This window comes from Megalops cyprinoides, chromosome 14, assembly GCF_013368585.1.
Source record: "Megalops cyprinoides isolate fMegCyp1 chromosome 14, fMegCyp1.pri, whole genome shotgun sequence".
In the NCBI taxonomy this organism is placed as follows: Eukaryota; Metazoa; Chordata; class Actinopteri; order Elopiformes; family Megalopidae; genus Megalops; species Megalops cyprinoides.
Genome location: NC_050596.1, coordinates 32986089 through 33056084, shown reverse-complemented (window position 1 = coordinate 33056084; position 69996 = coordinate 32986089). Strand labels below are relative to the sequence as shown.

Genomic DNA, 69996 nt, shown 5'->3' with positions numbered 1-69996 from the left:
GATCTCCCTGTGGGTGCGGTCAGCGGCCCGGCAGATTCAGATCATCAGGAAGATGTACTTCCGCAAGGTGATGAGGATGGAGATCGGCTGGTTCGACTGCAACTCCTCCGGGGAGCTGAACACCCGCATGTCAGAGTAAGAACGCAGACAGGCTGCACGGTCCCCCCTCGGGTCTCTCAGCGCTGCTTTCCAGAAGCTTCAGATCATAACCGTAACACTGTGTTCTATGACAGCATCAAAAAAAAACTGTTGGAAACTATGGGTAATAATTGGTGAAATTCCTCTTGAAGAATTCTTCCTGGGAAAATGCATCGGAACATGGTCAGTTTGAACAAGATGCCTTAGACACTGTAAATGATTAAAAAAATCATCATCTACCTTAATTTTATAGTATGTTTCCATGGGTCAGCTAATATTTGAAATGGAACCCCACAGAAAGTGTTCAGATAAATGCACCAATCACATACCATGTCACTAGCCTGTGGAAAAATAATCTGTACATGGTATTTTCTCATTTTCTCATGCCTCAGGACATGTCTCACAGTTTGAAATGGACTTGTTTCATAAATAGAGAAGGTGAGGGTCAGTGCAGGGAGCTTTTCCACTGGCTGCTGCTGTTTCTCTGAATCCTATAAAGGAAAAGTGTATCCTCACCACGCCTCACCTCCTGCTCTCGCCTCTCACAGCGACATCAACAAGATCAACGACGCCATCGCAGACCAAGTGAGCATCTTCATCCAGCGCTTCACCACCTTCGTCTGCGGCTTCATGGTGGGCTTCTTCAAAGGCTGGAAGCTGACGCTGGTCATCCTTGCTGCCAGCCCGCTGATCGGGGTGGGCGCGGCCTTCATGGCACTGGTGAGGCTGGACTACCTGACAGTCACCTGGGCGGGGGCATGTGGGGGTGGGGCCAGGTTTGGGGTGGGGTGGGTGGGCTGATGGTCATTGCTCACGCCTCCCGTGTCTGCGTCGGCAGTTTGTGGCGAGGCTGACGGGCCGGGAGCTGCAGGCCTACGCCAAGGCGGGCGCCGTGGCGGACGAGGTGCTGTCCGCCATCAGAACGGTGGCGGCTTTCGGAGGGGAGAGGAAGGAAGTGGAGAGGTGAGGCGGCTTACACGAATGAAGAGGCTGCACACAGCTGGCTGATTAAACCTGGAAAGTCAGACACCGGCTCTGTGGGAACGGTGTCTCTCAGGCTGTAGTTTGTTTCATGCTGCTGTTTTGACTCTGCTCCCTCCAACAGGTACAACAAGAACCTGGTCTCTGCCCAGCGCTGGGGGATCCGGAAGGGTCTGATCATGGGCTTCTTCACCGGATACATGTGGTTCATTATCTTCCTCTGCTACGCCCTGGCCTTCTGGTATGGCTCCAAACTGGTGATAGAGACAATGGAGTACACCCCAGGAACTCTCCTACAGGTACTCGCACACTTCCCTCAACTCAGTCCGTTCCTTCAGCTCCTTCAGAAAATAACAGCATTTTTTAATCAGAGTGTTAATGAAAGAATTGCGGGTGAATGTAAACGCGGTGTAGAGTGATGAGATCTGGGCTTTGGCTGCAGGTGTTTTTCGGGGTGCTGATTGCAGCGCTGAATCTGGGGCAGGCCTCTCCGTGTCTGGAGGCCTTCGCCTCCGGCCGAGGTGCTGCCACCATCATATTTGAGACCATCGACAGAGTGAGTGCCGCTGGAGCTGACAGACAATGTTTCATATTTTATTTTATAAACTTACAAACCTACTTGTGGTCATCTTTATAAAGTTTTTTTTTTATGGAAGGTAATATAAAATTTACTTTAACTGTAATTCTGCAGAAGAAATGCTTGCTACTATTTCACAAACGTTAAAGTTTGTGCTAGATCTTGGTTGTAGTGTTTTATTTGTGTGCGTAGCTGTTTTTATCCTTCAGAGTAACAGTGCGTGAAATGTTGGCAGTTCTTTCCCAGTTTCCTGTGTGTAGGAGTGTGTAAGGTTCTAGTTGTGTGTGTGTGAGGTCTTTGCTGTAATAGTTGTTTGTCCCTGCTGTTAGGAGCCTGAGATTGACTGCCTCTCAGAAGCTGGGTATAAACTGGACAGAGTGAAAGGAGACATTGAGTTTCATAACGTGACCTTCCACTACCCATCAAGACCTGAAGTCAAGGTATTGGGTTTTGGATTATACCTGTTTTTCATTGTGTGTGTGTGTGTGTGTGTGTGTGTGTGTGTGTGTGTATGTGTTACTGCAAAATACCCTGCTTAACAGGTTCTACTCTGCTCTGGATGCTAGTAATAAGACATTTATAAAGTGTGTTGAGGATGGATGGGCTTTAAAATGTGATCTGTACAACCAGGCTCATTACAAAGCAGCTGCATAAGGAGGATTAACTTTAGCACAATGAACTTGAGTCTCACATTCATCCATTTTTCATTCATTGTCAGAAAGCAGGCAGTCTTTTCTCCTTCCTCATAGAACATCTGCCACGCAGCGTGAGAACCATTAATCACAAGTGCTTTAAAATGTGGGAGCAGTCTGTGTCTGTGTGCTGTACTACAGCACTGTGAGGCATGCTTGACCTGACGTCATACTGCATTTTGATAGATTCTTGACCAGCTGAGTCTGTTGGTGAAGTCTGGAGAGACGACAGCTTTCGTGGGTCCGAGCGGAGCGGGGAAGAGCACAGCGGTTCAGCTCATCCAGCGCTTCTATGACCCCAAGGAGGGAATGGTAAGGAGACATGCCCTCCCTGACGTCTGGGTCTGCTGCAGGTAGCACGGAATAAAGCACAGGGCACAATGGAATTGCTGTAGTGGAATATCGTGGGGGAATTCCGGTCACTCGGTTCCGTGCCCTAACCTGTTCACAGGTGACGCTGGACGGCCATGACATCCGGGGGTTGAACATCCAGTGGCTGCGCTCTCTGATCGGCATCGTGGAGCAGGAGCCCGTGCTGTTCGCCACCACCATCGCCGAGAACATCCGCTACGGCCGCTCGGACGTCTCCATGGAGGACATCGTCAACGCCGCCAAGGAGGCCAACGCCTACAACTTCATCATGGACCTACCTCAGGTAGAACGCGTGCCCTGAACGCAGACGCACAGGGTCTGAGAGCGCGTGGAAAGATACCCCTCGCTGAACCTTCTCGTCTTTGGTCACGCAGAAATTCGAGACCCTGGTGGGGGAGGGCGGGGGTCAGATGAGCGGGGGACAGAAGCAGAGGATAGCCATCGCTCGAGCCCTGGTCAGAAACCCCAGGATCCTGCTCCTGGACATGGCCACCTCTGCCCTGGACAACGAGAGTGAAGCCGTGGTTCAGGAAGCACTGGACAAGGTGGGTCCTGCTCCATAAACCTCTGCGCATTCACCACAGCAACATGGCAGTTATGAGCCACAGGATTTAATAATATAATATGATATTATATACACACAAATACAGTATATGTGGAAATACACTCACATTTTATGAAGAGAAAGTTTGAATTAGTCTGTTTTATTGGTTTGGTGTTTGTGTCGTTGAAGGTACGCTTGGGCCGCACCACCATCTCCATAGCGCACCGGTTGTCTACAATAAAGAACGCGGACGTGATTGTGGGGTTCGAGCACGGCCGGGCGGTGGAGAGGGGCAAACACAACGAGCTGCTAGACAGGAAGGGGGTGTACTTCACCCTGGTGACCCTGCAGAGCCAAGGAGACAAGGCGCTCAACGAGAAAGCTCGGCAAAGTGAGTCCCGAACGCCGCGCTGACGTCTCCCAAAACTCCCTCTGGACGGAATGGAGAACATGACTTCTCGAGATGCGTGCATATCTCTGAGATGCGTGCATATCGCTGAGATGCGTGCATATCTCTGGGCTCCTGAGTGGGTCAGTGGTTAAGGCGTTCGCTATAGCCCGGGTTCCATCCCAGCTGTGTCAATGACATGACAATGGCTAGGGGCCCAAAGTGGTGGAACAAACTGGCTCCTTTCCACCTGCGTTGGGTGGGTAGGTTGGCAAGCGTTTCCTTATTTCACTGCTCTCAGGCACCTCGCAGTTTGTCAGATGCCTGCAGGTTGCTCAGATGACATCAGCGGAGTAGCACTTGTCCTCTAATGAGTGTCTGCTCTGCTGTAGTATGCTTGTGACAAGATAAAAAAGTGAAAAATAGCCTCAGCAGTTCTGAGCAAATGCAGTGGTTGTCGCTGTGAGATGAGCCTAGTGTACAATTAGCAATTCCAAAATAGGATTAAATAAAGGAAAAAAAAGACAAAAATGCTTCACTTTTTTTTACTTATTTTTCCTCTTCCTTTGTTCAGTGGAGATGAATGAAGATGAAAACCCTGTAGATGTAAACCCTGAGAAAGAGTCTTTCACAAGCTAGGAGGGAGTCAAGTGTCTTTCGTGAGTTACCAGTCTGTTACAAGCTCTTTTTCATGTCTCTCCTTCTTTTTTCTCTCAAATCACAGTGGAAAGGGAAGATGAGTCATCAGATGCAGACCTTGAGAAAAAGAGTCTGTCACGGGCTACCAGCTACCAGGAGAGTTTGAGGTATGTCCATCCCAGAGTGCTCCTTCTCCAGGGTTCTCCTTTAGCTTTCTGTGGACTCACACGGGTCAGGTTCCTTAAATAATGTTTACACCCCGCGACAGAGCCTCTATCCGCCAGAGGTCAAAGTCTCAGCTGTCGAATGTGATTCCGGACGCATCCATACCCATCGCCGCGGACCTGGGTCGCAGTCACTACGCAGACTCCTTCATCTCACAGGAGAAGGGCAAGGTCAGTGCGCGTGCGTGTGGACCGTACCCCCGCTCCCCCGGCGGCCACCTTCATCGCTCCTTGGCGGGAGTCTCATGGCGTGTGTTTGCGTGTCCTTAGAGTGCCGTGCCTGAGGAAGAGGAGGAGCTGGTTGAGCCTGCCCCTGTCGCCAGGATTCTGAAATACAACGCCCCCGAGTGGCCGTACATGGTGTTCGGCTCCATCGGTGCTGCTGTGAACGGTGGAGTTAGCCCACTGTACTCACTGCTCTTCAGCCAGATCCTCGGGGTGAGACAGGCTGAATTTTTGTGTGTTCTCTCACTGAAGAGGAATGATATAAGCCATGTTTTTTTGTTTTTGAGCATTCAGATGCATGAGCAGATTCGAGAGATCAAGAGAATCTGCTCACGCATTTGATTGCCCTCAAAAGGGAGGGAAATGCAGTTGACAAGCATGAATGATTTTGGTCCTATATTACAAAATGTGTATCTTGTGTTACACTAAGTTGATTCTTCATCACCATTCGTAATAAACTCCATGTCAGGTCATCAAGAACATTTCCTTTGACATGTAATGCTGTCTATTTTCAGACTTTTTCCATGCTTGATTCAGCCGAACAGAGAGCTCAGATTGATGGGATCTGCCTGCTGTTTGTGCTCATTGGAGTGGTTTCATTCTTCACACAGATACTGCAGGTAAATGCTCCTTCTGACTTACTGAGTCCTAGTTTCTGTTAGATGAGGTGACCAGCCCTTCTTTTCACACTGTATGTCTACAGTCCCATGATTGCCCTTGAGCCTGGACCTCAGGACCTGAACAAAGCATAAGCAGCATTTCAGTCAGCGGAACAGCAGCCTAAGGAAGCTAGTATCATAGGGCCAGGTGTGGCAGGTACAGCGGTAGGGAGCAGAGGTCATTTATGGCTAATTCGTTTACTTTAAAACTGCACAGGTAAAAATGCTACGACTGGATAATCTGATGGTTATAATTGTGGGGTTAACCAGTGTTATTAAAAAAGTTTATTTAATGCTGAAGCCAGTAGTGAGTTCCAAGTATAAGACTACTGCAGATTAATGAAAGGTGAAACTATGTTCAACTGTATTGTTTACTGTTAAAGAAATGTATTGTTTATTATTATGGTTATATAATAATATAATCAAATGTGTCAGATTATGTTATGGGTATTGTATTCTTCTTTATTTATTCTGGGTATTTATCTTAACTCTGTGGATATTTGTAAAAAGTGGAACCCGCTGTGAGACCTCGTGCGGTGTTTCAGGGCTACTCCTTCTCCAAGTCTGGTGAGCTGCTGACCCGAAGACTCAGACATTTGGGCTTCCAAGCCATGCTGGGCCAGGAGGTTGGCTGGTTCGATGACCACAGGAACAGCCCGGGCGCGCTGACCACACGTCTGGCCACTGATGCCTCTCAAGTCCAAGGAGTGAGTGCACCAAGAGCCCTTGGAAGCTGGTTCCCTTCACCCCCACCCACCTCCTCCTGAAGCTCTTCACTCCGACTCATCTCCTTCTGAACCTCTACAATCTGACTCATCTCCTTCTGAAGCTCTTCACTCTGACTCATCTCCTTCTGAACCTCTACACTCTGACTTGTCTCCTTCTGAAGCTCTTCACTGTGACTCATCTCCTTCTGAAGCTCTTCACTGTGACTCATCTCCTTCTGAAGCTCTTCACTGTGACTCATCCCCTTCTGCAATGTCACCCTTTCCCCTGCTTCAGCTGACATTCTGCCAGGTCTGAGATGTTCATGTTGTGGTACAGTCACCTGGTACAGGATCTCTATCCCTTTAACCAGGGTTAACATTCATCTTCCTGTAGGCTCCAGTGCCTTGACTAAAAGTAATAACACTTTTTCATCTTGTTAATATGTTAGTTTGAAATATTGTTTTTTGTGCTGTGCCGTTTTATCTATTTTTTTAAATCAGTTTACCACATGTGATAAACATGTGAAGGTTATGATGATGCTGTGTTGTGAATGTGAAAACAAGCGTTGTGTATTTTAATGTTTCTCCAACATTTATACCCATACACGTGCTTCTTATTTATGTATTGTTCTACCAACAGGAAGTACATTTTTTAATATCTCCCCAATGAAAAAGTATTTTAAGACCCCTCTTCCTGCCCTGGTCTCCACCTCACTGTGACCGTTGGCTTGGCTGGCATCCTCAGGGTGGGCGGTGATGTGCTGTTCTGTGCTTGCAGGCCACTGGCTCTCAGATAGGCATGATCGTGAACTCTCTGACCAACATCGGCGTGGCCTTGATCATCTCCTTCTACTTCAGCTGGAAGCTGAGCCTGGTCATCCTCTGCTTCCTGCCCTTTCTGGCCCTCTCCGGGGGCTTCCAGGCCAAGATGCTGACGGGATTCGCCAAGCAAGACAAGCAAGCCATGGAGGCCGCGGGACAGGTGCGAGTCACTGTCCAATCAGGGACTCCGTTTATTCAGGATCCTGGAATTTACTCCCCAATATCAGCCCTCTCTGTGTGCTGACTACTAGCCGGGGAACAAGCCTTCTGCTGTGGTTCCACCTTTCTTGGAATAACCTGCACCTCAACGTTCATTTTCTCTACCTGCTGGACTCCGTTACACAATAGGAATTTACCTGCGCTGCTTCAAGATGGATTATAAAAACTTGCCTGTGCCCTTATGCTTTACAATAACCAAACACAACATCACACCTGTTATCTCAGCGCATTATCAATGTGCTGTAATATCACATTAGAACTGGTTTTAAATTCGCATGGATTTGGCTATGTATTCATTGTTTAATACCATCATGCTGTGTGATTTGTTCTGTGATTATCACTGTCATCAGTAAACATCTTTCTTCCATTACATGTTTGTGTGACAGTACTTCTGCTACGGGAAATTTTACTCACTGATTTTTTTTTTTTTTTAAACGCTGCTTCCTGCGTGTTGTCAGATCTCAGGCGAGGCGCTGAATAACATCCGCACCATCGCTGGCCTGGGGAAGGAGAGGAGTTTTGTGGAAATGTATGAGGCCCAGCTGGAGGATCCCTACAAGGCGGCCCTGAAGAAGGCCAGTGTGTACGGGGCCTGCTACGGCTTCGCCCAGTGCATCGTCTTCATGGCCAACGCCGCGTCCTACAGATACGGGGGATATTTAGTCGAAAAGGAGGGCCTTAATTTCACCATGGTGTTCAGGTGAGAGCACATTCACTTTGTTCAGTTTGAATGTACTGTGCTGAATTCTGGACTGGTGAAAACAGGTTTGGGTTGCAGACTGCTGTGTGCATGTTTGGTATTAAATCCTTGTGTAGAGTAACACCTAAACCCCCTAGTAACAGCTACTTAATTGATTTGTAACACTGTCTCAGATTTGGCTGCATCACAAATACTTCAGTTTGAATTTAATAATTATATACTGCTGTAAATCTAGTTGATAACGAAGACAAAATGACATCAGTAACTCAGCATCTGGTCATGATTAATTTTGATAACTGACTCTGGCTAGTTTTCTAGCCTCTACGCCAATTAGCTAGCGAGCCAGATATTACTATACGGCCTGGACTTATGCCGCTTCCTGCTTCCTTTTGCCTCAGGGTCATCTCAGCCATCGTCACCAGTGGGACAGCTCTGGGCCGAGCCTCCTCCTACACCCCAGACTACGCCAAAGCCAAAATCTCAGCCGCCAGATTCTTCCAGCTCCTCGACCGCATTCCCAAAATCAATGTGTACAGTGACGACGGAGAGAAATGGGTAAAGATTGCTGTTGCTATGTCTGCATTTTTTCCTCTCTGCCAAGCCAACATTATAATGATACAATAACAAGCTTAACCTCTGCCAGTTCAAAAGTCTCTTTCAGCAACAATCAATGGTTGGTGGCAACATGACCTCAAAAGCTGGATTTCCTTCAGGTGTTATTATTTATAACCAGGTGGATTGCCAAATCCAGCTGTACACCTGGTTTGGCACATCAAGACAGCTGCTAATATGTTCATTTATAAACTGTTGCTATGGCACTGGGAATTCTGCCACAAAAGGCCTCTGCAGACATTGCTAAAGGAAGGGCTGCTGTGTTTATCAAACCCAGATTAGACGTACTGATTATTCTGTCTCTAAGCAATTGATAAAGGGATCTGCTATCAGATGTGCATTGTAAGTGCACTAGCATATACTATATAATCCTTACAAATCTGCAGTAGTTTGTTTAGTGTGTTAATTTTTGTTTGGTTCAGAACTCACTTGAATTAATTATGTTGTTTTAAGAACAATGTTTTCAATGAAACAGCAGTGTAAGTAATGAGACAAAATGCCTTTAGCTGTATAAAGTAAATATCATTAATCCAAACAGCTCTGCAGATTCAATTTTACTTTGCTTTTAAATTCAATTAGTCTCCACATGAAACGTGGAAAGACTGTTGAAAAGTGAGCCTTTATGCTTTGTGGTTTCCAACAAAAAAAACGAAACAAATGCTCCTTTAACTTTAAGGCTATATACACCAAAATTCAACAAAAATTATGGTGCTACATTCATTGTACTGCTGTATTTATAGATGTTGCTATGAATGTTTTTTCATTTAATTTTTGATAATTTTGCATGCTGCAGTGGAACACGAGCGGAGGTTCTTCTGCATGTCTGTGCATTGCAGTTAAACACCTCATAGATGGATTTTGCTGGATGGATTTTACCGTGGCAACCTGAAAGATGACTCTACTTCCTCCTCTCCCCCGGTAGTCTAATTTTAAAGGCGATCTCGAGTTCATCGACTGCAAGTTCACGTACCCGACCCGCCCAGACATGCAGGTGCTGAACGGGCTGTCGGTGTCGGTGAAGCCAGGCCAGACTCTGGCCTTCGTGGGCAGCAGCGGCTGTGGCAAAAGCACCAGCGTGCAGCTGCTGGAGAGATTCTACGACCCCAACCAGGGCAGGGTGGTGAGTGGCTACCACAGCACAGCAGATGCTAGTTTCCCATTTCCCATTCGCGGTTTGGAATATTTGCACCGGGCAGCATAGCCTATTCACAGCTTCACTTTCTGTTCCCAGGCAGCCTAGGATGCCACCATGTTATGCTTTTACATTTATTCATTACATTTCTCACATATTACATGTTTATGGCATTAAAGACACGTAAAGACACAGATCAAACACTTGTTAAAGTGAAATACAGGGCAGATATTCGGGAGGGCAAGGCCTGAACTTTAAAATAGGGGGCTTAGCAATGGCTAGCTTGACGGTTGTTCTGGCAGGAAAGGGAACTTTTAATTTTAGGACCCGTACATATATGTCTGATGGTATGTAAGGCACAGGTATAACAGTCAGGCCCCACAGACGAGTCTGTAAATGTGCTGGCTTGAGTAAATGAGTAAAAAAGCTGGGGTGACCCCTGACGCTATCCCGACTCCCGCAGCTGATCGATGGTCACGACTCCACCAATGTCAACGTTCAGTTCCTGCGCTCAAAGATCGGGATCGTCTCCCAGGAGCCCATCCTGTTCGACTGCAGCATCGCTGAGAACATCAAGTACGGAGACAACCAGCGGGAGGTCAGCATGAATGACGTCATCGCCGCGGCCAAGAAAGCCCAGCTCCACGACTTCGTCATGGCACTTCCTGAGGTACTACCATAAGTCTACACACCTGAAGAAACAGTGTAATCACATGACAAACTACCATTTCTGCTTTTAGGAAGACCATCAGTCTGATCATGAGACATGCCAGAGCTGCTGAAATGTGACATGATTTTTTTTTCAATCTTTTTTATCAACTTACTAACTTAATGTTAATACAGTATTTAAGCAAACACACCATATGTCACTTTGTTCTTTTAGCTTCATACACACTCAAAAATTAGTGTTTTCTCACTTGTTAACATTACTGAAACTTTTGAAGCCAGGCCAGTGCTACTAGGCAACTGCCAAGCCAACCAAGCGGCCACTTGACCATTGTGTCAGGCGGCCCTCACTTAGCTAACTGGAATATTATGTTGGCCAGTTGCTTCTGTAGATGAAAAACATGCATAAAGCACAGAGTTAAATTGGTATAGTTTTGGGTAGTTGTTGTAAACTGCAGTAATATGCATTAGACTTAGAGAAGGTGTACAGACTTGTCATGTTGTTGAAGCTGGGCTGATATAACATTCAGGAAACGTTTCTCTCCATCCCCCTGCAGAAATACGACACCAATGTGGGGGCACAGGGGTCCCAGCTGTCCCGTGGGCAGAAGCAGCGCATCGCCATCGCCCGGGCGATCATCAGAGACCCCAAAATCCTGCTGCTGGACGAGGCCACGTCGGCGCTGGACACAGAGAGCGAGAAGGTACCTGCTGCCTCTTCCGCCCTGGCGGGGCTACCCTGACGCCGATCTGTACCCCCAAAAGTTAGGTTTGGGATGCTGAGTGGATCACTCAGTGTGCTCTGCCTTGTCTCTCCCACAGACGGTCCAGGAGGCCCTGGACAAAGCGCGAGAAGGCAGGACCTGCATCGTCATCGCCCACCGCCTCTCCACCATCCAAAACTCTGACATCATCGCCGTCATGTCCCGTGGCTACGTCATCGAGAAGGGGACGCACGACGACCTCATGGCCATGAAGGGTGCTTATTACAAACTGGTTACCACTGGCGCACCCATCAGCTAAAACCCCAGGGACCAATCAGGGGACTGCGCAGCTCAGGAAAACTCAGGGTCAGCCAATGGAACACGTTTACTCAATCAAAACATCATCAAAATAGGAAGACACGTACACAGGTCGCATTTTGCAGATGTATTATTTTATACTATTTGTACTGTAATATGAATAATTTGATTTTAAATATATTTTGTATGTTTTAATTTAAAATCTATAGGAATCAGATTATTTTTCTGCCTATGCTCATCCAGTAATTGCCATTCAGTATCCAGTGCTCCAGTAAATGCACAATTCAGTTATGAATGGAAAAATTTGTATCCGAAATGTATTTATACTTAGATCAGTTAGTAAAGTTTCACAGTAACAGCGACTTAAATGTGTTATTTAGAAGGATTTTGATACATGGATACATAATGGAGTGTGCACAAGCCCGACTGTCACTGTTAGGACACATTAGATAACAAGATGAAACCCAAACAGCCAGGGCTGTGTGCAGTAATTTCAATATACCATATCAGTGTTTAACACTCAGACAGTGTTAATATAAACTTCACAGAAACAATATTGTGTACAATCAAAAAACTGTAAACTTCCCAAAAATATGACTTATTTACTACTGTGTAAAATGTAATTTCTTGATATTGCCAAATGAAGGTGGCTGGGAGTTTATTTATTGCATCTCAATAAACATATTTACATTCAAAGTTGTATTCATTATAACATTGTTCAGTTTACACAGTGAGTGGATAAAAGGATGATGATTAAAAAGAAACTAAAATAAGACAACTAAAAAATCAAAAGTCAACAGCTGGAAAATGTCACTTTTTCAGAGTTGTCTTACTCTGGCTATTTTTTCCTGTCATCCTTCTCACTCCCATGGTCCTCTCTTGCTGTAAATCTGGATATTGTGCCATAAAACAATTAATGCTGTAGTTTTTATAAATGTTGTAAATGGGGATGAAGGTAACTTAAATCTTTGTAAAATGGGAAACTGCCTGTAATAATAATGGTCTCTGACACTCGGACAGCCATACCTGCACAGATCCACTACAGTGACTTCCTCCACCAGGGCAAGGGATGTAATAACATGTAGCCCAGTCTGTCGGCAGCTGATCTCTCTGACTGATCTACAGCAATAAGGGGTGTAATAACATGTAGCTCGGTCTGTCGGCAGCTGATCTCTCTGACTGATCTACAGCAATGACATGAGCAGTAGCCCCACTCACCAGAAGCAGGCAAGCATGCTAGCCTAACAGTAACCTGGCCACGCTTAGCAGAATTCAACGCAGGCCAAAGCAAGAAACAGGAAGTCATTTTTCAACACAGAGATAGTGTGTAACTGAGCGCAGTCCACTGTTCTGATGTGAGTAACACTGGTATTCTCAGCTGTTAAACTGAGCTATTAAACCCTCCGAGGTGTGCTGTACCTGTTAGATCTGCATTCAGGTTGTGGTTATAAACTTGCTAAGAGAAGACTGAGGGGGTAATTAGAAACCAAGACCCCAGGATCCTCACTGGAGTCCCTCCTCCAGTGTCCCGATACATTGTCTGTAAATGACTTAATGTGGCATTGAGAATATGAAAAATGAAAATAACACAGATCAAAACTCACAAGAAATCACAACTGACCGTAAGAACATGGTGTTAATGGTTGTTGGGTTTTGATTGAACTCCTCTGTGTCTCTTCCTTATGAATAACTAATCTCACATGTTGACAACAAACGATGCACATGAAAGTGAAAAAATCTCATTTTGACTGGTATCCTTACACACATTCTCTGCATCAGCCCGAGAAGGAGCGTTTTCCTGTAGATTCTCACTGATGAACTTCACCAGCTAAATGATCTATGGACCTGAAACTCATCACACATCATTTGGGCCACCTAATGTGGTTATATGTAGTAAAAATCTGACTCTAATTATAATTCTAATATGATTGTAATTGTTACAGTTTGTGAGCATCATTTAATTTATTCACTTGTCAGGCACTTTTATCCACAGGGACTTACATTTTCGTAAGTCTCTTATCCAGGCGGTAAGGCCATATGAACTACAGTAAATACAGAAAATAACAGACCACTTTTAACGTCAGTCCATCACACAACATTCCAATAACCCATGCCGTCCTAAACACAATAATATATTACAGTAATGTGCAAGAAATTCCCACATTTAACGTATAGGTAAGCCAACATAATTTCAATAAATGTGGACTGGTTCAAATTCACAAAATGTCACATATAAACAGTGATGTACTGTGAACTAGCTGCCGATAATAACATTTATCAACAACTCACAGTACTATTTAGGAGACATCAACATCATAACAACAGCCGCTTAAGCAGAGTCTCAATAACTGCAGAACTACATTTCCCAGTTAAGACCGAACTTGGTGCGAAGCGTCAAAACGATGATGAAATATATCATTGAAAACTAAATACTCTGTAACACAGCGTTATGTATATGTATAACATGTTTTAATGTTGTAATCAACATATTTATTTATAATACTGAAATCGATAATTGTGCACTCAAATGGAACGTTGGTGTCTTTCCCTCTCATAACGTAACCTACCTTATATTCAAGAGACCGCCGCCAACATCAAAATTTAATTACGTCGCAATGTGAACATTCCGTCATTAATATTTTCCCAAATTAAAGTGAAGTTGGAAAGGTGCAAAACGTGTAATGCTGAATCGCCGAAAAAATCAGCATTAGTGCCTTATGCCGGGTATGCGTCATGCCCCCGGTTTATAGCCGCTTTGTGCTTGTGAAAGCGCAGTAACTGGACTATGACCACCAGATGTCGCTTAATATTGCGTGGCCATGTACACGTATTTTTGAGCCGTCTGAAAAGTGGTTGCGTTTTTGTGTTTGTCATGATTTTTGGTGCTGGTTGGATGTGCATCGCCATGCCTTCTCGACCCCTGTTCTCGAACCATTGTTGCGGGCAGCTCGCAAACGCAGTTACCTGGCCAGCGAGCCCTGTCTTACTGCCCCAAGCCCGCCTCGCCCCGCCTCTCTCCTGCGTTCAGAGGGGAGAAGAGTTGCGAAGACGTAAGTATCCGTAAAATTAATGCATGGACGGACGCGTTTTATTACGTAAAAATAAGGGCGGACGTGGCCTACTTCTGTATATACTGGGATTTTTATTCGTTTGCCTTTCAGACAGCGTTATAACGTCCCTAAAAGTAGCGGGGCTTCATCCGAGTAAGCGAACGTGGAAACGCGCAGAAGCGAACATCCGAGATGAAGACACCATTCCGTGTCAAAGTACAGTGACGCTGCGAGTGCCTATTTAACAAATGAAATATGACAGGCTAAGTGTATGACTGTTGCACCTGTTTTATATACGCTATATTAATTCAGAGTTATTACAATGAAGTTTCTTTCTGGGGCAAATTCTACTGAATGTTTCCAGGTTAACGCACAACTATGTTGGGGAGAAAAGTACTGGTTTGACAGGGGGTATGTTTTAATAATAAAATGCATTATGCATTTTATGATTTGTTCCGTATTTGAATGTTTAGTCGAAAAGTAGCAATTATGTATCACAATGAACCCTCGTGACGGATCCCAATCTACTTCAGTATTAGTAGAGCCTGGAACGTCATTTTGGGGAGATAGACAGACGACTCCTACGGCTGGACTGGCTCCATCAGTTGCCATTCTGGTACACAGAAACGCCAACATTTCTTTACCATAGTGTTAACGTAATGTTAAACAATGTTACGTCTGCTCTGCAAATTAACAGTGCTATCTTTTCTAGTGAGAGTCCTCCAGGATTTCCAGAGACCTGTCACTGTAGGTACCCCTTATTTCATTGATAATCTCGTTATTGATTGTAAAATTGTTTTGAAAGCAGTTGAACCACCAAATCTGAAAATCCTGACTTGCAACTGCTGCTGGTGTAAAGTCCTTAGAAAATTGTCATAATTCATTCAGAAGCTGCATGGTATTGAACTGATTGCTGATAAATCACTACCCTCTTTCGGTATTAAACTCAGTTTGTATTGGTCAGATGTTATATACTAAGGCATTCCCAAAAACCCAATCTATTTTTTATTTTTAATGAAATTAATCCAGTATAGTATGCCATTCAGATTAGAGTTTGCCATAGCAATGTAGCAGGTAAAACAGACTGCCATGGCAAAAATGGCTTCCATCCCAACAGAGTTCAGCTAATTATGACTTTCTGTCATTTTTGGGATCCTGTTTTGAACTCGCCTCGCACATAGAGTAACACACATACAGTAGCTCTCATTTCCCTAAACCATACCCCCACCCTGAAAAATCTGAAAATCCACTCACAGACCCCCAGCCCTGGATAAATTTGCATTTCGGTCTCATTCTCCGAATTATATATGGTCAGATGGAACACAGGGAAGGGTATTTTTCAGCTGTTGTTCATAATGAGAACGATTTTAGAAATTGCAAGCAGTACATTTCAGTCTGTGTGTGTGTACCCCCCTTGATCTGTCTTGGCTTTTTGCGATACACTCCATGTCTCTGATTGGTCTTTGTTCCTTTTTTTATGACAGCCATGATTTCGTGACCTTGGACGTACTGACCTCTGAGGGAATGTGGAACTGTTTCTATGGTAACACTGTTTCTGAGCTGAAACACAGTTATTTAATCACTGTATCATGTTGGATAATGCTGTTGACTATTGTGACATAAATGTTACGTACTAACAACTTCCTGTTTGTTTTCTTAGTTTTAGTGCATGGAGCTTGCTGATTAGTTAAAGTGCAAGACAATGAATTATTCTGTTGTCATGGTGTAGTAACGGCCTTGTTACCTGTATTCATGAATGACTTTGCTGTTTTATAATACTTCTGCTAAATGCCACAGAATCTTGTTGCATTTAACATTTTGTGTAAATGTATGAAATTTATTGAAATGATGAAAAAGCTTGAAAAAAAGTACAAAAAACTATTTTGAAATATTATAATTTAAACAAATAATAAACCCAATATATGCTAATATGCATTCTATAAAATATGACTATAGCTGCAATAGAATTTACACCTGGGCAAACCTAAAATCATTATACTGGGTGGCTTTACATAGATTTATGGAAAATTTAGGAAAATTCCATCAAAAGAACCATAAAACCATACACGTAAACACTGTAAGTAGTCAAGAAAAGAGGTAATAACTCACTGTTGCATTCAAATGATTAAATAGTCCATTTTGAACAAGGTATGTCAATTTTTCGATCATGTTTAACAGGTCACTTGAATGCCAAAACCTCTTTTCTCTGTAGCCTTGCAGTACACAACATTGCCACAGTGTGGCGCAAGTGTTCAGACCTTATAAACGTCAACGTTTCAATTTCAAAAGGTTGAATTAAATATGATTAAATAAGTTAAATTTGCAAACAATCCGATGGCCATATTTGTAAGTACAGTAGAGACCACTAGTAACAGCATGTTGGTAAGAAATACTATTTAAAATACTGACAATATTGCGGATGACTTATTTAGCCACTAACTTATTTTCCCAAGCTTACCTAAATATAAGTGCACAATTCTTCAAGTCTGTGAAAGATATTATGCAAGCGTTGCCCCCATAAATGAGCTCATTAGGCTAAAAACTGCCATTTTAAGAATTTCATCCTGTACTCATCCTCTGTACTTGATCTTTATTATCCTAGACTTTGAACACATCTGTGCCCTCACAAAAAAGAAGCAAGAGAAGCATTCCAGAGATACTGTCAGAACTAGAGGAAAAGGATTCGAAAGGAAACCGTGATCACAGACGTTAACAGGCTGAAGGAAAGCCAAGCCAAGAAGAGGGTATGTATGTTTGTAATGAGGAATCCATTCACAGCGTAGCTCTTCTGTTGGCATTCATATGTAAATGACCACACACACAGATTTTATTTTCACTTAATAATTGCCCACCTCTTTCACTAATATGTTTTTGTCAATGCCACCCAAGCTTATATTCACAGATTGCATATTTAATATATTCCACTGTGGTAGCAACTGATGTTAGCAATTATTTCATCTCATTTTTATTTGCAGCTGTAAATCCTGGTTTAATTTATGGAACAAAATGAAAATAGTGACCCAATTCATCTCTCTTTTTTCCATCTCTGAAGTGATTATTTCCCAGAACAAAGCAAGTAAAGCCAGGCTGAAAAATCTGAACAAAGCTAAGCAGGTGTTCCAGGACTGGCTTGAACTGGAAATCCGAAAAATTCATGGTAAGGCTGACCATGAATTCAAATAATGACCTGGGTCAAAGACCCAAGCTACCTTTTAGGTTGGGTCATTTTACGTTGTTATAGTATTTTGCACATACAGGATGAGCGTGTAGATAAAGTTGCTTGATATATAGATACCGCCACAGTATAACAGGCTGAAATTTCCATTTTCATCTTTGTAGGCAGAGTCAAATATTAAGCAGTTTCTGCAAAATCCCTATTTAAATTTGTCTTCAATAAGGCTGATTCAAGGTAGTAAAAAATTCAAATCAGTGTTTTCCCTAACACTGTTCGGATTCAGCAGAAGGCCATGCCAGAAATGGTAGTCATCATGTCAACACAATTCCGCTGCTTAGCGACTGTAGCACTGATAACAATTCCCCTACAAACACACTTGCTGCTTACTGCCACAAGCACAGCTGAATTATCTCCATAGTACTTATCTTTCTCTGCTACCGTTTTCCCTGGTATGTGAACTGCCACTGTATAAAGACAGAAGTTGATATAAGTAATTAACAGCCATTAATTCTACATTTTGGTCATCTGCTTTTAGCATATAGTTCTGTCCTTCTCATGCTTTTTGAATTATCCAGTCTTGGTTTGTCTGCCTTTGCTGCTGTGAAAAGCTCAATTCTGCAGACTTCCTTTGCACCCATTGCCTCTTTAATTCATACCTTTATATCTGCAGTTATTTACAGGAATCTGCTGCTAAATTGCAGGGAAGTGAATATGAAACTTCCTCCACAGTGGCCTACAGTCCTGGAAAATGTATGAGGTGTTACTTTCAAGAACGTGAGCTGTGTGCACATGCATGCACACTAACGCCAACTCCCATTGTATCAATTCTTTTATAATGTCATGCTGTACTGTTCCTAGTCAACTGTACATGACTATATAATTGATTGGATGATATGCCCAAATACATTATATTAATATGTAATATATTCATATAAAATCAATTTAAAAATCACAAAAATATTAACATGCAGTATATTTCAGTAATGACAACATGTACCTTCCCTGATATTAAAAAGTATTTTCCCAGCTTTGTTTGATAAGATCCACATGTATGGGAAGTTCTTTTTTTGAGTGACAGCTGCAGTTTCATGACCTTGGGCATGCTGACCTCAGAGGAAATGGTATGAGTGTGGTGTAACCATAGAAACACTATTTGGGTATTTAATCACTGTATGAAATCTTAGAGAACTCGTACAGACAGCTTGTTCTTATGTTCCCTACTTCTACAAATGGCAGTGTCTTTGCAAAACTATTAGTGCCTAAAGGTTTAAAAGGTTCCTAGAGCTGTTCTGAGGTAGGTCATTGCTCAGCTGTGTCAGTACTGTTTGATATGCGTATCTAACCAGGACATTCCATTTTTCAGAAATTCTGATTTACATGCAAGTCATTTCCATAGTATGCATCTTCTTGTTAACACAAAGTAAAATGGCTGAGTTTATGCCTGAACAATGCTGAACAATGTCCAATACCCACAGCATTTGAGTAAATTTATGTTATTGCACCACACGGGTATCTCTAGCCAATGCAGAGATTGAGATGCCAGCTGGTGACAGCTTTTGTCTGTGAGATTGCTCAGGCCTCCTCCCCCACAGTAAAGTGTTATGAGGTAACAAGTGACTGTCATTGTAACAGTGCTGGCCAATGCAGTATACATAAAGCCTCAAAAAGTACAATATTTTCTAAATAAAATAATTTAACAAAAACCCACAAACCACAGAAAACCCATCTGCACCAAGGCACAGCAAAAAAAAAAAAAAGTGGAAAAGCGCACCAGTATTTAACAAGCCATTGATTAGGCAGGTGAGGCTCATTAACCAATGGCTGGCTAACAGAAACAATTGAAAACAGACAATAACAGTTGGGATTAAACTGTTTTAAATGAAGCTGACGGAGTGAGATCTGTTTATTGTTAAGGTTGTAAATTGGAAAGACTATAAAGTAAGTATTTAACATGTAAACACTGAACAATTAACATTACTAGCACACATTAATAAAAACATTTAGTCTCGGGGTCCATCTGCTCGTAGACTGAGATCTGCATATTACACAGTGTAGGCTAGCTCCGTTATTAATACGGAATTTGATTATCATCAGGTTAATGATTACCAAAACAGCATGTTTGGCCAAACAATGGATTTTGTGATAAGGTGTTGAAGGCAAATGTACAGCCAACCGGTGATTTCGCTACATTATTACTTGACAAACAAATTAAATTAAAGGAACATCTTTCTTTTCCTTTTAGCAATTTGTGTGGTGTAAGTACCGAGTATTTATGATATTGCTTGGCATTTTTTCATGACTTAAAAAAAAAAGATTCCGCACACATTACCCCAAACATACTTAGTGATTAAAACGTAATGACAGAGACAAAATTAAGATTGAAATATTAACGCTGTTCTAACTACTTTGTGTCAGTGTTCATGAGTACTTTAATAATTTTATTTATATATATTTCATACATTGAACAGTCTGCTATTGTTACTAAATAGACTGTCTTAGTATTTTGTTAGCACTGGACAGCTTGGCTAGGCCTAGTATTAACATTTATTCATTTGCCATACGCTTTTGTCCGAAGCGACCTACAAGTGAGGTAGAATACAACACAAGCAAAAAAAAAACATAATGAGTCAACAATCAATGCTAGTTACAATGACTTTAACAGTTGAATCTCCATTTCAGATCACTAGTCCTTCGAACTGAATTAAATCTAGAACAAGAGTTCCTTCTGTCTGTGGATTTTATTAGGTCTGTTGTGGCGGAGCACCTGGACACGCTTCTCGGTGTAATTATACAGTGCACGCACTCACCACAGCATGGCGCACGTCATCTATGAGTTAAAGATTCTGTAGCATAAGGGAGGAAAGGGACGCGTTTCAGCAGGCCACTTTTTTGTTAAATTCTGGGATTTGGGTGCTGGGGAAACATGACGATGGAGTATGTACTCACTACAACACAGGCACCACACAGCATGCCCTCACAAGTCTCCCAGCTCTCAGACTCAAACTGACTGATACTGTAACTGAGCCATTGCTTAATTACTCGGGTGTAGTGTATAGTGGGGAGGGCTGTTACACATGCTGCCTTTGACTAATTGTGGATTGATATTCAAAGACTAACAACCATACCGACAATGGGGGAAAATAACTATAAAATAACAGAACTTATGACAGATAGACTACTTCATTCACATTGTAAAAGCATACAGTATTAGTGGCCATAAATGCAGAAATAACCCACTTCAACATCAAAAAGTGATAATGAATAGCATGCACACACTACAGACATCAAATAAAAACAATTGAAATGACTACGGTGATACGCTACATGCATGTAAAAATATGTAAAGAGACGAAAAGCAAAAAATCTACGAGACTATGAGCGGCAGTATTGCACTTTACTGACCTGTCAGTCACTTTGAAGCGAAGAAGAGGAGCGCCCTTGGAATCATGGGATAGCAGCCTGCCAGCTATCATAATGTCACTTACTTCCTTTAAATTTTATTCAGTTTAACATCATAAGTACAGGGCATCTTAAGTGAGCAGGCTCGTTTCGTGTGATAATTTCAGTTTTCTCGAACAGAATTGCGAGACGGCCCTTGTTGTGCTGATTTCTTTTTGATTGATGTTAGCTGCTACTTTTCAAATCTTACTACGTTGTGGTGTGACGTATTTCCGGTCGTTTCCTGAATTCATTGGCGCGGAGTTTGAACCAGTACCTTAAAAACAGGACTTACGTCAGTTAATAACTAATCAAAATTAAGCATCCGCGTTTATCGCATACCTTTTTGTGACATATTGGTGAGCTCGATTACTTTTATTTCTCCAGATAAATTTGCTGGTTTGTTGACGAGTATGCGGAATCGTTTTTGTGTAAATTAGCTAGTTAACAAGACAGCTAGCCAGCCAGTCGGTTTATCAGACTAAGCTTAGCCATTGGCTAATGTTATTAATGTTATCTGCTGTAACGTTATTATTTTCATGCTGCGAAAACGTAATAAGAACACTTGCTAGTTAACTCTGTTACATAAGACAGTGGATTCCGTTCTGAGTTTTCCGATCAAAACTACGGGCTCAGATCTAAGACAGCGAGTTCGCGTAGAAAGCTGCTAAAAGAATAAAATCGAGGTACATTTTAAGATGGTTCAGACTGTCGCTACCATTTCGGTGTATGCAGCTTGATGAAGTGCAAAACAATCAGCGCATTGTTGTAATGGCAGGAACACGGGGCTTGTTTAGCATTGCGTATCAAACCTGCTGTGTCTGTTCTGCGTAGTAAGATGGGTAGCCTTTAAATCTGCAAGATGCACAAAACAATAGATAGTGTCGATGTAACCCTGTAGGTTAATGTAAACATTAGTTTTCTACCCAGTTTGAAGTTGTTTTGCTAAGTACTGTGCGTCTGGCTAAGATTATGGTCACTGTGAATTCAATAAACTTGCCGAATACGACTGCATGATTGGCTTGTTAGCCAAGGATCTACGCTTAAAAGCATTTTAAACCCGTATATCATCATTGTTTTATATTTTAGGTCACCGGTATGGCGTGCATACAAGATCCCGATGTCGTGGAACACTTCAGCAGCAAGCTGGAAGAGATACGGAGCAAACTGCTCAGTCAGGCCGTAGGCGAGATGATTGACACGGAGGAAGAGCTGCGTCAAGCGCACAAACAGTTCTTCAAGTCGGTGAAAGGTATGCAGACGCTGGCCCCATAAATGAGCTCATTAGCCCAAAACAACTGCCATTTTAATAATTTCATTATTCATTTACATATACATTTCACTTACAGATACATGCTCAAAGAAATGCAAGGAGGATGAGACCATGTTCGAAACTTTTCAGATATACAGAAGAGGTGAGTACTGTAGATGTGTTTAATGTGCGTTAAACTCAGAACTCTGTGGGCAAGATCCTCATAATCTAATTGTCCTGATGATTCAAGACTCATATTGACACATGTTGTGCAAAGTAAAACAAATCAGGATGATTTGTAATGATTCATATTCCACTGTGCTGGAAAGCAGTGCAATTTCACTGTAAACCATGAGTATTAAATGTGGTTTGTTTAAATACTTCACATTAATATTTACACTGTTCATATTCCTGAACTGGTATAAACTACTTCTAGGTTATCTACATGTAGAACAGCTTACTCAGTTAGCTATGCTTGGAGGACGATGGGATCCTAAACTTAAGGTGTTATGCTGTTGGTGTGAAGTGTTTCCCATTATGTTTTCTGATGAGGTATACATCACTGGTATCTGTGAGAATCAGATTATAACATTCGTGTGCATGGGTGCATTGGCACTGCCCTTGTTGAAAATTTCCTTCCTGCCCTCTTCATGTCTGCATGTACATTTTGTGTTTTATTCTAGACTTGGAGCACATCCGTGCCCTCACGAAAGAGAAGCGAGGAAGCATTCCAGATACATTGTCAGAGCTAGAGGAAAAGGAGATTCAAAAGGAAACCATGATCAGAAACATTAACAGGCTGAAGGAAGGCCAAGCCAAGAAGAGGGAATGTGCGTTTTTAACGAGGAATCCATTCACAGCGTAGCTTCTGGTGGCATTCATATGTAAATTACCACACACATTTTATTTTCACATAGTAATAAAAGATGTGGGCAATTATGTTTTTATCAAGGCTCCAAAAGCTTATATTCACAGATTGCATATTTGATACACCCTGCTGTGATGTTAGCTATAATTTTAATTTCTGTTTACAACTATAAAACCTGATTTCATTTATGGACCAAAATGAAAATAGTGACCCAATTCATCTCTCTTTTTTCCATCTCTGAAGTGATTATTTCCCAGAACAAAGCAAATAAAGCCAGGCTGAAAAATCTGAACAAAGCTAAGCAGGTGTTCCAGGACTGGCTTGGACTGGAAATCCGAAAAATTCATGGTAAGGCTCCTGCCTTTTTGGAGATTTATACTTTTACTGAAATAATTTCAGTTCCCCATTTCAATCACTGAAGTCCTCCTAAGATGCCTGTAGCTCTGGTTTGTAACAGAGTATTTTACATTTTTGTATGAAGGTGAGAAGTTGCAGTTTGTCTTCAGAAACATCAACCATAAGGACCCTGAGGGTGCATACACCTTTATCCTGAGGATCAATGAGGAGGGATCCTATGAAGGTAAGCAGAGGTGTGGTATGAGGTATGGCCAGGCTCCAGATGGTGCACAGCAGTCTGGTCTTGATTAAATGTAACACTTGTTAGAAATGAACCTGTAATTCCAGGTTCAATCCCCAGTGTTTTTTTATTATTGAATGTTTTCATAGTCCAGGTTCAAGCTGAACCTGCAGCTAGTACTGTGCAGGTGAAAAGATTCCTTGGTGTTTTCAGTGAGCTGTAAGCATTGACAGTGCTCTAGAACATCCGGCTCTTCTAATTTGCCACATGCTTGGAATGACATGCACATTAACCAGTAGAAATAAACAAAGTGGAGGGAGCCGCTGACTAGCCATCCTACCAAAACAGTTATGGCTGAAAGGTATGCCTAAGCCATTCACTGAGTCAAATGTCAAGAGCAGATGTTGTGGTTGGCGAAGGATAAACACAAGGTGAATGAAATTACAGAATCGATGAGCTGGCTTCAGCTGAACTCGGCTTGCTCAGTGAAAAGAGCCAGACTGTGTACCACCAGTCCCTCTTTTTCCTTTGGATGTCTCGCGTAAGACATACATTGATGACACCATGCAGGGAGGCAAACGGAGGTGCTTAACGTAAGGACTCGTGGGTGTTTACCCCGAGAATGGTAGTTCCACTTCTGAAGGCCCAAATCACAACCTCTGGTCTAATAATCAGACCTCACAACAGAGGCTTTTTCCCCAGAAAATTCTGAATCTTGTAACCGTTATTGCTCTCTTCTCTGATCTCCTCTTTCAGTGGTCTCCTGTGATCCTCCGTTGGAGAACATGGGCCTCTTGGAACGCAGACTGCAGGAGACCAAGAACTTCTCTGCGTTCCTGGCCAATGTCAGAAAGGAATTCTCATCTTAAAATATGTATATATGATTTTTGTCAAATGTTTTTGTCATAAATTACCTGGTTTCAGTAGGCATATGGTGTACTTACAGGGCACTGAATGACTTGCCATATAGAAGCTGTATGTGGAACAGAAGTTGCTAACTGTTTGAAATAAATGTCTATATTTATGTGTTCTGTCAAAGGCAATTCACAGTGGTTCTTTATTTTCTACCTGATTGTCTGTAGCTGTTTTTGTCAGAGCAGTATGTAAGGTTGCTAAAGCCCTTGAAGAATCAAGGGAGGGTCTTCCATGAAGAAGAAGTGCCAATGGTTGTGTCAGGAAGAATACAGTTTGAACATGTTTGAACAAATGGCTAAATTTTGCTTACCTGGAAATGCCTTTTAGGATGTTAACCTCTACCTTAATGCCTTAATTCAGTAAGTCCTTATTCACATTGGAGGATCTTAATCCACACCTTAATTGATTATGCCGTTAGTCAGACTGGAAGACTGTGTGTTAATACTTTCAGTCAGTGAAAATGACCCTAAAGAACAATGTCTACCCTGGGATACAAACCTGCCTGAATGGAGATCTAAATTTCCTTTGGACTCACTGTAAAAAGCTCACTGGTGATATAAAGGTACTTTTTCCATTTTTTAAAGTTTGATATGAGCTTTAATAGTGACATTCAAATTGAGTGTTCTGTGCATCAAGTCCAAATAACTTCATATGAAATGAAATCACAAATTGGGTTGTTTGTCAAAATGAGGCAATTTACAGTTCTTATTTGTATTATTGATGCTGAAAGATTACTGAAAATTTGAAATCTTGGTCTAAAGTAGAAAAGAAAGTAAAGAAATTTTTTTTATATTAGTTACATTGCAGTATCCAATGGCGTGTCATACATCAGATGACATGGCGACACTCAGCGTGGGCAGCTCCTCGACATAGGTGGATGGGAAGTGTCCTTTCTGGCCGTTTAATGTTCCATACCACCAACCGCTCTCATCCTTTTCAAAAATGTCCAGAAGGTCACCTGTCCAAGATGTTTTTTTTCCCCATTTGTTAGTTACCACAGACACTTTGCTATGGTTTTACTGTCACAGTATAGCATAGCATTAGCGTAGCATAGTATAGCGCAGCATTAGCGTAGCACAGTATAGCGCAGCATTAGCGTAGCACAGTATAGCGCAGCATTAGCGTAGCATAGTATAGCGCAGCATTAGCGTAGCATAGTATAGCGCAGCATTAGCGTAGCATAGTATAGCATAGCATTAGCGTAGCATAGTTTAGCGTAGCATAGTATAGCGCAGCATTAGCGTAGCATAGTATAGCGCAGCATTAGCGTAGCACAGCCAGCTTTAGCCATGACTCACCTTCCTTTAGGTTCAGCTCGTCGTCTCTGTCTGATGTGAAGTCATAAAGTGCTTTGCATTTGCCAATGCTTGGGAGCTCTGCATCTGATTTTGGAAAATTAACGGTAGTCATTGAAATTACAAGTACAATCAAGTTGATTTTTAATATTTAAAAAAAAAAAAAAAACATTTTTCCATATTTTAACATGAAAAATTGTTGGAAACGATCAATGAATGTCAACAGAGCAAGTGCAGTGCACAAAATAATGATCAGTATCCAGTAACGTAATGATATGTGACATTTTGTGCATATTGCATATAATCAGCAACTATAATTTAAAATGCGCAATTGGTGGGGCTGATGTACACCTGGGCAAGGTGTTTAATCCAGTTTGTCCTAATTACCGTCCAGCTGTGTAAATATATGATATATACATAAATATGCACATCACTCTGGATAAGCGTGTCAGTTAAGCAAATGTAATGTAAATAATAGTTTTGCATAAAAGATGCTGTACTCTGGCTCTTACCGGCACAGTTATCGTCTTCATCATCGAATTCGGTGTATCCGTTGAGCCCGTCCTCACGCTGCGTTTCGGTGCCCTGGGTCGTGTCGGGGTCAGACGCGGGGGGCTGTGTTGCCATGCTCAGTGCAGGAGCTGAGTGCGTGACCGTGGACCTGAGAGACTGTCTCGACCTGAACGGTGTCCTCTTAATCCTGACTGGACGGGCCAGCCGCACAATGCTGTGCTCATAATCCTACAGAAACAGACACAGCGTGGGCTGGAGGTATCCTGATAACTAAACACATTGTGTCAACTCTACTTTGACAGTGACTGTTAATATTTAGGTTTTCCGCATGAAATATTAATATTATTAATTATGATTTCTGTGTTATCATGATGCGTGATGCAAGATCATGTTCAGTGGTGGCAATGTTTTTTTTTTTTGCAGTAATCCAGTGCTGTAGGATTTGGGGATCAGATTCCATCTATGCAATTTTAGCCTTATTTTTGTGCGGTGAAATACCTGGAGTTCCCCTGAACTCCTTTAATATTGCTTTAACATTGAGGAATTTTCAAAATTATTCAAACAGAACATGAAAAGTCAACCAGACCAACACTTTGTACAAGACAATCTTAAATGATTTAAGATAAGGTAATGGCAGCTGTATTTGAATCATCACTGAAATGTTTAACACTTGCATTGTTTTCCCTTTAGAAACCTGGCATTGTTAATTTATAGGGAGAAAGAATATGTGAAGAACACCATTAGGAAGATCTGTAAACAACCCCGTTAGGCATCAATAATATAACAAACAGCATGAACCTGCAGCCTGTGCTACAGTCTACAGTTCAAAGAGCACAGTGTAGTTGAAGACAAACAGCAAACAATAAACCAACAATTAATTACATCCATTATTCTGCACCTTATCTTTCCATTTTGTAATGCTGTCACTGAACCTGTGTGAGGGCTTTGGTTTCCCCTCCAACTCGGCCAGGACAACTGAGAGCTTAAAGAGGTTTGCCTCCAGTAGGTCCAGCTTCAGGGTGGTCTGAGGAAATATCGAGACCGCAACATTTACATTCGAACAACCTTGTTTGCAAATAAAAGCAATGTGCAGACCACAAGCACAGCTGAAATCAGTGAGGTGCTACAGCAGGACAGCAGGCATCTTCATCCATTCATACAGTAAGTGAGGGAAAACCAGCCTGGCTGGAAACACCTCATCAAGCAGCTGCTCTGTCTCCTCCAGATTCTTCTTGTTTGAGAACGATGGGTTATCAGTGTAGGTTTTCACCATCCTCTCCAAACCTTAAAAATCAATAGCATGAGCTGTAATTAATATAGAGTTTTTTGTGGTGAACTGCAGAAGTATTTTCTGGAGTTTATATAATCCCATTGCATATGGATGCAGTGAGAATTTATTGTCAGTGTGAAAGCGTACCATCTTGATCTTTCTTTGTCTTGGCGATATTGTCCTGCAGTCGCTGGAGTTTGGCCTTGATGGCCTCCTTCCGTCTCTCTCTCCCCATCACAGTCTTACTGTCTTCCTCCTGTGGTACATCATCATAGTACGTTACCACAAAACGATCAGCTAAATCAAGAGAATGGCCTTTGCATCACACATGATCTCACAGTGAAACAATCCTTGCTAACCAGGAAGACATCTGGATTATTCTGCTAAAAGACCAGGTGCGAGTGAAGCATGTTCAGTATGCAAGCCCTGAAAGGCAGCTCTCACAAAGTAATCGGCCAGCAGGAATTCAGCCTTGTCTTCTGCCGTGATGCTGGTCTCTTCAACGAGGACCTGAATGTCCCTCTCCACGTCCACTTTCCGGATTGACTGGTCTATTTGCTTCTGACACTGCGAGGGAAAGCGAGAGAGTGTGAAAGCAAACCATCCTTTCAGAGAGTGAGCTGAGTGGCCTCAGCTGATGTGTAACTTGGCCTTCAGCTGCAGTTCCAGGGTGTAGTTGAGGTATTTCTACTCACGTGTGCAAGGGTCTGCCCAAAGCTGGCCATGTGCAGGTTGTACTTGTTGAGGATGTTACACAGTATTTCAATGCGCTCTTTCTCCAGCTCTTGAATGATCTGACATGGGAGCAAATGAAGACATATTTCCGCATTGTGAGAAACATCTGTACACATAAATGAGGTACACTTCCTGCGACACTACAACCAGTCCACAGAAAATCCGTCTCAGAGTATTTCCTGGCTAGAGGACACTAGTGTCTTAGCAGTGGGGCTTCATTTAGGATGAAAAGATGACAGGATCAAAGACAAGCTCACATTCGGCAAGTGCAGAAGTGCATATGCTGAAGAGCAACATGCCAGCACATCAAGAAAGAAGACTTGATTGGACTTGCTTTCTGGATTTTTCCAGTTTTTTTTTTCCATAGTTTGGGAGGTACAGAGGTACAGACCCCTCTGGAGCCCAACATTCCAGAACCTGATGCAGACATCCCTGATTCACATGAGCCATTTCAGAAGAGGCAGTAGATAGGAGACGTGCTCCCATTGGCTGGTGCCAGTCACCTGGTAGCAGTTCTTAAGTGTGGTTTCCCATTTCAGTCTGAACTGATGGCCGGCCGTGTTGATGTTAAAGTACTCTTCATCTGCCCTGGTCTGTGCCTCTGCTGACTTGGTCAACCTGTTGAGCATCTGCATTACAAGAAAACTGAAGATCATACACACTTAGAGGTGAGCTTGGCCATCTATCATACTAGAAAATAACCTATTGGTTGAAAGACTAATCTTCTGGTAGGCACTAAATCTCTCTGGATAAGAGTATCTGCTAAATGACTAAATCTAAAATGTAAATGATACACATAACTATGATCAATGGACCAAATGTTGACAGTACTACCTTATTTTACCTGGACTGGAAAACATACAATTAGTACTTAGTTTACTAATATTTCATGATCTTACCTTCTGCTTTTCTTTCTCTGTGGATATATGTTTGTTGTTCTCCACAAAGCTGAAAAGGGCCTCATGTTCTCTTGTCAATCCCATTAATTTCTTCTTGATCTGTGTGTGGGGAGGGAAATGTATTTCTAATGTGTACATTTCACAATTTACATTTGTTCTTGGCTGATATCCCTCTTGTCTTCATCAGTGCAAAATGAATGTTGTTCCTGCCTGATTTTTCAATTGTATTTCAAGGAATTAATCTGGTTTGCCTCATTTCACTGAACACAAAATGGATGTCTAATTCCAACCAGAGCATAATTCCTTAAAATAGAAGTCAATTCTGTGCGAGAATTTCATTAGTGCTCTGCCTAATTAATTAAAGCAAATATATCACCGGTTGGCTGTATTACCAGCTGATTTACGTTTTATTAATAATTTAATTGGATTTCTACCATGTTTCCTGAAAGGTTATTTTGTGTTTTTTGCTACATACTATATTGGCCATGAAATTGTTTCATAAATAACAATCCCCCCCCCAAAAAAGTAAATTCTTCTTATTTTTTTATCTTTATTACTTTTTAATTTTAATGTAATGGCTTGTAAATTGAGACCCATTTCATGACACAGTTTCAGGGAAGAATGTTAAGAGGACCTTTTCCCAACAACATTATTCCAACAGGATCTACAGCATTTGTTTGTAATACACAACATAGATAATACGTAACAGGAATAATGAATAACTTCCCACCTTCAGCTGCTCATTCCAGTTTGTGACGACAAGCTTCCCGGTCTTCTCAACAGCGCTGTCTAGCTACAAGTGTGCAATTAAAAACAGAAAGAGATTGGAAGAACACATGGTAGCTCAGTGTAGTGTTGTAAAGGCTGGCTAGTGATGAAGGCAGCATACGTACAGGCCTCTTCCGTTTGGTGTGCTCATCCAGAACCTGCCGGAGTTCCAGAATAGCCTCCTGCTGTAAGGCGTTCCCCAGTGTTCTGACATCAAAAGTAAAAAAAGGTTTGCTTTTGATGGATTCCCAGCTCTTTTCGCATGAATCGATTGATTAACAGATGTTCTTATCAGGAGTGATGTATGTAGCTTTTAACTTTTACATGTTCTCTATTTATACAGCTGGATATTGAATAAGGAAATCCAAGTTAAGTATCTTGCCCATGTTTACCGCTGCAATGGTCCTGGGAAGTGAACTGGCAACCTCTACACCTTACACTTACTCCACACTGTTCCGCGTGCAATGTACCTGTAAAATGTATTTACCTGTGTATGTCTGCTGTGGAATACATTTCATCCGACACATGGGCCCAAGCGTTGTAGGTAGAACTTTAACAAGAAGAAAAACAAGAATGGAAACATTGCGGGGAAGTTTACAGTGGAGTTCAGTCATTAAAGTCCAATTAGTATGAGTAATGTAAACTAGCCTTCTCCTTCGTTTGCAAACATTTGCGATGATCAGGGATTTTTTGTATCTCTTTAGATTGCATGGGACAAAGCTGGAAGGAGCTCACTTGCTGGTCATACTGCTCGACGCCTTGATGAGTTTTCCAGCCAGCTTCTGCAGTCCCTTTGCATAACTGCTCTCCAGCTCAGACCTGCAAGTGCAGAGATTCCACTCATCACGTGCTTAAAATATACTGCAGATGAAAATAAAGACCAGCCAGCCAGGGACTTCCCAGGCTATTGCGTAATTCACACAAGTTTGATCACAGCATCAAACTGAATGTAACTTCATGAAGTAGTAGTTTTCCACTTCTTCCTTACACATTCACTCATTACATGCAATGACATTATTACTGGCATCAACAAGGGTTTATATAACACTTCTGTGTGTCTAAAACCTGAATTTCAACCTCTCTACCTCTCATTTGACCTCCATAGACTCATAGACTGTTTTTGCTGGGCAGTCATCTTGCTGACTACACCTATGAAGATCTTTGTATATAGAACTGTGATCCTTGTTACTCAGCACTCATTTTTGTTCCTGCAGGAAGTGCTTTTAAAAAAATCCTTCATCCCAAGCCCAGTTTTGCTGAGCACTGGACTGTACTGTAAGAGTATGTGTGTGTGTGTATGTGTGTATGTATACACACATATGGGTTTGTGTTTGTGTGCGAGGTTGTGCTTGCATTCTGTGAAGGCTCCTTTAAGGATCTTCCCACTATATTCATTGACAGCATCGGGGTGATGAAAGGATAACTGAGATGGCCATTAAAATTTAATCCCATAGTTGAGACTTTAAACCATAATCCCAATTTCCCCAGGACCAGGCGGTCTGTATTTTCCATGATCAAACACACATTTACTGTTAAGCTATTTCTGTATTATTCTAAAAAAAACACATCTAGCCAACATCCCTCAGTGATGCATTGCGTAGCATATGAAACTACTGACTGCTGTTTTCATGGCCACGAATACTCATTAGCATTAGGTTCAAATATGACACAGAACATGTGGGTTACCTTTGCTGGAAGACTGCCAGGAGCTCCTTGCAGAAATGCTCTCCATTCTTTGAAAATTTCTTCAGATCCTGGTACAGCGAATTGTACTGCAACACATCCAACAACAGCTGGCCTTTACTGCCATTGTTTCGTGTGCCCAGAGAGCGAGAACTCCACTTGCAAGCTTTAAACCCAACAGCCATCAGATAAATCTCATTTAGCATTTAAATTGGGCTTCCTCTGGAAATCAGACAAGGCATGCCGACGGCCTTTTCTGCTGCGTACTTACCCTGCAGCCACTCGTGGGGTCCTTCATCTTGCTGCGGCTCCTGGCTGTTTATTGACTTTGCACTTGAAACTTTGACCACCCTCCCAAAGTCATGCGTGCGGAAGTCACCTGTGCTCACTCAGCCAATGTACTCTGCCGGCTCGTTCCATTCAGGTAGAAGGAAAAGCACTTACGCCCCTCCCTCACGGTACTCATTACGATGAATTTACCTGCAGAGGTCACATCATTCAGATATTTTACACACAAACGCCCCCTGCCCCCAACCCACCCTCCCCCTGCTCCAAAAATATCCAGGAAGAGAAAGAATATCAGTTCAACGGAAATCAGATTTAATTATCAAGCAAAAAACTCAGCTAGTATGTGTCTCTTAAGTGTTTTTTTTAACTGAAGAATGTGTTTTATAGTATAAACACACCTGTGAACTGTGTTTTATGAAGGCATTTAAAATAGACTGTAGATCTTCATGGCCATAAACAAACTAGCTTAACATTTTTCTTCAAAGGAATGTCACTGAACATAAATTATTGAGATTATACCTAACCAGTTACTAAATATCGACAGTAGGGTAAACATTGAACAAATGCCTAAACAATTCTTCATGGTTACTGAATAAGAAAATTTTCCTATATTAAATAAATGGCAAAATATCAGGATATCACAAAATACACAAAGAATAATCATGCTGATGCACTTTGTTGATTTGAAAGATGTTTATTCAAAATACATGGCAATGTTTGTCATCTGTACCTATCCAAAGTTTCATCAGTCTGAAAGGCAGAAAAAGCCAGGCCTCTGTGACAGGGATTATACTGAAATATCGAGCGTGAACTGTATGACAGCCGTCTCAACTGTCGGTCTGACAAAAACAGAGAAACTGGAGTCATTTCATCACTGCAACAAGAGAAGGAGCTGCAGTGAAGATCACCAGAAAGTACTGAAATAAAAGGCTTTTCCAGTTATTCACATGATAGCAGAAACACCTACTAATCAACGCGATGTACAGGAGAAATTCAGAACTCTGTGAGGGGAAGGAAACCAGAGAAAGGCACCTAAACGTCATAGCAAATCTACTGTTTGCCACCTACATCAGCATACTACTTGCTCAGAAATACAGTGAAATCAGGGAACATGAGCTGGTTTTGGATGTGGACTGTGAATTTATGCAATCTATACCGGGAATTTTGAGTGGTTGTAACAGTCAAGGTGTGTAATCTCCATAAAAGAGATTCTAGTGATAATTTATTCCTAATTAAAATGAAATGTGACATCTATTAAGAAACATCACCAAAATAATGTAAACCTAACATTTTACTTCTACATTAGTTTATTCTGCTGGTCTAACAATTCTCCAATTTAAATACTTTTGAATTCAATCTGAATGTGAACAGTTTCAATCTATGTTATGTTAAACATTTTCACAGATTTACAGTGAGGGTAAAGGACAGCACATTCAACACCATGAGTTTCAGTTCATATAATGGTGCCTCTACTATATTTCAGAAATTCATATGGGATACTTCTTCTGGAAGCTCCATATATCTGCTAATTTGTATTTTTATTACAAGTAGACGGTATTCAAAATTGACATAACCGTGTTATGTTTCATACATCCCATATGAAGACACACTATTTAAAATTTTCTTCATGTTTACAAAGAGAAACTATGCTAAAATAATGGTTCCACTCACTGACTTGAAATTTATTATTTTAAATATGTGTTTTCTGGAAACAGACAAAGCAAACATGATAAATTCAAAATTTGGATGAAAACTTCCATTATTTTAACCTTGTTGAAACACTACCAAAAATTACCATAATACATGTAAAAGTTAAACACATTATTGAGGAATGAATTATCAAGGTGTGTATGTATTCCAGCTGTCCAAATTTAGGACTTATTATTGTGAATCATACCATAACTGAGTTACAAAACCAAGAAGGACAACTGTGAATGTTTTAACATCACAGAATGTGTTTGGCTATTTCTGTGTTTATAAATGTGCCATGAGGCACTTTGATGAAATACATACCAAAAATGGCTGACGAATACTTCTTACAAAATATGTAAGCTTTAAATATATGTTTTAGCACTTATTTTAAATCACACACGGACATAATACTGTTACTGGTTGTCTCATATACAGCGTACAACGTGAGCAAAGGTGTGTTTTGTGGTTCCTTGTTTTTGATGGATACATATTACTGTTTACCTGCAAACAATTCAAATATAACCACTGGTTTAGCGAGAGTGAGGGTGCGTTGTCCAAATGAAATACAGACATAGAGCATGCCAGTGATCAGGGCCTACACTTATGAACAACGGCTACAGCAGCCAAACCATGACCTAGATAATTCAACACTGATAGTCAAATTATTAAAACAGCAAAAATCCCTTTTGTCCAAAATTCTCCAATATATATATATATATATATATATATATATATATATATATATATATAAATAAATAAATAATGTCCAAAGACACAGACATAATAAAATACCACTTCCGTAATGTCAGATTACATATACTCAGCATGCTTACGTGATGCACACGAAACGGCCCCATTCTTTCGCAGAGTGCAGAACCCGGCCAGTGCGCAAGGAGACCGCGACATCAGCGCCGTTCCACTGAACGCTCTTTCCGCGCGGACAGACGGGCGGAGAAAGAGAGGAGCAGCTGATGAGAAATGCGTGAGAGATCGGTGGGGTAAGGAATCGTACAGAAAACAGAGCTGAATTCTATCGAGAGCTTCCAGTATCAAACGGCTGATGCTATTCGTGCCTCATGTACATGTATCTACTAATGGTGTCTGCGCGATGCGTTCGCTGCTCGCAGCGTTTCGAAGCGGAGCGATCAGTGTTCGTCCGAGCAGCTGGCCCCTGCCAGGTACCCGTTGGTCCCGTTGGCGCCGTTAGTGCCGTTAGCCCCGTTGGCTGCGTTGGCACCGCCGGTCCCATTGGTGGCGCTGTTGTGGAGCTTCTGAGTGGGGCGAGGGACCTCGTCCTCATCGGAGCTGGACTCGATGTCGCTCCGGTCATCTTTCGACACCTGCGGGGACATGTGGTCAGAACAGCAGCTAGAACCGTACAACAGACACTAACCGAGGGGAGTCTGGAATAAAGGCCTAGATCCATTCTAACATCCACGCCCTCTCTCCTCATCTCTGAGAACCACATTCAAGCAGATCACGCTTCCATACTCATGTGTCATCATAAGTTCTGGGTTCAGAGACATTAATGAAATAGTATTTGGGAGAGCTGAAAAAGGAGCAATTGTTTAAAACCGACACTACTCTACATTACTCTACCGACACCAGGGATAGGGGTCGGTGGGTTGGCCAGGGTGCACTCGAACCACGCTGCTCAGTCACCCTGTGACTTGTAGGGCACCTGTGAGCTGCATGGATGACGTGGATGGAGTAGCACGTATGCTTCGATGAGCACCCACTCCGCGACAGTGTGCTGTGTGACTCGCCGTTGGCTGCAGGTGAGTGTACCTGAGGGCTGCGTTTGTCCCCCTCAGAGCTCCTGTGCAGGTGCACAGGTTGTCATGGTAAGATGAAACTAGTTTGCGTTACTCAAAGCCAAGGACAAGGTGCGCAGCTGTTAGACTGAACAGTGGCCAAAGCGAGTCAGAGACTGACAACATTTTACTAACAAAACAATCCCAATACATCTGAGCTGCACTGACTGAAACAGCCACAGCAATCTGCAGAGGGATATCACGGGTAGCCCAGACAGACTCCAACACAAAGGAAAAACCCACAGGGTGACGTGTGAATTATTAAACACTCAAAAGAGGTGGGCTGGAGAAACGTAACAAGATTCTGAAAATGTAGAACATTATTACGCGAGACACTTCAGTGTCTTTGATACATGAACAATGACCTGGGGAGAGGAATGAGTCATGGCTCCTGAATCCTGTGTTCAGCTGCAGGATGAAGATGAATTAATTACATTAAAGTGATGATAATTAATTAATAATCTCATATCTCCAACGCAGAACTTATGGGACAATTCCTCTGGAACCTCAGTATATCTGCTAAATTCTACTTTTATGACAAGTTAGATGGTTTTCAAAATTAACACAACCATGTTATGTTTCATACAACCCACATGAAGACAAATTGATTAAGATTTTATTCATGTTTATGAAGAGAAACTATTCTAAAAAAAGAACAGATCACTGATTTCAGATTTAATATTTAAAGTATTTTCTTGCTGGAAACAGACAGGTGAAAGATAATGTAATGAAAACTTTCCATATTGTCACCTTGTTGAAAGACTACCAAAAACATACATAATACATGTAAATGTTAAACACATTATTCAGAAATGATGGAGGATGAAGCTTAATTAATTGCATTAATTAATTAATTGAATTAACTGATGATAGTTAATTAATAATCTCATTTCTGGAGCACAGAGCCTGGTCTGCCCCTGGTGCAGATCTCCCCGCCCTACTTACATGCAGAGGATTCCATTTCCCCGCCTCCACGGTCAGCACAAAGGACAGAAAAAAAGTTACGTGAGAAACAGCCAATCTGAGCAAGGGCTTCACAATCACACCAGATCCTGCCCCTCTCAGCTGGTAGCCATGACTGTGCTTAGTGGTCGCTCGCTTAACATATGCATCGCATCGTCATCTCCACTAAAAGAGGCACAGGAGCTTTGCATTATGATTATTTTGGCATATTTTGGCAATATTTTCATATGTCTCACAAATGTGAGGGCTCTCAGCACACTGATCGGCACAGAGAGAGAAGCAGTGGGTACTCTGCAGAGAGGGAGCTCAGGTGTGGCCCTCACCTTTCCTCTGGAGATGGCTCTGCATGCGATCTTCAGGATCAGGTAGGACCAGAAAGAGTGCAGCAGCTGGAGCAGGAGGAGCAGGAAGTTGAAGACCCACCAGGAGGGGTAAGGACCCACGATCTCCCAGCTCTCAAACAGGGTAGTGTTCAAAATCCTGAGGCCCAAAAAGAGACATGCTAGTTTACTCCACTGGTTAGCCAAGGCCCAGATTCAGTCTGCCCACAATGTGCTTTGTCCTCACAAAGCACTTACTCTGACAGCTTTTCATTACACTGACATGACGTCATGGCTTTGACAGTCGATGAAGTTCAAGAAAAGTTTGTCATATTCAAAAAAAAAAAGAGCCAAAATGTGTGCTTCGTCCCTCTCAGTCAAGGGAAAGGCACAGGGAGTGTTATTTGAATGTGGGCCGACAATACAAACCACTACAGTATTTTAGCCAACACACAGCTATTCTTCATAGTAATTTTTAACATATTACAGAGATGTATTAATGGTGCTTGTCCTTCAAAATAATAACCTCATGGCTTTATGTATGACCTGCTTTTGTCCACGCCTTTAATAAAGACCTTCCAGAGAGATCTGCTATCGTTATTAATGTGTGCATGTCGCTGCAGTGTGAATATCGAGCTCAACAGGGAGTGATGAGAGGCAGAGAGGAGGCAGCCATGTGTTAACAATTTGAGGGGGAAAAAAAAACAGCCAGCGCTTCGGAAAATTTATTTGCATTGGAATATTTTTCCATTTTTCTGGGAGGCATGCAAACATGTCCAATCATACATAAAACAGAAATAAAAAGGTCCAAACATGAAATCAGTGGAGCAGCAGCAAGCCGTAGCAGAGCAGGATGTGACTCCAAGCAAGACTGTAATTCAGGCTTAGCCACCGCCTCGGCGAGGCCCCTCACCAGTGCAGTTTGCATTGGTCTGCCCACATTAGTGAGGTCATCGCTGACACAGCAGAAACCCCAGCAGAGAGCAGGGCTGAGAGAGCACTCATGGGCTGCCTCTCCTGGGGCTTGGATCAGGTACGAGGCAGCGAGCAGGAGCCAGGAAGGGGAGAGGTTCAAGTCCCGTCTGGGGCCTCCACGCTGAGGCTTGCTTTCAGTGTCTCAGCCTCTCTCATGTCAGAGATGCGCCTGGTCAGAGGAGCTGACTCCCTCCCACTGAATGGCTTTGGAAAATAACCCCTTCACAGCTATATTGCTCTATGAATAAAACTCATACATAGTTCAAAGAACCAAAGCAACTTTTGGAGTCTCCATATTTCATGCTGAACTCGGACACGGTTGGTTGGGTCTGATGGCATGTTAGTGCAGGCGTGACTCAGCTTGTGCTACTTGGAGTGATAAACTGGTTTCTCTTCAGGACTTCCCCACCAAAAATGACAATGTTCCCTGGGCACCTAAAAAGGCTGAATTTCTGAGCATCACTTAGGGAGCACAAATCTGCCTGATGAGGCTGGTGCCATGGCAACAGATTCTCGGCGCTGACACCTTACAGGTCGGTGCAGAGCATGCTGGGAGCCCATTAAAACCAGAGCAGATGGAGACACAGACTCATCATCCTGGAGTTTCAACCAAACATATTCATGCATCATGCATGTTGAGCACAGCACTGTCGCCACTGTGGTCGCCACCCGCAACTTCCCGGTTTCTCCACTTCAGTCTTCAGTCTCGGCTTCGCTGTTAGCCAGGCCTCTCTCTACTTATCACTGATCCCAGGCCAGCCCTGTTTCACTACCAGTCATGTCTCTCTGTACTGCTTGCCGATCTCAGACCAGCCCTGTTTCACTATCAGCCAGGCCATTCTCTCCTGATCACTGCTCTCAAATCAGCCCTGTTTCACTACCAGACAACTCTCTCTCTGCTGGTCACTGATCCCAGGCCAGCCCTGTTTCACTACCAGTCATGTCTCTCTGTACTGCTTGCTGATCTCAGACCAGCCCTGTTTCACTATCAGCCAGGCCATTCTCTCCTGATCACTACTCTCAAATCAGCCCTGTTTCACTACCAGACAACTCTCTCTCTGCTGGTCACTGATCTCAGACCAGCCTTGTTTTACTGCCCGTCAGGGCTCACTGTCCTGACATGACATTATCTATCCTGTGCATTTGGGTGATTTAACATCTGCTAACCCAAAATTGCTTGATTGATTCTACACTAACTGTCCTGGATACGGAAGGAAACTGCTCTCATACCTGTTACCCAGTATGGTGCTAGTCAGAGCTCTGATGTTGTGATGCAGGGTTAGAGTAAATGGATGTGGTGCAGTGAGATGCACAAACCACACTTACCAAATGGGATAAACCCCAAGCCTGGAGCTGATAAACACCAGTGAGAACAGCACAAATATGAGGTTGCAGAGTCTTTGACACTTGGCATAGTTGGCCATTTTTGCAGCCTGCAAAAACCAGTGAGTTTAAGAGTCAAGGCCTTGGACATTTAGAAACAGAAAGCAAGAGTATTCACACTGGAAAGAGTGCCATTAAGTTTCAGCACACAGTTAATCACCACAATTTCCATGCAGTCTCTTAACGTCCAGATTTTACAGTCTATCAACATCAATATCAACAACCTCACTGAAATTAAAATTATGATAAATTCCATTTAATGTAAAATTATTTGCAGCATAAATGTTTCCCCTTCAGCCCGTCTTGCTAAAATCCTACATTATGTGTTGAGCAAACACAAATACATATTTGGCAGCATTTGTCAAGTGTTGCTTAAACTGCAGATTTTGCCCATTCGTGATCTATGACACCTTCATTCAGACAGACCTCACTGGACAACACAGATGAGCCAACCCAAAGATTCCACAGTGCAAATCTCGACCTCCACATCTGTGGTTACAAGCCCCGCTGCCTAACGTCCGCCTCTGTCCAGCTGCCCCACCCCACTCTCACTGCCCCACCCAGTCCCACTGCCCAACCCCAAGACCCCGCCCTACAGTCTAACCCCGCCCTGCAGCTCCGCCCAGCTCCTCACCCTGCTGCCTGAGAGTCCCCTGCACACAGGCGTTGCGGGCCCTCACAGGTTTCTGACCGGTGTGGAAACTCATGCTTTCTTACCTCCAGCAGGATGTCGGCAGCATCGTGCAAGCACATGACCAGAGTCCCCACTCGCGCCATGTTGTTGACGTAGGAGAAGGTGATAAGGGAGATCGTGGCCAGGTGGTGCACGAACATGATCAGAAAGTCCTGAGGGAGACAGGGAAATGGGGGAAGTGTCAGGAGGCCAAACCCCAATGCCTTTTCATAAAAACCACACGCTATCTGAAGGCCTGAATCTGCACAGTCCAGGATTACATCTCAAGAACCGCACTGACCCTTGCAGTTGCACTTACAGAAATGTTAAACATGAACTTGTTACCACTGTTACCACTTGAACCACTACACCACCTTTTACCATTGTTCTCTTAAACACATGCCACTGTGTGCAATGAAAAGATATCAGAAAGTTTTTGCTAATGCAAAGGTAAGCAATGTTTAATAACGGATGCCAATCCCGCCCCCTAAATGAGTTCAATTTTTGCAGGGATCTGACTGGCTGGTGTGTCTTTCCTAATCATGGTGGGAGAGCTTAAAACGGGCTCCATGTCTATTTTCAACCCGTGACAGGGAGGCAAAAGGTTGGCTTTGCTTTACGGCAGGGCTCACACTGAAAAACAATGACTTTGGTGCAACGGGTATTTTCCAAGGTACGGGCATACTTTAATAAGCTGTGTGAAGGCCCGTGCATCCTATGATCTCTGAACTGAAATCACCATTACCACAGACAGTAAATCACCGGTCTGATGAAGGAGTTCAGGTTGCTATGTAGGTTGCTATGTAGGTTGGAACGTTCGGTTCAACACCGGCAGGAACAGACATTTCCATGTGAAGTAGTGTATGAAAAGGCTGACTGATCTCGATTCCTCCGTACGACTCCTGTTACTCACACTTCTGCACTCTGTGCTGTTTACAGAGCACCAGGACTCAGGTCATGAGGTCTGATATCAGACTATTGGTATGTTGTAATCTGGGAATCTATTGCGAGAGGGAGTCTGTGCACATATTGCGCAAGACAGAGCGGTTACATGCTCTCACTGCGGTAATGCAGACCTCACTGATGGAAACTCACAGCACCAAGCTACACTTCTCACACATGCTTTCACAACCAGCCAGTGAATATCAAGCAGTCATTTCTGTGTTAACTAATAAAGATATCAGAAAGCCACGGGTATTACTTAGTCTTCATTAAAAAGAGCATAGAGACAGGATCTCTGAACCCTCAGGGAAATTATGAGTTGCAGATGAGCTTAGCTGTCCACAAAAGAACACTGCTTTGTAAGAATGATAGCAAAATATTAGATTACCATCAGAGAGAGAGACAGAAATACCTGATTCCCAGACTAATGAAGGGCCAGATACAATTTTAAGCACAAAGTGTTCTGTGCTCACCTGTAAAACATGCTGTAAGCAAGCAGTATTTTGTGACACTTATGTGGCTGCATGGGTTTGGCAGTCAGTGTTAAAAAAGTCGGGTAAAAAAACTGAGGACAAAGATATTACATTTTAAATTCTAACGTCCACTTACTGAACAAACACCCCTACCCATGCTTATGCCTGTACCATATATACAGTTACCCAGCTGAATATTTACTGAAGCAAGTGCTCAGGAACAGACTGGAAATGCCCCATCTTGGATTTGAACTGGCAACCTTCTTGTCTGTTTACTGCTACCCCATGAGTTTGCTTTTTAAACTACACTAGCGTGCTGAAGAGATCCTGGTACACTGTGGACCACATGATCACATGGCTCTCTCCCAGTGCATTGTGGGAGTGCTAGGACACAGCAGCAGTGAAGAGGAGGAGGAGAAGGATGATGATGAGGATGATGAAGAACATGGCTTTGAAATGCAGTGTGAGAGCATGGTGAGGGAGTGCAGGAAACACACTGGATTTAGCAGAGGGTACAGAGGGCCTCTTCAACACATGGATTTGTGAAAAAAAAACTCAACGAATGACAAAAAAACAGACAACATGCAAACAGTTAGAACCAATGGAAAATAGATGCATGATACAGGACTAAGGTCAGGGGCAGAGTTAAAGGACTGACCCAACATTAGTGACCACAGCAGACAGAGTTAACCAAAAAATAATTTTAAAAAAGTGACCGAAAGATCAAAAATGGCACTATCCCTGTGTAATTAATGTTTACAGATTTTCTTTTACTAGAGGCTGTTGATACAGTAACAATACTCAATGACTGCATTTATGGAAAAAACAAAAAAAAAAAACATTTTTATACCCAAGTTATAAAAGTACAGAAAAGCCATAGTAACATTGGTTTCACATTATTCTTTTCTAATGTACTGTACAGAAATGTACTCAATACTGATAAGATGTGTCCCCATGATTTACACACTATTCAGCAGCTATAAGCAATGCTTTATATTACAAGAATACATAACATAATACAGTCTTTGTTCTGCTGAGTAAGAGGGCAGTGCTCGCACTCTTAATCCCACCTACAAGTACTTCATAACAAGAGCATGGCTTTAATCCATCATCAAATTAGGTCAAGATATGTTCTACAGAAAGCAAAACAAAGATGCAGTCTTTCATATTTAATTGCACTCCTGAGGTACAAACCCATCTTCAGCCAAGTTTGAAGCAACAGAATTGGATATAAAATCTCCGCTGATACCATTCTGAAGCATAATAAGCCTCCTACTTTGAGATAACCATCTTTAAGTGTTAGGCAGGAATATTAGACAACAGCCATGTCATCTTCAGCCAATTAGAACTGCCCTACAAAAGGTCTTGAGGACATCTGGATGACTCCCATGACCTGGAAGCATACGTCAGTAAGTGACATATAACCACAAATATTCTGTTAACCGATTCAGCTCCCTGTGCTTGAAACTGAATAATCGGTGTCTGCGATTACTGAAAAGTTATGATTTGCTGGTTCATTGTGAATACTCAGGTGTAGGTGTGGTCTAAAATAGAACATCTACAGCTAGCACAGCAATGCAGACAGAACCAGAAACACCTCTTGCCAACCAAAATCTCCCAGACAAGGAAATAATGATGGAGTAATATAAAAATGTTTGCTATAATACAGGTCTGGTATTTTGGGCCTGAAATAAAATTGATTTAAATTGTACCTTTCCCCTGTTAACTGAGGAGGTGGGACTTAATGAACATTTAGAGAGATGCTAGCAGGTTACAGCAGTGGTTCCATTAATATTTTAGTACCTGTAGTAATGAGCCTAAGGAGACAGGAATGGGCTTAATGGTTCAGTATAAATAGCACAATGCACACTTCCCTTCAAATCTCTTCAAATGTGCTTCAAGCCCAGTTACAGGGCCTGCCTTGTGCCTAGCAGCCAGGTTTCAGTCCCGTTTCAGCCCAGTTACAGGGCCTGCCAGGCTTCAGTCCCGTTTCAGCCCAGTTACAGGGCCTGCCTTGTGCCTAGCAGCCAGGTTTCAGTCCCGTTTCAGCCCAGTTACAGGGCCTGCCAGGTTTCAGTCCCGTTTCAGCCCAGTTACAGGGCCTGCCTTGTGCCTAGCAGCCAGGTTTCAGTCCCGTTTCAGCCCAGTTACAGGGCCTGCCAGGTTTCAGTCCCGTTTCAGCCAAGAACATGCAGGCAGACACAAAACAGGACAAGGGGTGGATATATTTCAGAGACACATATCTCAGGGCAGGAATCTTTAGCGTAGCACCAATGGGTTTTTAGTACTGTTTCTCACTTTATCATCGGCAGGCCGGTCAGAAATGGATCTGTTCCACTTTAAGACCTCTAAATGATCCTCATTTTCTCCTTTTGTTTGAGTTGAATTAATGACATTCAGCATAATACCCTCTAAACGCATTAAAAAGGACAGTGTGTACCATTCTGCTGAAGTTCCTCGTCCATGCTAATGACAGCTCAATAAAAGTCCAAAGAGACAGAGCAGCACCGAGGGTCAGGGACAGGGAAATATGTTTTTCCATCTCATAAAAGCATGGAAGAGATATTTACAGATTAAACAGCTACAGCCTGTATAATCCTTATGAGAGCCAGAGTGTGTGTATGAGAGAGAGAGAGTGAAGATAGACTTTGCCTCTATCTTCACTCTCATTTCATTCAGGTTTGTGAGAGAGACAGAATGTGTTTGTCTGTGCTTGTGAGAGAGAGAGATATGAAGAGGGAAAGATTGTGTGTGTGTGTGTGTGTGTGAGAGAGAGAGAGAGAGAGAGAGAGAGATAAAGAGTGTGTGAGACAGAGTTGTGTGTAGTTAGTGTGCAGTTTATTCTCATGCGTGTGTTATTGTTCCCTGGCATGTTCTGACAGTCTGGGGATTAGATGTGATCAGGACACACAGCAACTAGGCCACCACGGCAGTACATCTGCTGTTCTCCGTCAGAGACAGCTTGGCTTCAGTGCAACACAATTCACCATGAAATATTAATGAATCAATCAAATTTATCTCATACAGTGCTTACTTTGACCTATTCAATGGCCATGATGCACTTTGTACTACATTACATTCATTTAGCAGACACTCCTACCCTGAGAGTTTTCCAGTGTATCCATCCAAGTTATTTGAGCAACAAGCCAACAACACTCCCAGAGCAGAGTGTGGGCACAACACCATCCAAGCACTACCACAATTTAACTTGTGCTAATCTGAAACTAGACAACCTAGAGTACTATATAAAGTCATTAAGCACAGACACTACTATATATCTCCACATCAGTAGGTCAGAATATCCATAACACATGGTGATGCTGCAAGTAAATAAGTGGTAAGTAACACTAATAATAATAATAAGTGCTAGGGGGATGTGAATTAAAGGGTAACCGAGATGCAGTCTGAAGAGGTGGGTCTTCAGTCTGCATCAGAAGATGGCCAGTGATTCTGCTGTCCTGACCCTTGTGGGAAGGTCATTCCACCACTGCGGGCCAATACAGACAGGCATCGCATCTGGCAGGACAAACCCCATCAGGAGGGGACAGTCAGTTGCCCCAAGTCTGCAGTGCAGAGTGATCTGGCTGGTGCATAGGGTTTGAAGCCTAACTGGAGATGACTGGGATTTCAGCATACTGACTACCTTACTGACATCCACAGCTGAGTTTTTCCATGATATTTGTTTTGAGAGATGGCAGCATATCTGCATTGATATTGAATGAGTTCTCTGTCTTAATAATAGCTAATTTTCTGAATTCACTTAGTCCACTGAGTGTGATAGGATTATATGGATTATGCAATTTTAGCTTTTTATCACCTTACTGTATGTTAACCGCTCTGGATAATCACGAACAGTGGAGGTAGATTAGTTAGTGGAACAAATCAAGACTCATACTCTGAACCTGATCAAAATTCAGACTCATATGACCGAAATCTTCACTGCTGCACAATAAGGTGATCTGGCAGCCAAAGGTGCAGAGAGGCTAACAGTGCACTCCTGCTCTGAAAGTGAAAGGTGAGTGGCTCCTATATGGCTGAGATGGGGGTGGAACATGTGCAGGCATGGGGGGGGTCTCATTCCTTGACTGTCACACCTTTCACCAAAACCATGATGACACTTACAACACATTAGTCCAATGTGGCAAAAAAACAGAAAAGAACAGAATTAATATTGTTCAGATTTTTTCCTACTTTCCTTTCTTTTCTCAGGATTTCTAGCTACGAGCAGTAGTAGGAAACCACTTCCCCGTCCACAGCTAAGGCCCTTGCTGTAGTTCAGGACCATTTCTGGAACACAGTGGCTTTATGGGAAACCTGAAAGCTCTATCTGTGGGCGTGTCATCCACAGAAGCTGCGGTCACATGGTCTGGAATGTTTACAAATCCCCACCACCCAGATTCCCGGCCTTTCTCATTGGGTCCCACCTGCACCAGGTGAGCTGTCTCACCTTCCTCCTGATGTCTGTGAACTGGGAGCACAGCAGGGACAGGTAGAAGGAGAGCTCCACCATGTAGTAGTAGTGTAGGTCCACAGTCAGGGGCTGAAGACAAATACAAAGACAAACGAGAAGAGGAGGTAGCGAAGTAGCTGAAGAGTGGGCAGTCCCTCGAGCAGCGGGTGGTCTGTTCATTCTGTGGTTTCCATGGCGTTTCACTTGAGTAAATGCATGATTCATGGACACTACAGTGAGCAATCAATGGCCACTAAAAGATTCCTCAGAAATCTTTTTATTTTTTATACGCCATACATCTTTGGCAGATTTGGCAGATGCAATTTTATTATTTCTTACAGTTAGATTAAAAGGCTGTTGTATATTGGAATGAGACGTGCACAGACGCTCACCTGATAAGGGTAGTTGTACCAGCATTCCCTGGTGTTCCAAAGCCAGGAGGTCTGCATTGAGAAGGGAGAGAGGAAGAGGGCGATAACGGCCAATGAGAGAACAACAGCACATCTGTCCCTGCATAAGCCCCGCCCACTCCAGTGCACACTTGTGTGTGTGTGTGTGTGCGCATGCGGGGGGGGGGGCAACCAAACAGAACATTAACAGTCTTTTGTAATCACTTTACAATATGTCCAGAGTCTTATTTTACCCCACTGAGAAGAATGACTGATTAATGACTCACTCTGACTGAATGTAGAGCAGTGGAACAGGGAGCATTAAAACAGTAATGTAGGCAGACTCATAGTTTCAAAGAAAAAAAAAAACACACTTCAACTTTCCTTCTGCTGATTACACCTCTGTATGACTGCAGTTTTTTACAGTCTTCCAGGGTTTGCCCTATTTAAACTCAATGGTTAGTCATGACATTAGTGGTGGAACTGCATGAATTTAATAGCTTCTGGGAGTACTGTGTGACAGGGCTGCAGTGTGCGATAAACCCTATCTGCACTTTCTAAATGAAAAAGGCCAGTCTTCAGAGACAAGTTAACATAACAATTTCAACAAGTACAATGCGAAGCCCAGAGAAACAGGCTTCACTGTAGCGGACGCATTATTTTCCACCGAATATTCAGACTTCCACATCTTTCACTGTGAAGTGGTCTGGGCAGTTCAAACACGAATCACTCATTCAATCTGAACAGCGTGTTGCTTGACAACCAATCACAATGTCTTTGTTATGATTACAAAAAAGGCTTTAAAAAAACCATGGCAACCTCTACAACCAGCACCTGCAGCAATTACTGGCCTGAATCTCTGATCAAATAGGACAGCCTCTTTCAGTCTGATCAATCCTGAGCAAACCAAGAACACAGCCCTGCACCTACGGAGCAAAGACAGACCTCTGAAGTGAATGTGTAGCTGTGTCCTACACCGAACATGTACTTTCAGTTAAATGCTGATCTATGAAACATGATCAATATTCTACAGTGCCATCCTCATTTAACAAAACACACTGGATGAGACTTTAAAATTCATTTTCTGTCCTTTGGAAATCAAACCCATGGACAGTGTTTGATTATGCACATCAGCCACAGGCCGGGAATATGACCCTTTGAAAGCAGATTTCTAAAAGCTCTCTCCGTCCGTTCAAAGTGGGTTTAATCTTTCATGAGAGACTTTCCAGGTGACCTTTGATTTTCTGCCTGATCAATACTATTGGTTTACTTTGCTGTTCTGCACACTGAAACCCCACCATGTGAACATAGCAGCTTTGGTTTATGACATCATGCATGCCCAAAGAGGCAGACAGACAGGCCAGAAAAAGGGCCTGTACTGGAGGAGCCAATGGCTGTGAGCTGACATCATTCATCTATTCACACATCTCCCACGGAGCTGACGAGAATCCCATTCATCAAAAGCCAAGCGCAAACATGAGCACCAAGGCGATGTCAGGAATGCGGTCAGAAGAATGAGCTGGGCTGAGTAATCTCCATCAGGAGACCGGGACAGAGGTGCCAGCTGCCCCAGGGAATCATGGGATACGCTTGTCTTGGTTTGGGTGACCCCACTGGAGCCAAGTCTGACACCAGTTTAGATCACTCTGACGCACAGTAATGAGTCCTGATTACCACTCCAAATAAAAGAGCTGTGAACAGTTCTTCAGCTCAGCTCTCCATGGTAGTAAATTGCAACATATCCAAGAGATCAACTGCTTCAGCTCAGGATTACACACCTGCAGTATATATCGATGAACCCACATGAGCGGGGCCACTAAATCTGTCATGAGTAATCATTTCAATTAATAAGTTAACAATGCTAAATTATTCACAGTTTCACCATGAAAGATAACTGAGATATGTGACTGAATTGGTGAAGGTGGTACAAAGTGTTCCCACCTCACTAATGCTGCTAGTGAGGAAGAGACTTTGAGGAGTTAGCATCCGCTCCTGTTCCAGAACCCGCTGCTATTAATAACTGCCCCCCAGAGAACTGCCCCAGCTGCAGGGAGAGAACTCGATTTGCAAAGTGCTCCGTCATGCAAGTTTTAAAAGGAGAGGTTCACTCGCAAACAGCCCCCAGCACCCTGAAAACCCTTAATCAAGATTCTGTGGAGCAGTCTTGGTGACGTGCAGGTTATCCCCCAAAAACTGCAGCCACTGATAGAGCAGGACTTTACCTCACATGTATCGCTTCACATGTAACCATTTGATCATGAAAAGTGTTTGGATGATAGTATGGGGGGGTGAGAGGGTGTCGCACCTAGCACAAACCAAGTCAAGAAAATCATTCACAATTAATTTGTAAGAAATGAACAAGGATATGTCTTAATTACTTGGCCCGTCCAACCAAATGCTTTCCCCGGCCTTTTATTTTCTCGCGGACCTAAGCTTTTAAGCGTGTTCTCCAATGCACAGTGCACCTGCGTACACGTGTGCAGGCAAGCAGGTGCACACACGAGTGAGAACATCAGAGATGGCCAGAGTGACTGCTGGTTGCCATTTCTACTTCTCTACACCCTAAAATAAACACACCTTCACGCACACAGACAAGGAGAAGTGGTAAGCAGGACCTCCTTTGCACCCACTGAAAGCACCTTATCTCTGTGATAAATAATAGATACTGTGGCCTTGGCAAATAGTCTTAAGCTGGAAAAAAGTTTGAGTTGAGTACTGTCATAAGGGTGTGCATCTACCAATCACAATCTTCCCTTGATATCCCCAAAGCTTCCAAACTTTTCGCTATAAGCTTAGGAAAGTTCACTTCAAGGGTTTTGGGAAAATTTACAAATAAATCATAGTTTCTCCTTTAAACATTGATCAGTGCTTTTGGGAAATCTCACATACGGCTGAACCTTTCTCCTTTAACACATTCAGTACAGAAATATAAAGAATAAGGATGAGTTTCAGAGGAGGACTGAGTTGGTGCTGAGCTGGCACGGTGTGGAGTCTGCTGGAACTCATTCAGAGGCTGCTGAGAATGGACATGCAGATCCCGTTAGATTAGATTAGATTAAAATCTTTTATTTGTCCTCACTGTGGGCTAATGATGCTGCTGAAAATCTGACTGCAGAAAATACAGTTTTATCCATCACCGACTTTCAAATATGGCCAGAATGACACTGCGGAGTCTGCCAGTAACATAAAGCAGCTCCACTTTGTGAATGAAACGGACTTCCCAGCATTACCTTCTTCAGGAATCGCACTCCATATGTAAAGATGTACAGGTAAAAGGTAAACCTCCACCTGCAATGGACACAAACAGAACAAAGATCAGTCAGTGACACATTTCAACAGGAATTCCCTCACCTGTGTAGCATCACCAGGAGAACTCTCATAGGATCTGAGATTTGATTGGATACTTCTGTGTGTGTGTGTGTGTGTGTGTGTGCGTGTGTGCGTGTGTGCCTCTCTCTCCTGCTCTCTGAGGGGCCTGTCCAAGGACGACTGGACTGTAGTTTGTCCTTTAGATACAGTTCTGGTGCTGCCCAGACTCACATTACAGATTCAGCGCCACATTGATCAGGAATTCCTATTACCGAGTGTCTGAGCTGTGTAATGATCCACTGTGCTGTATGGCACACCCCAGACAGAACAGAAGGACAGACGAGTCTGACCCCTCACACAGCCACAGAGCCCGCTGAGCCCGTTCAGAACATCATGTTAGAAGACTCATTACAGCTGAATGCAGATGCATAATTCGCATGAAATAAGGAAAAAGAGTTTTCAATGATGAAATAAAGAGAAATGTACCAGCTCATAAGCTTTCTTTAATTTTAAGACTGAATGCAGCTATATAATTAGCATGAAATAGGGAAAACAGTTTTCAAGGATGAAAAAAGAAAAAAAATGTACCTACACATAAGGTTTTTCATTTTAATACACACTTTAATTTTAATATACAAAAAACATAAAGTTTCTCTCATTGTAATACAGTACTATTCAAAATGAATATTCTCCAATACTTTTATGTATAACTTCTGTTATGAAAGAGACAAGGGTTAACATGTGCATACAGGTCATGACACCCCATAACCCTAAAGTCCTATTCTACCCTGAGGCTGATGCAGTCTGATTCTCACATGAACCTGATGCAGTCCTTTTCCCACACTGCACTGATATAACCTGCGCACCCCCATTGATCAGCAGCACAGTGTAGTGACAGATCTCAGACTGAAGCGAAACACTCTCATATCCACAGGTCTTCAGACCACAGTGAGTCACTCAGGCCTCTGCTCCTCAGCACTGCTGTCTGCCATTAGCCTCCACTGCACAGCTCACACACACCCGCAGCACCTGTGCACACACCCTCACACACCACGGGTTCTCCCGCGGTGAGGGTCTGCGAGCGAACAGGCCGACCTCAGCACTGTGCTGTCTGACGGCTCTGAGAACAGAGCTGGTCCAATCAACACCCTGAGAAGGCAGCGGATCCAATCAACACCTGAGGCTACAGAGCCGTACGGTACCCCAGAGCTGAAGAGCACTGTTGAAAAAGTGAAACGTTCTGTAAGTGAAACCGTCACAGGTCAGGGGCAGGAGATCCTCTAAACGCTTGAAGTATTTCCTGGTGCTGAACTCCACCTGCACTCTCAGGTTAAATACCCTTTCCGCTCCAGGTGCAGAAGCTGAAGCAGTCTCAGTTTGCACCTCGCCGGGAGTCAGAACATCTCTGAGCAGGACGTGTCAGTACGACCTCATAACCAGAGGTTCACAATGTTTGAATCCCAATGGGAGGAGAGCTTGGTGAGAAGTACAGTTGCTCCATAAGTGTTTAACCCTTTCTGAAGCTCCGTGCAGACTCTACAGCAATCACAGCATTGAGCCACGCACAGTGATGTTGAAGATGTGGATTTAAAAGGTGTTCTCATCCCACTCGAGAAAATCTATTCTGCGCCAATTTATAATGAGAGAGACACAGTCCACCTTCAGAGCACTGGAGCCATAGAGACAGCTTAATTGCTCTCCTTCTGTTTGATTAAGTGCAGAAACAAATAGGCAGAAATTATTTACCTAATGATAGGTCAAGAGTGTTGCATAGCAACGAGGAGTCACAGCCTCAGAATTTTCAGTTGAGGGATTGTCAAATCAAGGCTAGCGCTATGTTTTGCTGCTGATTTTGAAATGTTTTTTTATAGCCACTCCTCACACTCAACTAAAGTTCTTGACAATACTGTTTTAGTCTGAAGTCTGAAATAACAGCACCGTGAAAATAACTTGACAGTTTCCCTGACATTCATGAAAAATATTTCAGTGCATCATATTCCAACCAGGCCTATAAATGGCAGCTTTGCACAGGACATTGCATATAAATAGACCAAGCAGACTGCTGACACTTCCCTGAGGTGACTGGCCACTGCACCACTACTGTAAGACATGCTAACCACATCCTTTCCAGTATGTGGATTTTTTTTTTGTCCTGACTCCCTTGTAGTGTGTCATTTTTGTGTATTGTGCAGGATTTTATGAAACTACTCTCTTCCTAAATTCCCTCCATTAATGTGAATGTTCCCCCGAACATCTCCACCCACATCTCCACCCACTTCTCCACAAACTCCACTATTTCAAATAGCTGTGACTGTACCATCCAACAGCTACACTCTTCTCCTCCACCAGATCCACAGCTCTGAGTAATAACTCCACACAAAGCTCACCCCCCTACAGCTCACCCCTCACTCACAATGTACTTCACAACCTAAAGCTGCACTTGTGCCAGCAAACCTTTATGAAAATCTGGGGATTTCCTCACCAGTGGGCATACCAATGGAAAAGCACTGGTTAGGAGTTACAAATTTAAGCGCATCAATACCACATCTTAGCTCATCGCCAGCACTGAGGCGTCCGCTCTCTCTGTCACGCACCCACGTTAATTTCTTCACAACTTCTCACAGACCCATTTGCACAGGGGAGGGTCATATTTTACAGTTACAACACTAAAAAAATCTGCTTGTGAGCGATTACACTGCTCTGCCTTCAGGACATTCACATCCAACTGATTGACAGGTGAGGGGTGGAGCCAGGGCCCTGCAGACTCTTCTCCATCAGCATCCCAGTGCCATGTCAGTAAAGATCTGCCCCTCACAGGGGTCTCCACGGAACAGACCCCTCACCCCAAACCGGCCTAGGAGTGGCTTTGAACAAGCATCTTTGCTAACGCTATCCCATTCCTGACTGAATGAGAGCTAACCTCACTTACTCTAATGAGGAGGGGGCTGTCTCCTGGCAAGCCTACACACTTTCCAAAATCAGCTTGAGTCAAACACAACTGTTATCAGGCACAAAATAGCCGTAATTACAGGCGGATTAGGGGTTTAGGACAGAGACGGCAGAGAGGAAATGCTGAGGCTTGTCTGGGTGGAGAACGAGCTGGAGTCTCTGCTGTCTGAGTGTCCAGAGTCACGTCACTGTGCCTCCTCATACTGCAGTTCTGTGTCACAGACATTACACCATCTCAGGAAAATTATTAATACCTAATTTATAATTTACATCCTCATACTTTGAGGGCCTCTGATTAAACACGGCGAGAATGTGATAGTGTGACTGATCACCAGCGTATTTTTGGTGTATTCTCGGCCAGTTTAAGCAGTCGGGGACCTTTCGGGCGGAGACAGAACAGCTTGTTCTGGAAGGAATGACGGGCCGTGCTGCAGTGTGTGGTGTGCTAATGATCCAGTGATGTCATCAGGGCCTTTAAGCCGTGCTTTCCCTGCCTGCGAGAACAACGTTTTGCCCATCACACATCACTGGAGTGGAGTTTCCCTTTCTCTGTCTCTGCCTGTCATTTCTGACAGCCATGCCGCTGTCACTGAATCCCAGCTCTGACCTCCAGGCCGTGCTGAGTAAGGAGACCCATGCAATCGCTTGCACCATGTCACATCGGTCCCTGGAGGGAGGTGTCCTCTGTCCCCCACACTACCGGGCGACCGTGGGAAATGACCGTCGCGAAGCCAGACCGAGCAGCCCCTTGGCCAGGAGTTTCACACATGGCACGCACACACACGCGCACACACACACACGCGCTACCTCACAGGCAGGCTCGTTACCATGGCGCCTCATACGCAACAATGGGAACAGGAATGTGATGCTTCGGTAATATTATTATAGTTATATAATTAATACCCGTTTCCTTAGCAGATACCTTCTGCTCTACCAGACATATACATCCTCAGCCTCGTCGGGACGACTTCCACGGTTTGCTGACAGGGCTTCCTCTGTGCACTCTTTCAGCACTCACACATCTACATTGCCAGCTCCAATTAGATAAACCCATTAAGGGTAAACTACTGATGATAATTCTACGGTCAGCTACTGATAATCATTTAGAGAATATCCCCAGGGGGCCCTTTAGAAGACATTCACTGAAATGTCAGCTGTATTAGGAACAGAGGCACTTTCTGCCAACTAATTCTCATAAGAGTTCAGAACAGGAATATTCCTTTGGAGACATGAAAATAATTTCTCCCCACCTAACAGTCAGGAGGAATAGATCACCTCTGCTGGCTCCTAATTGGCAAAAGCCCTGTTGAAAATAAATGGCAAAGTAACTAAAAGTCTGGCAGTGCGTAGCGAGGGCAGCGCGGCCCCCAATACACAGGCCTAATTAAACCACACCACACTGAGATCTCCGTCTGCATCTGTAGTCACACAAGAGCAACTGCATTACATTAGATTAAACTCCTGGACCCATTTGAGAAGCCCAGATCATCCATATTTCCTACATCAAGCTCTGTATTGGGACCAATGTCTTGAGTTCCTTCCATAAAAGCGGTTTTAAAAGCCAAAAATACTCCAGCAATTTATCTTAAACTGTAACTGTCACCAGATGGAGACAAAGCATTTCTAACAGTCATCATTCTTTTGCCTGGGGTGTCCAGAGGATCACATTTTAGACAATTGTTTTGAGTCCTAAAAGACGTGTCAGAGACTCGTCTTGGTCAGGATAGAGTCCTCTGTGACACTGACTCTGTGACACTGACTCCATGGCAGTGTCTCAACACTGAAAGTGCTCTGGGCACGGCGTGTTCTCTTATATGAACGTACACTAGTGCTATCTTACATGCTCTCGCAGAACCGGGTCAAGGTGCTGGGCTTCTCCTGGTTCCGGCGCTGTCGGAACCAGCGCTGGATGGTCCGCACGTCCCAGTCCAGCTGTTTGGAGAGTCCCTCTAACCTCTTCTCATCTGGGTGCTGGAAAAGGGACGATACGAGGCAGACGCACGCCTTGCGTTAAAGTGGCCATCCTTGCTGAAAAGCTGAAAGGTTAACAGGTACACTCGCACGCAACCACAGAGTCAGGCACGGCGCTATGGGGGCACTTAGGGGTGCACTGCACCCTGAGATGGACCTCAGTGCACCCCCAGTTGCCTCCTTATATCCCAATGTCTACATAATATTTTACTTTTTGTGACTTTTTGTGCCCCCCCATGGATTGCAATTGCACCCATCTGTATTTTCTTCTGGCACCAGGCCTGCACAGAGTCATATCATTCCTGGAAACAAAAAGCAAATGTCAGACATCTATATCACAATTGAAAACAGTGTGTAATTCTGGGAGGGGTGTTTGCACAAACGTTGGATCTTTCATCAGAAAGCGAAAAGGTGACCCTCATTAATCCCTTTTGTTTTTGTGAAGCAACTGGTTTCGGTTCTGAAAGGTCGAGCCTTCCCGGATGAGGTACAGTGTGGCTCTGTGTGTGGATCAGAACATTTGTCAAAGAAACTTGCCTGCCGGCTGAGCTAAAAATAGCCGTGGCGCGTCAGTGGAGAGAGAGCCACGGATACAGGCACAGCGATGCGGAGGGGTCTCACATTCAGACCTCACTGTCAGCCAGAGCCCAGGCATCGCCTTTCCACCAGCCCGTAATCCATTCACATTACACGCCATTCACAACCACTTCATTCATGGATTTCATTCATATAATTAATGCGCCTGTAAAATCCAGACTCTAGAGCACAGAGCGTCTGCAGGTTGGGGGTTAGTGTAGAAATGCGACGGAAGCTGACGGATTTTAACCCTTACCTTGGTGATAGCAGTGAAGACCTTCTCCAGAATGGCGCTGGGCTGGGCTTTCTGTGGCCCGTTGGCTTGTATCTTTAGGCCTAAGGCACACGGTCTCGCAATGAACCTGCAGGAAACAGATGACAGGGTTTTTCGAGGCCCACTCGGGACTGGGGTGTGTTATGACCTGTACCCAGCCCAGCCCGCTCAGGTGCCCTCACCTGTGCTAGATATACATCCTAACAAGGTCAGGTGTACCGGTGGGAGTGGAATGGAGGTATAAAGGAAAGAAATGAAAACCAAGCAAAAGTAAAATGTGCTGCTCTGAGGCAGACAGCTCATCATCTCCAAACGATCTCTGCTGTTTCATTCAGCATCCCAGAACAAGAAAGGAAAATCCCTCCGCCAAAAAAGCATAAAAAATATATAAACAGTTCTTGGTTGTCCAAATGGCCAAATAAGCACAGAAGAGAACAGTTCTGTCTCCCAAATCCAAATGAGGTTGTCAAGAGGGTCTCTCCAAACACCAATGCTTTGAACTACTAACAGCAGCTACTGCAACATGTTCTCATACAAACTAACAGGACCCCTATTTCCCCTGACCCAGGTGAGATCACAATCCTTTAACCTGTGCCACAGGGAAGTCAGACTGCCCCTTTAGGTGGGATGTGTGCCAAAAGAAAAGAAATAAAAAGTAACCAAATGGCAGTGTTGTGCAGGTGTGTGAGGCATGTTATAACAGGTTATAACACTTCCTGCTTTCTGAACCCTGGAGCGGAGAAACACCTTTGGCCTGTGCCGTCAGCTCACTTTCCTCCTTCTGACACCAGCTTAAACCTTGCTTGATTAGACAGACATGGAGAACCCACTACACATTCAGGTCACGACACCATTAACATAAGAGTGAAATAGGTATCATCAATATGGAAATAGAAAATGGAACATCGACTCTTCAATCCGCCAAGAGCCCCCGGTTTACGACAGCTATGCACGCCCGTAACCAATGGAGCTCATGAAATATTATGCAATTCAAATCCATTCATGCAAGTCAAACATTCTTCATGCTTCATAACAGAAACACTGAATTCACACACCCATGAGCAAACGAAAGCTTTTAATCCTGTTTCAACATTTACTTCGACATGCCTCAACATAAACCCTCGCCATAAGAGGACTGTGCGGTGATTAGACTCGTGAGTTAATTACTTCTGAATTTCAGAATGAATGGGCGTAGGACCTCCAGCAGTGACACAGCCTTGTCATTAACCAGGGAAACAGTAATCTGAATCCACACCCCACACCTGTCAGATCTCACATGTCACCAAACACACTGGTGTCCAAACCCAGGTTTGTGGGAGATACTTGGGATAAATCATCTTATTGTAGATTTTATTCACTACTATTCATTATCTATTCATTGACCTCTTTTTTCATAATATTCTGTTGAAACATCTGGGAAAGTACTCCCATAAGCAAAATTAAGCAATAAAGGTGTGTGACATCATTTCAGGATGCTGCTTTGAAATATTCTCCCTTGTCGAGTTAAGTCTACAATAACGTGCATTCCCAGAGCTATGCAGAAGACTGTATGCCTGGACCTGGATACAGTACAACGCAAATATGTAAGTATAAATGTATGAATAAAATCTTTGGGAACCAAAGTTTAATACATGGGCATACACGTCCTACAGAACCTAGATGGCACTCTTCTGACGGTGGCATCATCAGCCAAAGAGTGCTATCGCAGCTGTGAAAGCAGTGGGCAATACCATCGAGTGAATCGGACGGAGTCATTTAAATGTTCTTCCTCATTAGCGATCTGCAGTGTTAAATACTATCACAGCAGAGGGAGCTGGCACAGTCTCAGGGCAGACAGTACTGTCCCCTGTGCTTTCCTGTGGTAATTATGAGTAAAGGCTGGAAGCCCCATCAAACAGGCTGCCTGTGAAGGAGTCAGGAAAAGTGCAGAGCGGGGCCTGGCTGGTGCAGCCCCCCTGCGTGCTGTCCACACCGCTGAGAAAGCAGATCACCAGGGACGACACGAGCGTTTCCGCTCCTCACAGAAACCTGAATGGGTAAAATTTAGATTGAGCAGGCAGCTGAAGAATCCGTCAGAACAGAACAGCTAACCCATCCCATCCCAGCAGCAGAGCAAAGTCATGCCACTCAATGAACAGGCCCCTGCACATCAAACAAGCCCTCCGGGGGTTTCAATTCAGAACAGGATCAAAAGAGCTGGAATTGCAAGTGAAAACCAGGCAAACGCAGAGCCAAGGGGCCAAAGATTAAACTATCGGGAAGCAAAGCAGAAATTACCCCACACCAAGATATAACACAGAATCAGCTTCTCCCTGATTAATAAAAGTAGCTATTTTATGACTGAAATGTGAACAATTAAAACATACGAACTGAAAGAAATGAAAATAAAGACTTTCTGAAACAAGGAACCATAACAATCTGTATTTCCTAAAAGAGGAGGAAACTGGGTAGAACTAGGTAGGTCATACCCAAAAGACCTGCAGCAGCTGATGCATAAATTGAGAAAACTGCACCAAATGTCATTGGCATATATAATTATCCTGATGACTCAATATTTACTATATCGGGAAAACTATATTTGCACACATTACTGGTCCAAACTGGATTAAAATATAGAGGAAGTGTTTGTAATCCGAATGGAAATTGATTTGGTCCCTCGCACATGATTAAAAAGCGATTATGCCTCAAGCCTTTCATACACGCACTATATCCCTCTCGCCCCAAACGACAACAAACAGGATTTAAAACGTGGCGTTTACCGAGGCACAGCTGTGAGTTTAAATTAAACTCCACGCAAGCGCCAACGCTTCACTGAATGCCCCTTGAAATTCTATTTATGTCTCCGATATCTATGGGGGCGTGAAGGCGGACAGAGAGGTGTGGCTGTATAATTTAAACAGACCGACAGAAAGGATGGATCTTTGCTCTGGCAAACCCTGCCTCTGGCTGCCAGAAACGGGCCGAGCTCTGGAGAGACAGACATCCACAGCGAGACCTGCAGGTTCTTGGGACATAAATGGCGAGGCACTCTGTCTCCCGTCACATCCTGAACACACAGAACCTGGAGTGGAAACACGGCTGCCCTGAGAAGCAGAAACAGGAATTCAAAAAAAGCAGCGTTTTGTCATGTTTCCATCAAATTCTGTTAATATTATATGTAACAGATCATTTTTGTTCACTGTTATTTGGTATTATAAGCTTCATTGACATTTGAAAACAATCTGAAAAAGTGAATCTTTTGCTGTGGCTGCTCTAGTCTTCCAACTAAGCTGAATTTTACAGCATGAATCATCCCCCACAAGTGCTGAGAAGGTCTTTGCAAAGCCGTCAATCAGTCCTTCTGCTTCCCCCTACTCAGAGAACCGGCCTGATGAATGAAAAACACGTCAAATTCATCATCTTAATAACACATGGCATATTGACACTTCAAAAATACACCCCAAGGGATGCATTTATGCACCGAGCTCGGAGACACTGTGGCACTCAGCACACTGATGAATAACCATACCGCTGAAATGAACCAGGCTCTTTGTGCTCCATCATATGATTTTTATGTAAAAACACAGTACAGTAGTTTCTTGTGTTGTGATTTATGAACTGTGTACAGGCCTACTGACTGCCTTCATTACCCATGGTTCAACATGCATTTATCTGGTCGAACGCCACCAGCGTGATACGTTTCGTGACGCTGGCACACAGATACGTGTGGCCACTGTTTGCCCCCATGATTTGCCGCACGGAGGCAGACTGTCACGAGAAACACACACAGCAGAGCTACACTGGTCAACACGTCTGAAGACGGGGGACCGAGCTACGCCAAGAGCCATGTCGAAATTTTAAGTGAACGTGGCTTTATGTGAACTTGTGCCTGAAATTTTAAAATAAGTCCGTTTTGTTTAAGTGACTGTAACCCTGCTTACGGCAGTGGAGCTTCAGGGAGTTTCACTGTTCAGCCTCCGGTGAGCGAGTTTGTCAAGGACAGGGAGACTGCCAGCAAGGCCAGAGAGCCACGAAGCACAAACTCATTCTGTCACATCTTGATGACATCAGTGCCCTGACACGCCCATGTAAGCAGTGTCTAACTAATGCACCTTGATCCCAATCAAACTGCATTCAAATTGCATATAATAATACAATATATAATTCACTATCTGCAGACAACACATCTTAATGAGAAGAATTTTGCTGCCCAAACTCTTCATAGGCACTAACACACAGTTTGGTCTTGTTGCTGCCTGACTCTTTCCAAACACCCAAAGAAAAGGGTGATGGATATTCAGCCTGTTTAGGCTCAAATGCTCTGTCAATTCACAAAGCTGGAGGCAGGTTAGTAAAAGCAATCAAACCAGTCATATAGGGCTTGCTTCATTGCTGTTGAACAAAAAAGGCTTCCTCCTCCCTCTCCACAGTTGGCAAGGTCTGTGTTTGCAAAGCATTTTACAGGTGGCCATTGCAACTCCTTTTTATGCCCATAATATATCTGAGACATTTCAAGCTGTCAAAACTCAACCCAGCACTTTGATGAATTTCTGTAATAACCACAACTTTACCTGCACTGCTGTGACCATCTTCCTTAAATGTTGCCAACAGAAAGCATGAAACTCAGAATACACCCCAATAAATAAATTTCAATCACTTTTCTATTTGTAATTCAAAAATGGGAGCTTTATGGTAATATGTAGTTTAAACAATAAAGGGCCTCACCTGGTTTATATAAAAGGTAGGAGGCTGATCTAAAAAGCTGTATGCCACTTTAACACAGCTATTACATAACTATTACGCATAAGCCAGTGGTGCTTGTCTGAGAACTCCATGGTTGAGCATATCCCATAAAGTGAAATACAGTATTAATTTTTGTAAAAGTAAATTGGATTTTCAGTACATGCCAGACTAAACAAGAGCAGTATGCAACTGTGTTATTTAATTTTTTTTTATTTCATTACAAAAAGAAAATATATTTGTGGAGTATTGTGGTCATTGCCCAGTCTGTCCTCACTTGATGAAAACAGTCCATCTCAAACGCTAGTATTATATAGTGGTTTATGACCTGAACTTGCTAGTAGACATTTGCTGGTTGAAATCTCCTTTCTCAGTAAATATACAGCTCTATAAAAGGACATGAACACTTTAAGATGAGAAAGCTGAACACTGGGTGAGGTTTACTGTATCACTGCCAAATAATTTCAGCACAGTGGTGATGTTATGAAGCCGCATTTTTAACTTAATTTGGGGTTGTCAGTGGTTAAAAACTTTATGTCCCAGTGGTTACACTAGCTAACAGGGACCCTATTTTTAATGTAATTCCCTTATGTCATGCAATATGATGTGTTTATTTAAGCAGCTGACAACACAGACTTGCAAGAAAACTTCAAAATTCTCTGATTTTGTTCATTTACTTTGGGAAAAATAATTTTTAACATTTCACAAAAGAATAATTTCTGTGAAATAAGACTGTAAATAACTGAAAGCAAATAAAGCAAGACTGAATTCACGAATGCATGTACACACATGCACACACGCACAGACAGACAGACAGACAGAGCTCTGAAAGGTGGCACACTGCATGTGTCACTCCCACAGCTTTTTGATACTCCTGGCCACTGGCAAATGCAACGGTGCAGCCGTTTTTCACACCTTAAAACGATTTGCTTAAGACATATAACATCAACTGAAAGACAGATTTCGGCTTACAGGACTGTTCTGTGAAACCTATACAGAATCCCGCTGTTCTGTTCCTGCCTCACTTCACTCCTACATACTGTGTGCAAGGTCTAACCACTGCAGAAACCCATCTGCCTGCCTACATCATGAGAAAAAACAAAAAAAAAAACAAGAAATCGCCCACACTTCGCAGTTAGAAACTGCGATGTGGGTTCAGTGCAGAGATTTCCAAACTACAGGTCCAGGGTCACTGGCAGGATGAACAGGGTCAAAGTGGTCATGAGACTGACAGTAAACAGCACTGAACACATTAAAGCACCAAATTAACTATAAAGAAATAAATATGATTATTTACATACATGTTACTTTTAGTGCCTGTACCTGTGTGCTTATCTTCAGATCTCTGAAATTTAATTTCCTTGAAGTTTAAGTCATCCAACATGTGGTCTGAAATGTGTTGAATCAGAAATGGTCGGTCTTACTGCACACGCATTTGTGCTTATTTTATTGACAGCATGGTGCTCATGGTGTCAGTGTGCTCTGGCAGACAATCAGGATCACGTTTCTGTAAACACGTTACACAACTTGTTAAATCTAACATCAAAAGGACTGTAAGATGGCCCAGATAAGCGAAGTAGCCAAGCATATACAAGAAATGATGTGGAGTGAGTTTTGGAGGGCAGATATGCAAAGAACTTCATTTGCTACAACAAACTGCAATTTCAGATTATTCCTTTTATGTTTCATATGTGTAATATTTCAATGTTGGAGCAACGGTGCTTCTCTAAAGCACTGTGATGGACATGAATGAATTAAAATGTCCAGGGGAGAGACATTAGTGATGCAGCTAACAAGCTCATGTGCTCAGGAGAGAGGCACACATTCTCATACAGAAAAATAGTAGCATGGAAACCTACGCCTCACAGGATGTAACATGCCTGATAACCACTAGGTCTATCCCCCAAAGTACATATTTCTTCATAAATACCATCTCCAGTGTACCAACACAATACAAAAATGTAAATCTCTATAGGTACAAACAAGAATAGTCAGCCTCTGCATCCACTTGGTTATAACAACATCTATGTTAAACATTGATGGGCTTTCCAATTTAGCAAACACAACTTATATTTCACCAGCAAGGTTCCCGCATCTAAAATTCTTTTGCTGCTTATCTAGATGCCTTGTCAGCCAGCTACCTAGTTACCATCATGTGACACAACACATACCACAAAACAAATTACGCAATATCTACCAATGTTCTAACAACCACTGACTGTATTCATGTCAAGGAAATGCTAGACAGATATATATAAGCCTATTTCAGCCCATTTCTGAGAACAAGTCACATATTTAAAGTAGATGGTTACAAATATGTTAGCTAGAAACTTGTGTCTTGCAAACAGTGTGCTGATGGTTGATACAGTAATAATGTAACATTGCAAAAAATATTGGAAAATAATGGGTATTTGTTGTTAATATCAACTACAGTAGATATCTTTAGCAAGATGTTGTGTGCTGCGGCTAAAAACTGTTATTTTAGGTCACTTGCAAGCTACCATAATTAAATAAGTAACTTCATTACTCACTATATGGATACTTAATTGCTTACTTTTTTAAGTCATTAGCTAGCACTTGTTAGTAGCTTGCTGGCTGCTACTAATAAGATAATACACTTCATCAGGCACACCAGCTGGGTGGCTGGATGCTGCTCTTCAGACCCCAGACCGAGGGTGGAAAACTACTGCAGAGACGTTGTAAGACTACTGGTGGGCCAAATCATGTGACATCTTTGTTTTTTTTCCTGACAGCCAAAATGCAATAATACAGGATATTCTGAATACACAGGACAAAGAAGACCAAGCATCTGACTGTGCACAAGTAGGGCTGTAAGCTGAATTAGTTATAATGTGCAGAAAATTGTTCCTGGATGAATATGAATTTACCCACAATGCACTTCATGCAGTCTGTATCTGAAAGTACACCTGAATCTTTTTTTGTGTGTGTGTTAAACCACAGAGCTGTGTAAAACCTCTTGCTTTGCATTTTCTCCTGATCAACAAGGGTCAAAATTAGAAATAATGATTTTTATCTACAGTTTCAGTTCAACATCTCCACCTTAACTCGAGTGGCTGTGCTGATCCGAGGCTGGTGGACTGAGTATCATTTAGTGCACATTTCTAAGTGGGCCCATTTCTCCAGTGGAACCATGACTGAGGCAGTTTGATTTATGTAAGGGATCCACTCAGACAGCTGAATAAATGGCGCGAGAGGTTCTGCACTCTTAAACACAGACAGGATTCTCCATCATGCAGTGTGGGAGTTTATGACAAAAACAATACCCATTATGAAACTTCGGCAGAAACTTCAATACCTCATACTTAGAGATGTGTCTTTAGGCTGTGTGGCCTTACTTATGAAGTTGAAATTTGTCAAGTATGCATGTTTTTCTACCTGCAGGATCATGTCAGGTCAGATCTCCCCAATAAACCCCCTTTGTTAGTCTGTTCTCTTCACTAATTACACAATGGTGGAGCTGATTGCATCACTCCTGAGACATCTACCAGTGGTCTCCCTGAAGAGAAGTCTGAGTGTTTCAGACACAAGAGACTGCATTTTTAAAATAGTACCAGGCAGGGTGGTGAATTCTATTATGGCTAGAGTCCCTAATTATAGGAAGTTTTCAGATTTGAAAGACCTACTTAGTACTACATTTTCATCTCATAAAGTTATTCAGGGCTGAGATGAAACTGCAGCCAATCCCTGCCTGAAAACATCAACATTAAAGGGCATCCGATCTATGCATAGGGTAACGCTAAAGGAGAGACAGGATCACGATCCATAAAGTCCAGCGGAGTCTCTAACACAGGCCGTCGGGGGGCGGGGCCAAAGCGCTTCCACAGCTTCGCAACAACGCTGCGAATACATGTCCATCTTTTCAAATCATATGATATAGCTGGCTATAGCTGGGGAAAGTGCAACAGCAGCAACGAAGGCCATAAACATTACCAACTTCGCATATTTCGCACTGTTTGGGGACAGGACGACAGCAGGTATAAGAACTGAGGAGGCGCTGCCGCTGTACAGCGCAGGTATGGTTTTGTCGTGTCCGATGGCCAGCCCCTCTCTTCACGGTTACCATGCGTCTCCGCGAAAGCAACGCAACACTTGTAAACACTCCTACCACGTTTAGTCGGGCCTCTTCGAGCAAAAGTAGAGCGGGCATAACATGACGTGCCCGTAAAGTATGTTAGCCATTTGTAACAATTATGACACAAAATAGGTGGCTGTGCATTCAAACGAAATGCATAAAGCAATTAATGCGCTCTCGCCTCCTAGTGACAGATGCGTCTCACGACCAGGATGCTAGGCCACTTGGATATTATGGTGAAAATAATTCCGGCAACAATATTAATATACCAGTCATACCATCTGTACTGTGACTGTCCTTTCGGAACATTTGTATAATACTGGCTGCTATTTCAGAACAATAACGTGACTACAAACAGAACACGAGGCGGTCATCGCAGCTGGATTTGCCTTTCACTGCACAGACACGCTCCAATACGCGAGGTAACACACTTTACAACAATAAAACCCACTTTGTAAGGCTGTTTTACAGACAGACGTCATTTATCCGGAGACACTGATTAAACACCAGCATCCACGTTTGCACAGCTGGGCCACACGCAAACGCCAAGTTGTCTGTACTCACCTTTCGAAAACAAACCGTATCATAAAGATGCAGAAAGCCAAAGGTAACGCCAGATACAAGTCCTCGGCTTGCGGGAACGTTGCTTCCTCGGTGTTTTTTAAATCTGCCCAGGTTACGTTGTGCGGGAGCCAGAACCTCTCGTTCCAAAACCAAGCTAAAATACCTGCCATTGCTCCTTTTTATCTTTTATGCCCTATCGCCTGTGCTCTGACCAGCTTCTCGCCGTGTGCGCTGCTTCTAGGGGTTGATGCTTAGTTACAGTGGTTTCTGACGGCTGATCTTTGCAGGTCTGTTGGCGTGATGGTAGCAGGTTTGGCACCGCCCGTTGCGTTCTTCGGTGTAATAGGGAAGTACAGTCTATGGGACGCCATCCGCTCCTGCGCGACTGATTGGCGCACCGGACTGTCACACACGCAGTGCAAGCGACGCACAAAAAGGTACACACGTCAACGGCACGAGCGGTCCGGTGCCGGTCCACGCTCCTTCAGTGTAAAAATAACGGGCACACAATGAAAATGTTCTCGCACAACGTGAAAGCAATTTAATGCCCTGCACCCTGCTATGTTAATTGGTATCTTTTCCTTTTTCACCAGTTTCTAGTTTTGTTCAAAACAATGTATGCGGCATACGTTTCTCAGATTATTTAGTTCAGCGCAGAGAATTTGATAACGATTGGCAATAGTTAAGTGATACACTTTCTACTGACAAGACTGAGGTAAGTGAAAGTGCATCTACTTTTAAGAGGCAAATGCTTGGTAGCTTGTGCCACCTACCGGCTGCCTCCACTGTGTAAACAGAAGGCCTACCACAATTCTGTGCATGCTATAATCGTATACCGTATTCCCGTGGTTAGGACAATTTGCACGGTAATTAAACTTATGGGTAAACAAATTGTCGAACACAAATGTGCATTGGTGCCTTTTAAATCTTCCAAGACACTACATCTGCGACTAATTAAGATATATGGTTTAAATATTATATTCGGATGTCCTCGCGTACATTCAAGTACAGTACTTTAAAGACTCTCGCTTCAGGCAACGCGTAGCATCCACATTCAGTGTGATCAGAAAGAAAATCTGCAATACTCTGAGTAAAGCTGTGTGCAATTAACAATAGTGTTTAAAATGATATGATAGTTCAAATTACAAATAACAAATTAAACACATTTATAGCAAATAAAACGATGGTAGTAAGGAAACATGGGTGTGCTTCGATCTATGTACAGGCTAGTGAACAAAGAATGGTTTTTATTATGAAACAGGTCATTTTAATTTGCTAAGCAGGCACATTTATCCTGTTATATAGAAACTCACAAGAGTGCTCATAATTTTACCTTCTTTGTCTTTGGTAAGCAATAAAGGTGATTTAGTCTAAGTCAGGAGTCAGTAGATTCATTACAGATACAGTCTGAGAGCTTTCATGTCCAGATAAGCACTCTAAGCATGGAAAACCGCTAAATAAAACGAACACCAGTGGAATGTGAGCTGTCTGTCAGTGTGGATGTTGTATTTATACAGCACATCATATATGCAGGATTGAACAATTCAACATGAAAATACTTTCCTGTTTTAGCAGCAGATGTACTCTGTGACCCTCCTCAAATTCCCAGTTGCCTTTGATGGGGCATTAAAAATGCAAAATGCAGCACGTGAAGCCATCTGTTCACAAATTCAACATAAAACAGAAATATTCATACACACAAAGAAGAAGATATGTACAGTACTACGTGACACAACAGCCGATGGAGGCCTGGGGGTATACTTCGGGATATTATTTGGGAAAGAACGGTAATAATCTGTCAACAAAAGAAATAAAAGCTTTCCATTTTCATTGAATGTTTGATGTGATTCTTCGATGGTAAACTTACAACTTCTCCCATTTTAAGAAAAGACCATGTCTGCGGGTTAGAAGGAGGCTGAGGATGGAGCTGTCTGCTATGTGTCCTCAGAATCCAAACTCTCAATGTATGGAAATGACCGTTCCAAATACGAAGGCACTGCATACCGTTGTGCTAAGGGCAGAATGCACACACTGATGATAAAGAAAGCATTATTATTATTATTATTATTATTATTATTATTATTATTTTAGCATTATTATTCTGAATACTACTACAACTTTTCACATAACGTTACTCCAGTTCAACACTAATAGAATCTGAGGGTCAGTGATAATCTGGAATGCTGGTACTGCTTGATTGACGTCTTTGCAATCTCAAAAATTGTTTTGTGTAAGTATTTGTAACTTTTACTGCGATGGAAATGTGTTGTTATAAATCTTGAGAAATATGTAATGATTCATATGTTCTTTTTATTCACAAATGGATAAATAAATTATTGGTTTTGTTTGACGATGACACGATCTGCTGGACAGAACCGGTACTGCAGTAAAATATTTTTGTGAATGTATTTGTACTCCTTGCAAATTCGTTTTGTTATTTTCAGACGAAAGAGTCCCGGCACAAATTGAGCTATACTGAACAGAACAGGAATTTGAAAAGATAACTCCCCTTTTACACGAGGAAATAGTTTGGCATCAACTGGTCAAGCGCCGAAGAAAAACACACTTACATTTCATCCTTACCCTAATCAGATGCAATACAATACTATGCAACATTTTTTTCTGCTAATTGAAACGTAGGCGACTAAATGTCTTAAATACAAACTCTAGTAAGAAATATTTGGTTTCATTTAATTACAGTGGCCAATGCCAATGTATAATTCCCAAATTCCCAGTGTGAGGAATTATATACATTTGCTGTCGATGATGGAGAAGGGGAACGCACTTTTTCTATTATTTCCCTCCATTTAAATAAATGTGCAATATGATTAAAAGAAAATAAAGGAGGCAGTGGTGTGGGCTCCTTCATAACGCAGATAAATAATGTGTGCAATATTTTACAGCTGATATCTGCATTAATAATGTGGTTTGAATGGACGGATGAGACGCGCGTTGCGTCGCCGCGCCGTGTTCCGGATGTTTTCGCGGCGGGCGGCGGTGCGCGCATGTAGCAGCTGACACAGGCGGTGCGGGGAAAGCGCACAGTGACGGCGCCGAGCAGCTGAGCGGCAGCATCATGGCGGAGCCCAACGCATCTCCGGTTCATGTCCAGCATCCGCAACCAGTGCCGACAACGAGCTGGCCAATTACCAAGGAGTCCTATGAGCTCCAGGAGGTGATCGGTTAGTCTTTCAGTTACCTACTTGAGTTGTCTGTAGTATGTTTGCTTTAGAAGCCCCGTTATTATAAACAGCAAAGGACAATGAGGGCCTACCGGCTTTTTCAGTGCTATAGCAGACCTGTTCTGTATTGCTTGGCAATGCGGATGTAAGCAAACCCGCAGTAATAGAATAGCGGGTTCGATTAGTAGGTGTCTAAATAGTTGAAAGTAATATTGGTTTGGGATGGACTTGTCAATTTTGAGTTTTTTCTCGCGTTTCAAATGATAGTGGGCTGCTGTTATTTTGCCGACTGATGCTCGCCTATGGCACGTGTCCAGTTGCAGTCTCTGTAGAAATATCGCGGCTCTAATTAGCGACAGGAAACGCAGATCGGTTTATGATCGCATATCGAATGTAATAATCCTGTATTAGAAAGCCATACGCATGAATGTCATACATAATATGCGACGCTGTGAGGAATGCTGTCGCAGAAATGATGTTCCTATGGAACTGCAGTTCCCTTTGAAGTTAGTTCATTTTTCTGTCAGCAATAGCAATACTAATGCATTACCAAATAATAATACAATAAACAATAACAACAATAATTCTTTCTATTAGTAGTATTATTAGTGAAATTGATAGTAGTGGTACTAACAATAGTATTAACACTATTATACATACGAATAGCTATAACTATAGATAGCTATAATTGTTGACAAATAACACAGTGAAACAGCCATGAATTCATGTTTTTTTCTTAAATACTTATCAATATATCTTAAATTTTATATCTTAAATTTTGTTCTTTTTTTTTTCTTAAAATTGGAGAGCATTTTAATGTTTTGGCTATCATTTAAGCTATTTTAAATTAATTCTAAAACGGTATTTTTTGGAATTTTACACAAGGCGTGATATCACTGGTAGTTACATGTTTGGAAATAATATGTTGGCCGAATTGTTTTGCCAAATGCATTTTAAGAAACAGCATTTTAATAATAATAGTCCGAATTACCCGCGTCAGCACGACGGTCGAATTACCCTGATCTGCCACTTAGGCAGCCGCCGCTGTGTTTCTATGACTTTTATGCCCCCTGCTGATAGTTTTATGTATTGCAACTCTCCTCTGAATTTCTCACAGGCTGTTGAAATGTCGTGTTCCATTCATTCATACTACTTGTTATGTTCAGAAAAAATCTGTTTTACTCCGCTAATTAATCTGGGACTAAATCTTTGGTAGATCAGCTGTTATTATAGTCGTAATACCTCTGCTTACAGTGACACTAAACATAGAAAAGGTTGTTCTGTTAAGGGGATAAATGTGAAGGCCATCTCTTTTTTTGAACCTAAATTTACTAAATTTATTGTCAAAAATTTACTGTCCTAGTTTCAAGAAGGACCACATTCTTTATCAGAAAATGTTTTGAAGTAGATCTTGATGTACTAGATGTAGTAGATGAGGCATTTTTAAGATTATGTTTTGCCTTTTTTGTTACATGTTGCTGCAGAAAAAAATGAAATTACTTGCCAAAACCAAGTTACCCAGGAGCTAAGATACACTTTACGCTCTGCCATGTGACATGCATTCCCCTCATGCTGCAGGCTGCCTGGTTACAGCCGTATAACGCTGATAAGGGTTACCGCTGTGGGTCTGCACTGGAGTTCCTCATCTGCTCAGTGCCAGTAGTAATACCCTGTCAGCAGCAGCTGGCTTCGCGCGCGCTGTGATGCGCTGTAACGCTCTGTGCCACACTGTGTCACGCTGTATTGCGCTGTGATGCGCTGTAACGCTCTGTGCCACACTGTGTCACGCTGCAGTGCGCTGTGATGCGCTGTAACGCTCTGTGCCACACTGTGTCACGCTGTATTGCGCTGTGATGCGCTGTAACGCTCTGTGCCACACTGTGACATGCTGTATTGCGCTGTGATGTGCTCTGTGACACTGTGTGACGCTGTGTGACGCTCTGTGACGCTGTGTGACGCTCTGTGACGCTCTGTGACGCTGTGTGACGCTGTGTGACGCTCTGTGACACTGTGCGACGCTCTGTGACACTGTGTGACGCTGTGTGATGCTGTGTGACGCTGTGTGACGCTCTGTGACGCTCTGTGACGCTGTGTGATGCTGTGTGACGCTCTGTGACGCTCTGTGACACTGTGCGACGCTCTGTGACACTGTGTGACATGCTGTGTCACGCTGTGTGCTTGAGCTGTGTGGGGCTCTCCTCCTCTCTCCTCACACCCACACCTCCAGCTCCACCATAAAG

General features: G+C 42.9%; 5 protein-coding genes and 1 long non-coding RNA gene across 10 annotated transcripts in view; 4 read left to right on the top strand and 2 right to left on the bottom strand.

Moving 5' to 3' along the window:
- Positions 1-11590, top strand: part of LOC118788682 (bile salt export pump-like) — a 14183-nt gene extending 2593 nt beyond the window's left edge. The window contains exons 7-28 of one of the 2 annotated variants that reach the window (XM_036544683.1): positions 2-135; positions 687-858; positions 977-1101; positions 1244-1418; positions 1562-1675; positions 2026-2136; positions 2575-2700; positions 2840-3043; positions 3135-3305; positions 3494-3695; positions 4417-4498; positions 4600-4726; positions 4826-4993; positions 5296-5400; positions 5985-6146; positions 6925-7128; positions 7646-7887; positions 8286-8442; positions 9422-9619; positions 10095-10301; positions 10855-11001; positions 11120-11590. In XM_036544683.1, the coding sequence (XP_036400576.1) occupies positions 2-135; positions 687-858; positions 977-1101; positions 1244-1418; positions 1562-1675; positions 2026-2136; positions 2575-2700; positions 2840-3043; positions 3135-3305; positions 3494-3695; positions 4417-4498; positions 4600-4726; positions 4826-4993; positions 5296-5400; positions 5985-6146; positions 6925-7128; positions 7646-7887; positions 8286-8442; positions 9422-9619; positions 10095-10301; positions 10855-11001; positions 11120-11320 (3534 nt within the window). In that variant the 3' untranslated portion in view covers positions 11321-11590. The remainder of the gene's footprint in view (position 1; positions 136-686; positions 859-976; positions 1102-1243; positions 1419-1561; positions 1676-2025; positions 2137-2574; positions 2701-2839; positions 3044-3134; positions 3306-3493; positions 3696-4416; positions 4499-4599; positions 4727-4825; positions 4994-5295; positions 5401-5984; positions 6147-6924; positions 7129-7645; positions 7888-8285; positions 8443-9421; positions 9620-10094; positions 10302-10854; positions 11002-11119) is intronic. The other variant, XM_036544684.1, reaches the window with a different exon arrangement.
- Positions 11591-14063: 2473 nt separating this feature from the next.
- Positions 14064-17336, top strand: LOC118788683. The gene is made up of 5 exons (XR_005005424.1): positions 14064-14369; positions 14481-14585; positions 15082-15116; positions 15854-15912; positions 16972-17336. It is a non-coding gene; the product is annotated as an uncharacterized LOC118788683 (long non-coding RNA).
- A 3962-nt stretch (positions 17337-21298) lies between these two features.
- Positions 21299-24548, top strand: spc25 (SPC25 component of NDC80 kinetochore complex). Its single transcript, XM_036544659.1, has 7 exons — positions 21299-21341; positions 22072-22234; positions 22332-22397; positions 22918-23064; positions 23346-23450; positions 23584-23682; positions 24436-24548. The coding sequence occupies exons 2-7, from the start codon at positions 22081-22083 to the stop codon at positions 24546-24548; spliced, it is 684 nt and encodes a 227-aa protein (XP_036400552.1). The 5' UTR covers positions 21299-21341; positions 22072-22080.
- A 728-nt stretch (positions 24549-25276) lies between these two features.
- nostrin (nitric oxide synthase trafficking) lies at positions 25277-32055 on the bottom strand. Of its 2 annotated transcripts, XM_036545913.1 has the most exons (16): positions 32029-32055; positions 31761-31846; positions 30810-30893; positions 30562-30624; positions 30200-30281; positions 30037-30099; positions 29307-29405; positions 28911-29036; positions 28368-28466; positions 28117-28239; positions 27820-27928; positions 27598-27686; positions 27301-27426; positions 26402-26630; positions 25893-25976; positions 25277-25552 (listed from the first exon to the last, which is right to left on the bottom strand). In XM_036545913.1, exons 1-16 carry the CDS (start codon positions 32053-32055, stop codon positions 25416-25418), a joined length of 1626 nt encoding a protein of 541 aa, XP_036401806.1. In that variant the 3' UTR covers positions 25277-25415. The 2 variants fall into 2 exon arrangements, with proteins under 2 accessions (XP_036401806.1, XP_036401807.1); XM_036545914.1 differs by lacking the exon at positions 30037-30099.
- A 2514-nt stretch (positions 32056-34569) lies between these two features.
- On the bottom strand, positions 34570-64891 carry LOC118788899 (ceramide synthase 6-like). 2 transcript variants are annotated; one of them, XM_036545096.1, is made up of 11 exons: positions 64575-64891; positions 55181-55286; positions 54218-54348; positions 49350-49407; positions 46123-46173; positions 45728-45820; positions 39910-40038; positions 39136-39242; positions 36838-36994; positions 36497-36520; positions 34570-35077 (listed from the first exon to the last, which is right to left on the bottom strand). In XM_036545096.1, exons 1-11 carry the CDS (start codon positions 64742-64744, stop codon positions 34883-34885), a joined length of 1221 nt encoding a protein of 406 aa, XP_036400989.1. In that variant the 5' UTR covers positions 64745-64891; the 3' UTR covers positions 34570-34882. The 2 variants fall into 2 exon arrangements, with proteins under 2 accessions (XP_036400989.1, XP_036400990.1); XM_036545097.1 differs by lacking the exon at positions 36497-36520.
- A 2737-nt stretch (positions 64892-67628) lies between these two features.
- The window catches only part of stk39 (serine threonine kinase 39), a 42139-nt gene continuing 39771 nt past the window's right edge, over positions 67629-69996 (top strand). For both annotated transcript variants that reach the window (XM_036545300.1, XM_036545299.1), the window contains exon 1: positions 67629-67756. In XM_036545300.1, coding sequence (XP_036401193.1) covers positions 67651-67756 — 106 coding nt within the window. In that variant the 5' untranslated portion in view covers positions 67629-67650. The remainder of the gene's footprint in view (positions 67757-69996) is intronic.

Coding starts and splice junctions, on each gene's coding strand:
- spc25 (XM_036544659.1), top strand. CDS start 22,081: ATGGCGTGCATACAAGATCCCGATGTCGTGGAACACTTCAGCAGCAAG. Junction 23,065..23,345: donor CCAAGCCAAGAAGAGGGAAT/GTGCGTTTTTAA, acceptor CCATCTCTGAAG/TGATTATTTCCCAGAACAAA. Junction 23,451..23,583: donor GGAAATCCGAAAAATTCATG/GTAAGGCTCCTG, acceptor TTTTGTATGAAG/GTGAGAAGTTGCAGTTTGTC.
- nostrin (XM_036545913.1), bottom strand. CDS start 32,055: ATGAAGGACCCCACGAGTGGCTGCAGG. Junction 28,240..28,367: donor TTGGGCAGACCCTTGCACAC/GTGAGTAGAAAT, acceptor TTTCCCTCGCAG/TGTCAGAAGCAAATAGACCA. Junction 27,427..27,597: donor CAGAGCAGCTGCTTGATGAG/GTGTTTCCAGCC, acceptor ATATTTCCTCAG/ACCACCCTGAAGCTGGACCT.
- LOC118788899 (XM_036545096.1), bottom strand. CDS start 64,744: ATGGCAGGTATTTTAGCTTGGTTTTGGAACGAGAGGTTCTGGCTCCCG. Junction 40,039..45,727: donor TCACAGACATCAGGAGGAAG/GTGAGACAGCTC, acceptor TGTCTCCCTCAG/GACTTTCTGATCATGTTCGT. Junction 36,521..36,837: donor GAGCCATCTCCAGAGGAAAG/GTGAGGGCCACA, acceptor CTGACCGTGGAG/GCGGGGAAATGGAATCCTCT.